Source organism: Micrasema longulum, unplaced genomic scaffold (assembly GCF_059751315.1).
Source record: "Micrasema longulum isolate JH-2025_06_02 unplaced genomic scaffold, ASM5975131v1 h1tg001921l, whole genome shotgun sequence".
Lineage (NCBI taxonomy): Eukaryota > Metazoa > Arthropoda > Insecta > Trichoptera > Brachycentridae > Micrasema > Micrasema longulum.
This window is the reverse complement of record NW_028279095.1, coordinates 44352-116440: the sequence shown is the minus strand read 5'-3', so window position 1 is coordinate 116440 and position 72089 is coordinate 44352. Positions and strand designations below refer to the sequence as shown.

The window sequence follows — 72089 nt, the reverse complement described above, 5'->3', positions numbered from 1 at the left end:
TTATCAGATGTTATTGATTAAAATGACACACACAGCCATTCTTCGTGCAAGAAAGTCTTGTAAGACCTATGGTATTATTTTATGAGTGCAGCACGGGTCTTCTTCTACTGGGCATTACTCGAAACAATTTTAACTTATGTAATTAATAAAAAATAAATTTTAAAAATACCACGAGACATAATATTATAAATTAAATTCGAAAACATACCTAAACGTAACTTAAAAAAAAATTTTTTAACAAACGTTATTTCGAATTTATCAACTGTGACTGATTTTTTGAATATTTATTTCATTCATCTTAAACACTACTACTACTACTACCATCACGCCATTTCCCCGTAGGGATAGGTAAAGAGAATGGACCGCCACACATGTCTATCCTGGCATACATTCCTAGCTTCTTCCACATTCATACATCTTGTCATACATGCCCTTCGGTTTTGTCTGCTTTTGACATGACCAGACTTAAGATTTTGGTTTATCTGATCATACCACGTCTTCCTTGGTCGTCCTCGTCTCACGTTGGCGTTCATTTCCGCCAGTTTACTTGTTTTACCATTTTTTCGTCGTCCATTCGTTCTACATGACCAAACCATCTCAGAGACCCTTTCTTAATCTTATCAATTATACTTGACTCAGATTTACACTCTCGCCTGATTTCATTATTTATAACCCTGTCATACATTGATTTCCAAACTCACTTGTTCTCTAAATCATTTGAATAAATTCTTAGATGTGGTGGAAAAGTAGTATGAAAAAGTACATTATTTTGCTTAAATTAAAAAGTTAAAGTTAAAATTAAATTTATATCTTTATATAATTACTCTGTAAAGCGCCCTTGAGGTATTATATTACGAAAATGGCGCTATATAAGTTATCCATAATTATTATTATATTATTATTATTCGTCTAAGAGATCGCATTTCAACAGCGTTCACTCGGCTTTCATCCTTCCTTTGCCATCTCAGAGACCCTTACTTAATCTTTATTTATTTATTTGTTAGTTTATACATACATTGTTACAAAAATGGCACAAAAAACACTCTGGCAAATTCTGCTTGTACTAGGAGTAGGCTCAGTATATGAAGGGTCGGCAAGCCAGAAATATTAGTTTGCCTAATGTTGCAATCGGTTCCTATATGGGCAAATGCCTGTTCTAAGAAACCGATTTGTTGCGGCAAATATGGTTTTCGAATATGTTTCCTAATAATAAAAATAATATTGAAGTAATCGAAAAACAGTTATAGCCCAAAAGAGAAGAAAAGAAAAAAAATACAGTTTACATTAGATGTAAAAATACAATTAAATATATAGCATACATACTACATACATACATATACAAATCATACATATACATATATATACACACATACATACATATACATATATATATACACACATACATACACAATATATATGCACATGCAAAAATACAATAAATTTATAAATGATTCAATGGGATAGCATAATATTTAGATTACTATCCTCAATAAATTCTCAGATTCCTTACTTCCAATGTCTGTCAACCAATTATTTTTTTTCAGTACTGATGGTTTATCAGATTTCCAAAAACACGGTATCAGGTTGTATAGTTTAGGTCCGTCAGATAGAAATTATTTTTGGAATACCGCTGTACGTGCTTTTGGAATCACCAAAACGTTTCTTACTGTACTCCTGGTTGAGTGCGCATAACTCACAACCACCTGAGTGCTCCTATTTTTGTGAATGTCAAGTATTACTTTCCTTATGTAGATTTGCCTTAAGCCAAGGACGTCTAAGAATTTGAAAAGGCCTTCACTCGGATGATTGTACGGTTTTCGAAATATTATCCTTAATATTGATTTATGTACCTTAACCTAGGGATCAAGAGTAGTCTTGGCAGCTCCTCCCCAACAAATTGGCTAGTGTCTCGGACTCGCGGGTCAAAGTTCCGGGGTTTGAATCCCACTCTACTCCAACTTGATTCCCACTAATAGTGAGTTATTTAAAACTGGTCGAAAATTACCCTCAAAACAAAACATTTTGGTAAATCATAAGAATGCAAATATTTATTTTTCTTAGAAACACAATAAAATTATACCTAGGTCTACAACGTACCGACAAAAATCTATTTGGTGTTTTAGTCCGAGCACGATTTCTTTTGAGGCATAAAATGTATCGTGCTGTGTGAAACTGAAATTGGTTCATTTAGAGTCTGCTAAGATAGTAATATCACTTGCGTTATATACTTACGTCGTATATTATGTAAGTAGGTTGGTACCGTGTACCTGCCTTAGAAAGTGGGCACATAATATATCATTCTAGATCGACGATTCGTGATTCGTGATTCGTGATCCTGTTCCACACGACTTGTCGCCGGATAGTCCGTCCGTCCGCGGCCGGCCGCCATCCGCCGTACCGCGCCGCGCCCGCCCCGTCCGCCATCTTGTCGAGCAATATAACCGTCCATTCGTGTGATGGAAATGCCGAATGTAATTGCATCGCGGACATAATCGCTTTATGGCCCCGGCACCGCTCCATTACGGCGAGAAATGATTGCCATTTGCGCATGTTCCAGAGACTGGAGGTTCATAAAAAGCGCTCGGCTACGAATAATTGGCATTCTACAAAACGAACGGATTGTGGACTTCGTGCTTATTTTTTACATATCAAACACTACCTACCTAGAAAAATATCTACTGCAAAAAAATAATTTCCCGCTTCACCGACTGTGATGAAAAAGGTATCTGCCCATTTCCTATATTGATTGTTGGGTAGATACTTCCTACCTACGCGAGGAACATTCATTTGTTATCACTTCCATTGCGAGGTAATCAACATCCTACAGTTGAAAAATAAAATTAACGATCCCTAGTTGGAGCATATGGTGCCCAAAAGAAGCCTTCAGGCTTCTCAAAGTACTGGTCTGTTGAGAAGAGCTGGCGGGAAAGATAATTTATCACACTGTGTGTGTCCGTGAAAAAGCGCATGGTATAACATCGCACGGCATACGCATTATGAAAATAATTTCTGTCGTGATAGAGACAACTTTTATTTATTTAATGCACAAAATACACAATTTTATCATATGGCACAATTATAATTTTTTTATGACTCGAGTTAGAAAATTCCGTGTTAAGGTCGGGACTCTTCTATATATAAAACAAAAACACTTATAAACATATTAAACAATATACAAAATAATCAAAACAATATACAAAATAAAAATAGAAAAATAACAATAATAAAAATTTATACATGTCGAAAAATTTTATGCAGAAAAGTTATATAATAATACCTACATGGCAATACGTTATTAATAATTTACAGTTATTTTATAATTCAATTCGGTATTAAATATATTTTTTATTTATTTTTAATAACAATTGTTATTAAAAATAAATAAAAAATAACACAACAAAGTAATAATAGTAACACATGTACATTTATGGTAGAATATGTAATTTAAAAATTAAAATAATAAAGTTAAAATATATATTTAAAAAATAATTATGCATTAGTTTATTTAAAGATGATATACATAATATATACGTTCATGGATAATAATTAAGATAGCATCGATACTATATATTTATTCCCGAAGCAATCTTATACAGTGGTCCAATCCAGTTATGGATCTTCATGTTAAATATAGACGTTAGCGAACTTAATATGTTTATCCAAGACGTTGAACACTCTTGGAGCTATTTATGAAAAGTGTCTCCGAGCAAACATCTTACGTGTTCTCGGTATTAAGTAGTTTTGGTTTAGGTTAGTTTAATAATTTAAATAATGGTTCAGATGGGTAAGTCGGAGGACACCGAAGCATAACTCTAAGAATTAGTTTTTGCGTCTTGATTAGGGGGTTCATGACAATTGTCGAGCAACCTCCCCAGCCAATTATGCCGAAGGCAGCCACGGATTGGAAAAGCGCAAAGTAGACATTTTTGAGAGTGCTAACGTGCAGGATGTTTCTGAGTGAGCTAAACTAATGTTTTTATTTGTTGCTAATGATATGGTAATAAAATACACGGAGGGTGCTCCTGCGTTCCTTTAAATTTCGCTGTGATTCTGAATTATAAAAATGTTATATTTATTCAATGTATGGATTAAATTAAGCTATGGAATAAAGACACTACTTTTTAAATATATTCTCTCATTTAATCCTATCACGCATGTATACTTTATTACTATTATTATATTATTTTTTTGCACCACAAAAGGCCAGCAGGCCCAATCTCAGTGGTGAATTACATCACAGAATACCCAGGCTTGAGAAAAATCACATTTATTTTTCATGTTCTCACCGGGAATCGAACCCGGAACCTTCCGAGTGTGAGTCAAGCATCTTGACCACTACACCACGGATGCCGCCATACGTCAATTATTGCATGCTGGCGTGTTCGCAAAACTTACACAAATTCATTTTTAATGCACAGAATGTTGATTAAAAAAACCTTTTTATTGAATTTTAGTCAAATATGCAATGTATTTTCTCTTTTGGATTACAGGTTTTCGTTTATGAAAAAAACACCTAGTTATAAACGTCATATATTTATTTATGTTTAAACTAATACTTTTTTAATTTAATATTTAGTGTTCAAAATTATTATAATAAACACATATTTAATAAAATGCAAGGTATAAGTTTTAGAAATGAATGGAGAAAAAATAGACACATACTTGAAATACAATAAATTCTATTATTTTTAGATTAAAAATAATAAACAATAAAAAATATAACTTATAGTTTGCATTTTACTTGCATGGTATTAATTTTTATTGTAATATGATAAACACAAAATATGAAATAAAAAATGAACTCGTGTAAAAATAAATTAATGTATTGATTACATTTTCTTAGCCCACCGACCTTCTAATCTCACGGGGATTTAAAAAAAGATGGCAAATTTGGTAAAATTACCATCCTATAGATTTTTAATGCGTTTGTGTGAGTTTTGTGAATACGCCAGCACTTGTTAATCGATTTGTAGCTACATACACCTATATTAAAATGTATTATTGTAGACAGGCGGAAGGTTTTGGGTTCGGTTTCCGTTGAAAACACAAACATTAAAATGATATTTTCACCGTTTACCCTAATTCAGCTTCCTGGACAGTTGTGGTGCTAAAAAATCCAAATACATGATTATTTATCATCTTCATTTCCCAACTTTTTTTGTTACGTGAAGGTATGATCAATCTTACGCTTTAGGGGGCAGTTCAGAGACAATGGAATATTCTATTGGGTATTCACATTTTTAAATAAATATTTCATGTCAATCATGTCGGAAATCAAACCCGACGCTTCTGGCATAGTAGGCAAACATGCTCACCATTACACCACGAGGCTGACAAATTATTTGTAGTAGGTAGATATTACTATAGTCATTAAAATATAGCTTGATTAAAATGACAGCTCCCAAACTAATGCCACTAGTGATGGGAAATTACTGATCACTGATCATGTACCGATCAAATCGATTTTATCAGTTTTTTTATGCAATCATGAAACTCTGTTTCCGAAAATTGATATAAAAACGCCAACACAAGCTTATTATAGTGTGCTGCAGACAACTATTTACTAAAAATAAGACATCAAATACTTTTATTCATGAACAACAACAAATGAACAATTTTTTATTAGATCTAAATGTAAATGTAAATACATTGCTAAATTTGACCCATCTCTGTCATTTTTGCAAAATGACGTAACCTTGTAAGAACATCGTTAATGGTTAGGTTTGTTTTAGTTTTTTTAGTTTTAAAGCTGATTTTAAATAATCAAGTATTGTATTAAAAAAATTCATTAACATGTCAGATATGAATGATTTTTCGTGTGTCAATATAAATCACTCCTTAGAAGTTAATACAAAGTTATGTCGTCACTTTTGCTGACAACTGTTATTCTAATCAAGCTATATTTTAAGGACTATAATACAGTATATTACACAGTTTTGCTTATATTTTAACTTTTAAACAAAGCATGCATTTTTTCCCATTGATGTAGATATTCACATTACTACTTATAAAAAGGCAGGTAATTCAAATTGTAAATAATAAAAAATATGAAAGTATTTTTACCACTTTATTGAGGCCTTCTACCAAAACATGATAATATCGGCCGAAAACAAGTTGGTAAATGTTTAGACAGTACAACCTGCAATGCATCTGTCACCGCCAGATACATTGTAGGTTGACCGGCCACTCAATTGGACGGCTATGCTGTTGAATTTGAATTGAATTTAATAGCTAACGGACGCACAGTCAAAATGTTGAAAGCAACGTTTATCGAAAAGGCTAAACGTCGTATCACTAAGCCTTTTTAATTTTAATACAACAATAATAATTGTTTTTTTTATGTGAAGTTTGGTTAGGTTAAAATAGGTAGTGTTAAGTTAAACAATAAAAAAGTAATTTTTCACTTAACTTAATTCTACCTTTTCTAACATAACACGGCGCCATTTGGTTCAGCTGTTTCTAAAGGACTAGCTTTTAACTTGCCAACACGTTAAATGCTAAGCTATCTTAATTCATTCAACGAACGGCCTAGCCATTCAATTGAATGCTGACATTTAATGAACAGCCTAGCTGTCCAATTGCGAGGCAGATTTAACGATTTGGCTGCGATATGTCCATAGTATGTTTTATAATTTGAATAATTTTAATGGTCTATTTTTTTTAAAGGCGGAACTTTTTAAATTCTTTGACTTATTGGAAAATTAAACTTGTTGCCGAAGTTACATATTTTATTCAATTTTTATTTTATTGAGAAAGGCCGACGGACACAAGTTATAATATGTACAATTGTACATATATATAAATAATTTAAAAATGTATACCTACATAAAATTTTTAAAAACATAAAAGTCCAATTTCAGGTTTTCACTTACTATTTTTAAAAATGTAGGTTGGATTCGTTCTTGGTAAAAGTCGGTTAATGGCAACATACAAATATCAACTAACATTTATTGAAATGTTTTACAGCAAATAATGTATACGTTTAATGAGGAAGTTCAGCGGTTTTTTTCAAATTTTTTATTCGTTAATAGACTGTTAAACTAAGTCAATTTTTTTTTTTTTAATTTTTACATATCGTATTATCGGCGCTACGATTTTTTAAAGTTTTGTATTTCTGAAATAACTCCGCGTGTGACGTCAGAGGTTCATTTCCGCTTATTCCCATTCAGTTCTTCCTATTGGTCCAGAAGCGACAAGCAGACCGGAAATCTTTCATAGCTCTCAGATCATAGGTTGATTCACATGAACCAGTGACGTCATTTAAAATAGTGCATTTTTATCAAAATATTTTTTATTATTTTTTCTGTACATTTTCAAGAAACTTTGCTGGACAATTTAATGCTCTAATTTTTACCCCGCGTAAGAAAACATTTTTTGTATCCAATTTCCCGTAGAGCTGAAGTTCCTCATTGTGCCTCGGCAAATAGTACAAAAATGTATGTAATATGATAATCATAGAATTAAGAATAGTCCAGAAACCGCATACGCACATCAAACAGAAGGCGACTCAACTACTCATAAATGAGTAAGTTTACGTTTTGCTCCATTAGTTTCGTTGTAGACGTCGCTCAGTACGCAACTCCTGACTTGAATTCAGCTATGCCTTGTTGTGTCCTTTGAAAGTGTAGAAATACTGCTAGGATCTTAAAGAAACCGGATGGCATTTTTAATAAAAGAACTAATGAAAATAAGACCTCGGATTTAACAACGCCGTGGGGGACTTTTGAACGACATTATCTTTAAAACATCAAATATTATTCAACATGATATAAAAATATCCGTTTTGTGTCAAATAAAATTTGTTTTATATTTTAAGTTCACAGTTCATAAATTCAATTACTCTTATTAAATGACCCTTTATTTATCTAATCTGTTGTGTTAATCAATGTTTCCGCGTGCACAATAAAATTTTAGAGAAATTAACAGATTGCTTTTTTTTACCTTACATTTGTGTTATTATTATTTTTTTCCACATCAAGAAACATTACCCGGCGACTTAACGTATGCGTGCGGCCAAAGAGTGTCTAAGTGGGGGAATTATTGGACACAGTCCGATGTATTCAAATATGATTCTACGCTCCTTCTGGAATATTCTTAATTTTATGATGATAATAAATATATAAATAAATAAAATTGTTTTGATTGTAAAAATAGTAAAATGATTTAGGAAAGAACTGCCTAAAACGTTCTAATGATTATAATGCTTGAGCAGTTTGACGAATAACCATATAAAAACGTAAGAATAATTCTTCTCCCAATGATTTATTGTCCATATTTAAAATATTTATTATGTGATTATTAAAACATTTCATAGCTATTTATTTTTAGTGAATCATTTTATGGTATTGGCACACTTTCATTTAGCAAATCAACGAAACAGGTTGGCTAGTAGGTAGATGCCCAAGTGCAGAAAACTCATTGCAAAATAGGTATACGAGGTGGACATATCGTCAGCATTCAAGGAAAACTGACCAAGTTGGTAAATCAACATTGAAGTTTTTACATTGTCACAAACTAATCATTTCGCTATTTAGTACACTTTTGAATTTAAGTTTCTTTTGCTTTACGTAGATAAAATTTATTTTTTTGAGAAAAAGAAATATTAGCGTTCTTATAATTTACCCAAATATTTCCATATAGGTGGCCATTTTTAACGAGCTCTATATTTAGATTAGTTATTACTCACTATCAGAAAATGGAAATCAAGTTGGGGTAGAGTGGGATTCGAACCTCGGACCTCTGATCCGTGAGTCCCCAACACTAGCCACGGGATCAAAGAACTCACACGAGAGGTAGTATCATACGTGGTCAATATAGTGCAGGCACTTAGAATATGCATCACAAATATGGAATCCTATGTACAATGTGCAGATGTCACGCATTGAAAATATTCAAAAAAAATCGTAAAGTTCATGTGTTTCCGGTTGAAACTTGAGTTTAAATCTGACCAGTATATTCATATATGTAAAAAACATCACCTATTGCCTCTGCAAAAACGTCGTGAAATAGCGGATATAATTTATTTACTTAAAATTGCCTCTGGTTCAATTGACTGTCCTGAACTACTTTGCAAACTTTCTATCAATGTTCCTTCCGAAGTTTTAAGAAATAACCCTCTTCTTCACATATTTCTTGTTTCATCTAATTATAGGCAAAATTCATATTTATGGCAAACTTTTAATAATTTTAATGTAATAAATAAATTATTTAACATAAATTTATTTGCAAATAATCTTAATGACGTACGGCGTTTGCTTTCGAAATAACTCGTAGTATTTTTTCTTTTCTTTTAAATTTACATTTAATTACTATTCATTTTATGTTCGAGAATCTTTTTTAACTTACTCTGATGCTACTTGTGAAAACCTGTAATTGGCTTATTTGATATTTCTTTTGTTATATAAATATGAGATAATAATAGCTGTTGGTAATCCAAATAAATAAAATAAATAAATAAATAATATCTACATAATATACACATCTTTGATGGGCAGGCGGACTTTACAGTATAACTGCATTTTTGTTCATTTTAGGATTTACGTGAGAAAATGTACATTGTGTATATTAACATATTACAACAGAGATGAAGAATATTATAGAGACGATAGTATATAGAAGTCTAGGCATCTACAGGGCTTATGACCTGTCATTGGCTGGTTTAAGTGACCACTTTACACACTGTGTAACATTTACCATTATGCCTGTTTGAACATCCACACTTTCCTAACTCCTCCATCCGTTGAATTGTGTGAAGTAAAAGAGCTGATACCTTTATCATATGGGTGAGATTCATCCGGCTGAACTATTTCACCTACTAGGCAACGCCTGATAACAATTTTTCGATTTTTATGCTTCTTGTACCAGGTAGTTAAATCAACAATGTTTTGAGTATGTCAAAATGTTTGTAAACAGGCTGGGTTGTGGAGAACCTAGCGGATATTGTGGAGTAATATTTTCATACATATATTTAAAAAAGATTTTTTTAAATACGTCGCTAGAAAAACGCAACATGTTTGGCCTTGACAGTTGTGACACCAAGATTCGTGATAATGTTCTAAACAAATTTGAATGGTCGGGAACAAATAAACATGAATTGTGACGTATTAGGGGCGTGGCTAAGGTACTAATAATTTTTTTTAAAAAAGTTTTTTTTCTGGACAATATTTCATGGACTATTATTACTTAAAAATGTGTTTAAATAAACCAGATATTTCCCTATTATGTAGGTACCCACTCACTACCCACTTGGATTTTTAAATCTGCAAAACAGCTTATATTGAGCAGACATAACTACGCTAATATTCGACATGACCAATCTCAGTATGTATCTACACTTTTACAGTAGCGTCATTTAGACTTAACCATTATACCAATCAGAAATTTACAATCGCCATAAAATTTCTCGGTTCACATAATAAACCCAACCACGAGTACCGTATACCGTATATGCAATTACAGTACTGGTAATGGAATTATGAAAAAGTGACCACGATTTATTGCGTTTAATTCTGCAAAAACCGTGATATTGTGTCCTATTAAATGCCCTTCATCTTCACCTCATTCGCATCTTGCATTATTGTCACAATAAAAATCTTCCGGTGTTGTGCAGTAATTAAAAAGTTCTCTGCTTGATATGAATTCGTGATTTCTATTCTCGACCGTCCTAAACCGTGGTCTTGAGGTCCTGGGTTCGATTCCTAGCAGGGTGGACGTGAAATATTGATTTTGAAAGTTGTTTTAACTGGAAATTTCATTGTTTTTCAATTAAAACTAGAAGCGAATTACTGATCACATTATCTTCATGTAACAGATGATCGAAATACACTTCATTTGTCTAACAAATGCAGTCCCGTATGCACCACTGGGTATGGAATGAGGGAATGAGGATGATGACGAAAGTACTAGGTACCTTCACAATAATTCATTATAGCCGATATGAATCATAAATCGACAAGACAAAATCTTCTGTTTAACACAAATAACGTGTCAACAAACTATTTGAAACAATCTACAATACCTAGACTATTATGCGACCAATAGCGTTCAATATAGTCACTCTTAATATCTATGCACTTCTTACTTCTAGCAATGAATTTATTTAAACCCTTAAAAAATTATGATTTCGGTTTTCTATCAAAATGCTCATAATTCGCTGCTTTTAACGAGTCATCGCCGTCAAATCGTTTCCTATAAATGTCTTTCTTTAGATTTGGAAGCAGAAAAAAATCACTTGATGCCAGGTCTGGACTATACGGTGGGTGATTGATTTCTGCGAAACTACATTCACGGACTGCAGCCTTTGCTACTTCAGCCTTGTGCACCGGTGCATTGTCGTGGAGGAGCAGGACCCTTCTGGCCAATTTCCCCCGCCTTTTCTCATTGATTGCCTCCCTTTATTCATAAAAAATGCTAGAGTAGTATTCTTCAGTGATATTGATGCCCTTTTTCTTGTAATCTATCAGCAAAATTCCCTGGGAATCCCAAAAAACTGTAGCCATGACCTTCTCTGCGGATTGGGTCACCTTGAACTTTTTTGGGTGCTCTGTACTTTTTCGGTGCCGCTGCATGAATTTCTGCTTATTTATTTATTTATTGTGGATAACTTATACAGCGCCATTTTCGTAATAAAATACCTCAAGGGCGCTTTACATGGTGATTCTATTGTTAAGTTAATTTAATTGAAGCTTTTAAATTTGTAATTTAATTAAAATAATTTATTTTGTTGTCACGTGCTACGGATTTATTCAAATGATTTAGACTTACTTAGCTTACTCTCAGGATTATACGGATCAACTCAAGTTTCATCCTCAGTACCAATTTTGTCGATATTTTCTTTAGAATTTTCACCACAGAGCTCCAAAAATCCTTTGCAGCTTTGTACGCGGTGAGATTTTTGGAGTGGCATTAGGAATCTCGGCACCCATCTTGCACTGACTTTTAACATGTGTAGGCAGTCGCGTAAAATAGAAAAAATGGTACCAAAAGATAGGCTAGTAATTTCGGCTATTCTTTTTACCTTCATTCTGGCATTCTTTAACATCAAATTTTCTATTTTCTCCACATTTTCTTCATTACTGGCCTTGATTGGCCGACCGGATCGCTCGTCGTCTTCTATGCTCTCTCTGGCCCTCTTTAATTCACTAGACCACTTTTGAACTGTCGATAATGAAGAAACAGACTCCCCGTAAATTTTTGACATCTCTTTGTAGATGGTTTTCTGATTTTTTCCTTGTTTAGTGAGGAATTTTATAACGGCACGGTACTCAAGTTTCTTTAATTTTGCGAAATGACTCATCTTGCTTATGTTTTGGGGACAGCTTCTCAATGACTAATGATTTGTTTGTTATGAAACTCGGCACTTATACTAACAATGAGTGCAATATAACGAGGTAATAAACTATTCATTCATAGTTGCACTCCTTCATATCAATATCGAGAATATATTGAACGCCCCTCGTAACAATAGATTTACCGAGGCTGATATTTTTTATGACAATGTATGTAAATTTAGGTCAAAAATCATAGACATATTGGGAGAAGCAGATATTTAATTAACTTTATTTTTATATGCATATTATTCATTGCTTACTTTTTACATTTGTTATAATTAAAATAATTTAAATTATTGTATTAAGTGCACTTTTTTTGGTGTGTGCATGAGTGTCCTACATCAATATACAAAAAAATCTCAATATTTGTGAACATACTGTTTGTTTAACCAATAAAATAAAATAAAATAAATAATACCAAATGTATTCTACATGTTTTTTGGCGCATATTTCTTCCTCTTAGCCATAGCCTACCAGATTTTTACACCTAATATTGTATAGCGCATGGCATTGATATATCAATGACATTGTATCAAGATCATGTATATTTTTTTGATTTAAAATAAGATCAGTCTTATGATTTAGGTGCCAGTCCAGGGACTATGAAATAATTCTGATTAAAACACTTATGTAAAAAAAAAACATTTCTTTTCAACCATGTGGGGAATCGAATGGTGGGCAAACGCACTGACCATGAGACGGAGAATCTTTTTTCATTTGGATATGTATTTTTTATTGCTATTATTTTTATCTATTTATAATTTGACGAATCTTTATGTAAAGATAATAACTTCGTTTATCGGCTGCCTTAGGCTATTATTTCCTAAGAGAGCAGTGCTCTCACTAGTAGCCGTCTTGTATCGGTAGGTGACGTCATTAAAACGTTGTTTGTACAAACCAATGGCACTTTTTTCCTTGAGAACGCTGATTGTGAGCTGAATGTCTAACAGCGGTGCCACCATTTACTGGACCACCGTCATGGCGGTTCAAACAATTTGCCTGTCAAAATAACTGCAAACATGGTATGGACTAGTAAAAATGGCGAAATGTTTATTGATTTAGTAAAAAATCATGAATCTTTTTTAAAAAGCAATGACTATAAAAAAAGTCTAGTTAAAACAAAATTTGTGGAGAAATATCGTAACCGCACTTGATTATTAGATCTGTAGGTACTATAATATAACAGCAATAAAATTATATGAAAAAAAAAAAAATGGTATAATACAAAAGTTTGCCACCTATATAATGTTGTTTTTCTATTTCAAAACATATATTATAATGATATTATTCCTCAAAATTGATTTCTACATTATGGACTAGGTACTGAAAAATATGTAAAATCGCGGGCACTTATTCAAGCGCATATTTTTTACAGATAAGTATCTGTACCTCAGAGGCAGACGGATGCAAATCCAGAATTTGATGAAATGCCATTTCGGTTTTCGTATCCAGTTTATGATCATGTCCATTGATTTTGAAGAAATGTAAGTCTTATAACGATCAAACCATTGTATTAAGATACTGAATATTTAAATGAATGCTAAAAATTAATAAAATTCACTTGGAGAAAGTAGATTCTTTAGGCTTGTGTTAAACATTTGACGTTTGGATTTGCATCCGTCTGCCATTGAGGTACAGAGTTATCCCAGCCTCTAAATAACGACACCGGTTTTTTTTAAGTTTACATCTCTGGGCCCGAATTACAATGGGAAGTCAACATTTTTTTTCAATTTTATCTATAACATAAAATAAAGTTTTTTGTATGAAAAATAGAATATGCATTTATTTATTTTTCTAAGCATCCGATGAAGATACTTTAAATTTTCATGCAAATACTCACATTTTCTTTCATAACTACTTTATAGGCAGTCGAAGATAACTCTAATAAAAAATATATAAAACCACTTTGTTTTTTTTTTCTACCCACCGGTTTCAAAACTACACAAGCTTTTTTATCAATGTATAATTAACCAATAAAGAATCTTGTTTAGCTTTGAAACCAGTCGCTAGAAAAAAAAAGTGGTTAAAAACGAATTTGTTTTTAATTTGTTTTTTTTTTGTTTTATCTATTGTAATCAATAATTACAAACTCATTGTTTTAAATATAAATTTTAGAATATAACTCTATTAATTTCACCTGGACACCGTTAAGATGGGCATTTTATTACATCCATCGCATCACGGCATAATACGGACGCTAGATAATGGCACCACTTTCCAAGGAAACCATGGCTGAAATGAATTTTCTGTTTGTATTTTGGATTTGAAGGAAAAAAAATAATTTGTAAGTAAAACGACATAAAATAAAAAAGCATGGAATTGTTTTATAAGGTTTTATTATTTTTATGCTTGAAAAAAAAACATTAACCCATACAATAATGTCAGAAAATATTATATTTGCAATAATACATATAATGTAACAAATAATATTTTTGTACCAAATAATTTTCAGAAATGTAGAATAATTTTAGGGCGGTGCGGCATGAAACTGAAAATAATCACAAAATTTAAATTTTCTTATCCCTAATCTATATTCATATATATTTATGTGCAGGTAAATTAGTGGACAAAATATAAAAGCTTGAGAACCTCATGTTGATTTTAAAATACCGCCCTTTTTATGAAACATACATCAATTAAAATATAAATAAATCTACTAATTAAGACTTATAGTAGTAATAACATATTTTAGCGCATATAATAATATGTTATAATATAATTAATAATATGCTTAAGTAATTGCTATCAGAACCAGCAGAAGCTCAATATTTTGTACATAAACTGTCGTACACGTTATTAGGTACAAAATCAAAATTAATAAAAAATAAATAAAGTTATTTAAAGTAGAAACCATTTTCATTTATTTAACTTTTAATTTGAGAGAGGTTTTTGTTTATAAAATGATACCTGAATAGTTACACAAAATAAATAAATAAAAATAATTAAACCCAACAATATCAGCTGATTGCCTACTAAAACATTGCAATTTCTTGTATATTATGCTGTCATCAGAGGCATTAATCTCAAATCTGAACCAAGGGATATCTTAGTAGAGATGAAAGAAATAACATTGGTAGATACATGACTTGTTATTCGCTGGTGCAAGTTTTAATCATTTTACACTCTGTGCAACTTTCACCAGTCCGCCTTGTGTTTGTGATTTCCACATCACTGTGATTTTCGGAAATGGTGTATAGATATCCAGTCACAACAGACGTGCTTTCACAATATTTGATAGTTCCTCATAGGCGACATCTGTTGACATTTTGGTGGAGTTTTTTTTTTAAAACACATTTATTTACGCGATTTTATTTGCCCATGTATTAATAACAGCTTCATGCAAATATTTGAAAGGATAAAAAAAATCACTCGGGTTTCTATCGGGAATCGGTAATGACTTGTGATATATGGAGGCGTACAATTAACAATTTTATTTTGTGAAATTTTACTAATTTGTTTACGAAATCGGCCATAATTAACAATAATGGGTAGGTAGGTACACAGCACAACGTTATGGATGTTGTATTTATTGTTTCGGAGATCCCAATAATTTAACAATGGAAATCAATAGACGTGTGAAAATCACATTTGTATTTATTTTTGACGTAATTTTTTTGAAAGTAAAAATTGAAAATCCGCATTTAAGTGTCTACTGGGAATTCAATAAGAGAATATTGCTGCCTAGAGATTTCGAGATTAGTCTCTTGTAAATAAGCTTAAAAAATTATTTTTTTGTAAATAATGACAGAAATATGTTTACATAAGTTTACGTTTACTGAGATTTAACAAAAATAGACGGGAATTTGACATGAGAAATAAGAAACGTTTTTTCAAAACTCGACATTCGCTTGAAACGTATTTTTTTTGCGAACGATAAGACACATCGGACCATAAGACGCAAACTTATTTTTGATAAAATATCATGTTTTGAAAAAGGGTTAAATTGTATTTTTTAAGCAAATTTGTAGAGTATTTTAGTTAGTTTTATTTTTTAGGTAATCGATGCGTCTTGATGCTGACTTAATTTTTTTTTTAAGTGGAGCGAATATCCCGTTTTGAAAAAACGATCTTCAATTTTAAAAAGTTTTACTGGCGCTAAACTGTCACATCGTAGTTTAAGTAATGCCTTACGCGTTTAGCTACCACACGGAAGGTTGGGGATTTGATTCCCCTTAAGCTTAAAATGCAATATTTACCTATATATTTTCTTCACAATATACGAAGGTTTCCTTGGACTACTCTCTGAAGCGAAAAGGTATCCAATAATCAAAACCAAATATAAGGACTGATCAAAATGCTGTTATTGGTACACCAGTGCAGTATATTATGAACTATTGCGTATAGCTAATGGAAAGGAAAAGAAGAAACAGCGTTTTTGCTCTCGGTATATTGCTTCCAAACTAGTGTTGGCAGATTGGTCTAATATTATTATTTTGTTTGACTGAATAAATTGAACCTTATAGCAATCTAGACGCTTTCTATTTCCTGAAAATGTGAAGTATTAAAAAATTCAAAGGTCGTTTCTTCTAAATTACCTTACGAAAAACTTAAATATTTATTACGTCATTTGGAGATAATATTTATTAAGAATTATTATGAAATTATTGCAATTTTAATTTTAATAAACGAAACTTTTGCATAAAACTGCAAAATGATTGCGATTAAGAAACGAATTTCTCGAGTTCAATTTCACAATTTCAAATCAAATTATTATTTATTTTTTTTGAATAAATATTTTATTTTATTTTGAAAAAATTCTCCATAGATATTATTTAACCAGTAATAAAATATTTTGAAAGACTTTCTATTAAGAATAGTTTTCTGTTAAGAATAATTTTCGTAATAACGATAGCTAAAATGTTTTTTTTGCAAAATTGAGAGGACTCTGGAAAATAAATATATAAATTATGTAGTAATGTATGTGGGTAAACTTCTATAATTATTTTTGTTTCCATCAGTAATATTACAGTGTTTGTCCTAGATAATGTTTTTGATTGGGTGTTACATGAAAACTAAAAACTCTGGATACAAATAATATAATAATCCCATCTTTCTCGTTTTTTTTAAACACCTTAAAATTGTCGAAATATTAGAGAAAATAGCTCTGTCAGTAAAACGATATAATTTTCATAAAAACGTAAAAGTTTGATCCCGAATTTCTCGTTAAAATTCGGGGGTTTAGGATCGCAGTGGGTAACTAAAAAATACTTATTGTGTGTTTAGCTTAGTTTCGGTGATACCACGTAAATATTTCAAAAATTTGGATCACAAGGATCTAACTACAAAAATGTGGTTTTGTGATAAACGTAAAAATAAATGTTGATCCTATGAAACACGGAAAATATGATTTGGCATAACTGAAACTGAGCTTAACTCACAATTAGAATCTTTGGACTTACGCCCCTGTGATCCCAAACCCCCAAATTAATTATGTCAACATAAACTCAGTTAACCTATTTGATTTAAAAATAACTACATATTTACAATAAATTAACAACCATCAACTAATTATTATGAAAAGGGAAATTAATCACAAACGATACTTTGTAAAAGTATGCAATCATATTTTAACAAGTCTTAAAAATCGCATCGAAGGCACAGCTTACATACTTTTTTTACCAAATATACATAGGTACTTTATAATTATATGTACATTTATATATATATATTAAACAATTACGATATTTTATCTAAAACTCATAGAAATACTCAACTATTAAGAATAAAAAGTATATTTTTCGTTTTGAACATCCAATTTATTACAGAAAATCATAATGCAGGTACAATACGAACAACTATAAGATGAAATATGATTTTTTCTTGGACATAATAATATTAAAACAAACATATTGTATTAAAACAATAATGGATATTAAGAAAACACAATTAAAGGGCATTTGTATAAAAGGAAAACGTAAATAAACAATGAAACAATCGTGAATACCGATCGTTATGTTCAGAGGAACATTATTTACCTCAATTATTACAGTCAACGTTTTAATCTAAAATATAAATATCATCTAAAGAAATAGGAGTCATAATTACTGAATTAACTAACAAAAAGTTGTAAATTAAAAAGAAAACATATTTTTTAATAATAAGCACCGGGTGTCACGAGAAAGTACCTAAACATTTATTTTAATTAAAAGGTATGTTTAATTTATACTTAAAAATACACAAACTTTTCACTCGGACGGATAGTAAACACGAAGGGGATTATTCGTCTTTTGAAGTAACCAACCAACAAAGGTCTATATTTTATAAATACACACATAGGTCAACTGAACCGGAGAAGCATTCTTATGCACAAAATTGTAGTTGCATTGTGCATAACATAAACGTTCTCGACATTTAAAGTAACAATTAAATACATTGATATTGCGCCATCATAATTTTTTTAAGACGTGCATTGTCTTTATTCAATTGGTTTAAAAAATCATATATATCCGGAATGATTTTGAGTAGTTTTCGGTTACAGGTATTATCTGTTGCTTTACGCGATAATCATCATCAAACACTCGAATAAACGTGCTTTTGCAATGATTGAGCAATACGTTTTGACTAAAAAAGTTGAAAATAAATGTATTTAGAGCGTTACCAGAATATTTTATATAAGCCCTGAAGATTGCACATCATTATAAACATTTGAAAAACATTGGGTTTCTATCATCGACATTCATTTACATAGTTTAGGGCCCATTTCGTGCGTATTGTCGAAATCTTCACGACACGGTAAAATAAGGGGGATTGATACATTTATTGAGTGGCTTCTCTCAGGTAGACATCCTGCAAAAGGAAATTTATCGGAGATTGGTGTGCCGGTCAAGGCGATTGTCTGCAATTAAATAAATAAAAAATATTTTATTTCTATAAAAATCAATGCACCTGTGTTATTTTATCGTCCCGTGTGGATTTTTACGATCGCATGAAATGCGCCTAACAGTCAGTGGTGGGTGGTAAAGATAAATTTTGCTGAATTGCCCGAAACTTCAGTCTCAAATCGTAACAAAATTATAAAACTATTTCAATAAATCTTAAATCTATCACCAAAATTATACGTCACGTAAAATCGTAATAACTAAAAACTATAATTTCAAACGATTATAAACAAAAGATCTCACATTGCACATTTGTTAAACTTCGATTAAAGCGGCCGTAAGGCTTAACGTCACAATTGAAAACAATTTTAATCGGCGTTTAGTGTCGACGTTCGTAAACAAGTTAAGTTTACTTATCACATCAATATTGAATCTCGCGGAGAATAAGTTAAGGCAGGGGTTCGGGGTACGGGGGCATCAGGCAGTCGTCCTGGTCGTACCACCCGGGGGGCTTGGGCTGTCAGATCAGCTGTACGGGGGGCACGCCCGCGCCGTGCAGGGGTTGGTGCAGTCCCTGGTGCATGGGCTGGTGGGACATGTGCCCCCCTAGCCCTCCCAGGCCGGGGTGCCCGCCGAGCCCCTGGTGTCCCAACCCCTGCCCCAACCCCTGGTGGCCCATCATCTGCTGGTGATGCAGCCCGCCGTGCTGGTGCAGCTGATGCAGCCCGGGATGCGTGTCCAGCAGCTTGTCCTTGTGGGTGACCTCCTCTCTCTTCTTCACCTGCTTGCGCTCCTTGGCGCGCCGGTTCTGGAACCAGATCTTGACTTGACGCTCGGAGAGGCCGAGGTTGGCCGCCAGCTCGGCCTTGCGCCTGATGGTGATGTATCGGCTGTAGTGGAACTCCTTCTCCAGCTCCAGCCGCTGGTGATCCGTGTAGACGACGCGGTACTTGTCTTTCGTTCGAGTTTTACCTGAAATTAACACACGTCATTAATTTCAGTCAATCTGAGAGCGGATGGACAATTCCACTAGACATGTATACAAATACAAAAGGATGGCTTCGAGCAATTTTTTTATCTGTTACCGAATATGTATTTACGTACAGTGCATTCGAATGTTTAATGAGTCTGTGTTAATTTGTTAGTACCTGTCGGTGAACCGAGTAAACATACATTTTTGCTAGTAAATAAGCACGCACATTTGAATGATTAACATGAGTATTTTATTTTTGTTATGCACACATAAACAAAATTTATTAAATATATGAACGAACTTTACTACTTTAGGTTATTCTTCTTTCATCATTCAACAATAAATTAATTTTGGAAAAAAGTCTTGATGCTTAAGTTTTGAGCGATTTGTTCTCCTTGGTACCTATGTCCCTATTATCGTGAATCAGGAGTTATATGATGAAATTTGTGTAATGAAAAACGCATGCGTCTATGTAAAAATATACATTCGATATAAATTTAGATTTCTTAAAGAATAGAGAAGAGGCTAAGTTTTAAAGAATAAATTATCTTAGATTATCTTTAAAGTAAAAATCTAATTTTATGCACGAAAATGTGTATAATTGTATAAAAAATATATGTACGAGTATACCTTCGTCGGTAACCTGTAATTGAACTTAAAATCTGTTTTGATTTTCCTATTGAATTAAAAAATAAAAAATAAACTATTGTTTTAAACAACAGTATTAAGACGAAATTTAATTTGAATGGTGAAATTTACTTTACTGGTGTAAAATGATAATATTTTTGTGCGTTGGCGGATTTATTGCTATGTAGTTACTTTACTCAACCAATCGATTCAACATGTAGGTATGTATTATGTATGTAAGCAAATGCGATAATATGTAGGATATATTCATTAGAGTATCTCCTTTACGTAGGTATTTTCAAATGCGTAGGTGTTTTCTTTTTAGTACCTACAGCAGTGTTAGCAAGTTTGGTCTGTTTCCAAACATATCAGTACAAGAATATAACAATCCTTAATCAAACTGAAGGATTTTAAGAGTTTCGTTATCAGGGTATTACTACAGTGTGCGTAAGTTTTGTGAAAATGTAATATGTATTTATATTTTAAATATTCATTTGAGAATATGGCGAATGCCGATTATGTTCAGCATTTTAGCAAAACAAAATGAAAAAAAAAAACAGAATTTGATTAATAAAAGAAATTCAATAAAAATATGTTCGTAGAAAAACGCGACGTGTTTGGCTTTGGTTGTTGTGACGTCAAGATTCGTGATAATGTTCTAAACAAAATTCAATGGCCAGCAATAAATAAACATAAATCGTGACTTATTAGGAGCGCGGCCAATGGAATGTCCGTTTTTGCGCGAATTTAAAATTGCAAATTTAAAAATATTTTTTATGCTACTAATAATTAGCAATTTTTTTTTTCACTGGACAATATTTCATAAACCATTGTTACTTTAAAAATGCAAAAAACGGATATTTCCTTATTCTTCAACATTAATAAATCTTGCAGCTAAATAGGTGACCTTTGGTCATGTCTACTTTTGACATCACCAGACTTAAGATTTTGGTTTATCTGATCATGCCTCGTCTTTTTTGGGCGACCTCGTTGTTTGTTACCATTAATTCTCGCCATATATATCATTTTTCCTATTATTCCACCATCCATTCGTTCTACATGGCCAAACCATTTCAGTGTCCCTTTCTTAGTCCTATCAATTGAACGAAGTTATGCAGAAGGCAGCCATCCATAGAAAAGTGAAACTGAGATAATAGCACTTTAGTAAAATGAGTGAATAAACAAATCTACACAACAATTGAAATGTTTTTTAGTTGGACAAATGATAAATAATGCTCACATTCGTTTTTTTATAATACAAAAAATAATTTAATTACGTATTTGACCAGATTTAATAAGCATTAAAGTCTGACTGACCACACAACCTAAGATACGCATTTTACAGAAAACAGCCAGCCCTAGTAAAACTCCGATATGATCTGCCATTATTTATTGAACTTTTTATTTTATATTTATGTTATGGTACTTAATTGTAAAGAATCACTTAATTTGTTTGTGACAATAACTTGAAAAATAATTTAATTATGTGTTAAAGGAATTTCGGAGATTTTTTGAGTCTGGTTGATCACAAAACCTAAAATATGCATTTTGCAGAAAACAGCCAGATCTAATACTGAATGACCTCATTAAAACTTTAAATGTATAAAGTGATATTCATTATTAAAACATGTTTTTTTGTGACCGGTGTTTTTAAATTAATGAATTTATACTATTAAAATACTTATGTATTTATCCACTTTAATTTACGTAAGAGAACTAGATTTCTGGAGACATTAATTTTTCCATCAGCATCTCTACCGTAATATTTTTCTAGTACTGTGGGTATTTTCTGCAAATTGAGTAATGACGTTTTTGCGATCAACACTGTTTTCAGAAGGTGATTATAACAGTTTTTGGTATAAAAACGGCCTGGCTGTTTTTAACAGAGCATAGAATTGACCTTACTGCACTTGATAACATGAATATCTAATTTTTTTCAAATTTTGGACTGGCTGTTTTCTGCATAAGTACGTTCAATTTTACCTGTCTTAGATTTGCACTCTAGCCTATTTATTGACGTTGCTTATTTTTATTAAATTTATTAAAGAAACGTACTTGATAATAATTTATTTTTTTAAATAATTTTACGCTAACTACATATTTATATGCAGTTTTACTGTATGAGACTGTGTTTAACATTGATTTTATATTACAGGGGTAATAGAAAAAGCATAATCGAATGATTTCGAAAATATGGTTGTAAAATTAAATCTCCGCTACCCATTTGAATTATTATGACGTAACATAATAATTTATTCCATTTCGCTTGCACTTGCATTTTTATAACTTGTTTCAGAAAAGGTATAAAATAAACATTTGTAATAGCAGTTAAATAAGTGCACTTCATCATAAAATTTATGTCATTATGGGCAACTATAAATTTAATACCAGTAGCGCGCAATAAATCTAAATGTTTGCATTATTTTATCATTAAACTTTTAATAATGAGAAAACACGCCGCAAGATTTAACACAGACTATTGGGGGAAAATTAATTACTAGTGAAACAGCGTTGATGATAATTGTGCGTTTTCTTAATGATTGATTTTTATTATAAATTTACCAATTTATTTATTTTAATTTTAACCCAAAAGTGAGGAAGCTGGTCACTAGTCAATCCCGGGCATCCATTTTTTATTTTTTACAATAAACTAAAAATTAACTTAATTAGTAACACGTAACTGGATTAAGCACTTCGTCAGTATTCTTTTTCTTGCGCAATAATGACGCACTTTTAATAAAGGTTGGTATCAATATAACACGCCATAAAATTTTACCAATAGCGCCTAGACATAAACTATGTACTCCATACTTGTACTGTACATGCAAGAAAGCCTTCTAGCTATAAGAAATAAGTAATTTTATATTAGATATTGTACATAACTGACACGCGAGTGTGATTTTAAACTGAAATCATACAGCCATTTACCGAAATTTAATAGGAACCTCGTTTGTAGGTAGTATAGATACCTACTCAGGCACATAAGCCCAATGCCTTTTCCCATTGAATACATTTAGAATCCCTACAATATGACACACTTTAGTCGGGTGTTCTTTTTCGTGGCTTGCATAGGTATACATTTATCATATTAAAACCATTGAAGTATATAACTAGAGTAAACATGAGCGTTCAAAATATGTTCCCTCAACCTGCGGCCAATTGGCATATGTTTGATAGAACAAACTTTAGTCTGTTGCGAGCATTCCCCGGCTACTTTTCTCCTCGCAATTACTAAAATGGTTATATGTACGCTAAGATACTGCACAAATCGATCTGGAAAAGATAGAAAAGGCGATGGTATAACCTTTCACCGGTAAACAATGTTTTTATCTTAATCAATAGGTACTTATTTGAAATAGCTATTTTAATGTTCAAAAACGTTTTATTACTATGTTACCAGTCGTGAGCTATTTTCTGTCTCTATCCTGCTCAGTTCGTCAGGCGTACAGTGAAACGATAAACAAAGGTAACGCGTATGCGAAAGGGAGCGACATACTGAATAGAACTTACGGTAGTCCGATGTAAAAGGTCCGTGCTTTTTACTGTACTACTCGTTTTGCTTGTCAAAGTCGACGTGATATGACGTCGCTCCGCTGGTCATTCCCTTTCCTTTGAGGGCGACTTTTTAGCTCGGATTTGTATGGAGTGTTAAGTCTATAATATATCGTCTGACTAACTTGCAAAACTCCAAATATAAAAAAAATGGCAGGAGGGGGAATTTTTTTTTTTTTTGGTGATTGGAGTTTTACAAGTTAGTCAGACGATATTATATCTCAATTATCAAAACCTCGCGATTAGATTTTCCTCGTTTACGTCGCTCTGAGCCATTATTGTCACTACCTACGTCACTTTCGTAAGTTCGTTCGTATCTCATATATCCATCGCACCCTAACGCAATCAAAATCGTATTTCGCTCTCGTTACCGCTATGCTAGTACGATACGAGCGAACTCAAAAAACGAAGTGGTGACAGAATAAGGGCTATGTTTTAAGTTCTAAGCCCCCAGACACTTATTTTCCTGTGTATATTAAATGGTTATTGAAAAAAATCTCATAATTGATGACGTACGTATGTCGTTTATTTAATTAGAAGATTATAAATGAGTTGTATAGACCATAAAATATAGAGAAATACTTAAGATATCAAAAACATCTTGTTAACCCCTTACGATGCTATATAGAGATAGAAACAAATATATAGCGTATTTTACAGTGCTATGAATGTATATATTAGTCTTTTTAAAGCGGTGTTTTCACAGCAGAATATTTCAAAGTCCCTGTACTGGTACCTGACGTAATTTTGCACACATATATATAGTTTATGAGTAGCCCAGATGATAAAAAAATCTAAATAAAATGGTGCAAAAAGATTTTTAATTATGAATGATTAATAATACATAAAAACTCCGTTTATCCAAACTCCAGTCATCTGGGTTGCCAAATATCCGGATTTTTATCAGGAAATAAAAAGTAAAGGAGAAGTGTTATAATAACAAATAAATAGGTGACCTGAGGCTATTCTTCGTCAAAGAAATTAAATTTGCTGAACATATTTTTGTAAGTATTTAATATAATTCTAAATCGCTGTATTATTTCAAAAGCAATAAAAAAGTGATCTAACAGTAAATTTTGCGTTTTATATTTAAAAAAATTGGCTCAATTTAATGGTAAATCTAACTATCCGGATTTCAGCATATCCGTATAACTCTGTTATATAATTTTTTATAACAAAGTTATATGTTCTATAACATTTATAATGTTAAATAATCTGGCGGTCATAAATCCGGATAATTGAAGTTTTATTGTACCTAATTTAAGTTCTTTCAATTAAATTCAAGTAATTTGAGGTCCCACATTTGTTTCGGTAACCGGGTTGTGTTCCCTTGGCCAGGGATCATAGGTCCGAGGTTCGAACTCTACTCTAGCACAACTAGATTCCCATTTTATAATAGTGAGTTATTTAAACTCATTGAAAATGGACCCTAAAATTGAAATATTTGGGTTAATCATAAGAAAGCATAATATCTTTCTTTTTACAAAAAAAAATGTTCACTCATAAAACAGTGCAGGTACGAAAGGGTTATGTATTAACTGTTTCAACAAAGAGATATGAAAATATTCACATATTGGTACGACTTTTAATAGAGACCGATGGTCTTGGCATTAAAGTATGAAAAATAAAAGCATTTATACTCACAACATTAAATCGCAGACATGTTGGGTTTTAAATTCATCCTTAGTAAGAAGATATTGTGTATTTATGTAATGGCCATAGATAACACTGAGAACAGGGATATTGAAATATTATTTGTTTATTTTACCAACAAAATCAAGGTGCGTTTGTTTGAATATGTAGAGCGAATGAGCTACGAAATAACGAATAAAAATAGTTACGATGCGAATATTAGTGGATGCAGAAAACACGAAAGATCAAGAAAGAAATTGTATGACTAACCCCAAGAAATACTTAAAGATGAACACTTCGAATGCCGGAATAACCGGCGCGCGCGCATGAGAAGACATATGGATGTAGAGGAAGCTGGATGCAAACGCAGAGTTGTATGGGGTGAAGCCAAAAGAGTTTATTCCACCCTCTGTGAGAAATGTAGCCAGTCAAATTCCCGAAGAAGTGGCGTGACATAACTGAACTTAGAAATTCCGAAAAGTCTCGTTGCGGCGTATTATACAGACTGTAGGTAAATTATCGACCCTAGACTCTACGAACGAATGGCATTAGCCGGAATTTTTTTACTTATGAATTAGATTTGTCTCAGCCGGTAGAAGCATGAACTTATCGTCCTATCGGTCAGAATGAATGTAGTTTAACGGTGGGTAAAATGTTTCTCCTTTTATCGGGTAGTGCCGTATAATGAATCGAATTGTGTCGTCAGGATGAAGCCATCTATAGTTGTTCTGTTTTCGATGGGTTTGATTTTAGTATATTTTCAGCCATTCAGTTTTCCATCAATTCAGTCAACTAGTATGATGTTCTCGCCTGGTTTACAATAAATAAAAATATTTCTATCATCCGCATAGCATAGGGTTGCCATATTTTGCTTGGGTCTGATCGGGACGTTCTGGAATACGGATATGTTGGAACAAAAAGGGGCAATTTTATAACGAATTTTCAGAAATATAATAGAAATGTTTTTCTTAGATTTTATGTGGTGCTTCTTGCGGAAGAAAGGTGGCTGTTCATATTTTTTTCTATGATGCCAAATTAACATATTACTGCAGTATTGATTATACAGTACCTGGCAACAGACAATATTTTTTATCGGTCCTTTTTACTGGACCAACATCAAAGATATAACTTTTTCCATTATAGTTTTATGAGCAGGAATGGAACTAAAATACTCGCTCGATTTCAACAATTTACAAAAAAAAATATTTTTCTTTCACAGAACCTATCAACTTCCACTATATCGAGGCAAGATCGGCTTCTATAAAGTTCTAAAGATATATTAATTGCTGAAACTATTTGCCACCTTATTGTCACATTCATTGTCCGTACAGCTGTGATTTTAGTTGATTAACAGCGTTGTACTGTGTAAGTTTAAATCGGGACATTATAGGATTCATCGGGACGTCGGGACAGAGGGCTCAATAACGGTGACAGTCCCGATATATCGGGACGGATGGCAACCCTAGCATAGCAGTATGATGATTCATATTATTTAAAAACGTTCACTTTATCTTCAGTGTATTGAAATTAGAGTAGTGGTTCGAGTGCTGAGCCTTGAGGCACTCCAGTAGACACTCTGCTATACAGTTTTCACTACAGATAGAAGGCTTCGCCTAAGTTGTTTTGGAGACTTTACCCTATTTCAGATGATTTATAATAAAGTAAAAATCGATCCACCTGAAATGGGCTTTACCACCTCATTGTAATTGAGAGTCCGAATAGTTAGCAAGATACATGAGTCATAAAGTGGTCGTTTCTATGAAGCTGAAACAAGAGCGAAATACTATTTTGACAACGTTAGAATGAGATATTAGTATGGGACACGAACGAAACGAATGCATGCCACGTTAAGGGGTCTGGACTACAAAGGGCGGGTGTGTGCAAACAAAACGAGGCAAGGTGTTCTCACTTCCCACCCGCCCCTCTCCAGGCTTAGCAGGCAAACAATGGAGCACGTAGCCTTATCTTCTCACCGCCATTCAGGCACAAACACAGAAACTCCTTATCTTCTGGTTTCTGGTGGACGCCAAATGTTCAACAACTGCACTACCTACCTCCACTAGCGGCGCATTAAACCAAAAACCACATTAATTAATCATTTGATACAATAATACACCCAACTCCCGTTACAATAATACACGGCCTCCGTGGTATAATTACTATGATGCTTGACTGCTTGACTTACGCATGCAAGGTTTCAGGTTCGGCTCCCGGTGAGACGCGTGTGATTTTTCTCAAGCCTGGGTCTTCTATGCTGTAATTCACCACTGTAACGTTAATCGAACGAAGACCATTAAAAAACCCTTCAAAGCATCCAGTGTTATCTGCTGTCTTCGAACGTACGGTATAAAAATGTGATAACCGACTAAATTAATTCTAATTCTCTTTCTTAAAAAAAATAACCAAATCGGTTCAGTTTTGGGTGCAAAAAACGGCACAAAGGAACGTCGGTTTTGGTTAGAAATGGTCAGTCTGACGTGCAGTTGTCTTTTTCGCACAGTGTCGTGGAGGCATTTGCCAGTGACAGAAAGATAATGTTTAAATACTCTCAAAAATTCACATAATTCATTAAAATTCTCAGCCACCCCGTTTTCTCTTAAAATTTCTTTAATACACTTTTTTTAAAGAAGTATTTGCGCTCTTATGATTGACCCAAATATTTAATTTTGAGGGCTATTTTCAACGAGTTGTAAAAAACTCACTATTAGAAAATGGAATCAAGTTGGGGTAGAGTGGGATTTGAAATATATAAAATGAATATTTATGGAATCGGATTGAGCAATATTTTCGTGTATTTGGTTTTTTATTATGAAAACACATTTTTATTAAGAAATACCTATGTGACTACATAGAATCGTACGTTCCACATTATACAAGATATTATCTAGTGAGTGGAGAAATATACGTAAGATTAATAGGATTAAATTCAAAGAAGCCGAAGAGATAACGTACACATATAAACACGGAAAGTATTTTACAAACAATTTTAAAGATATCTAAGTGTTCGGTGTCGTAGGTTTCCTAAAATAGGTATAGGTAATTGTTATGTTCTAAAACTAATTCCCCATAAAAAGATGAAATCAAGTATTTTTTCTGCAAAGATTTGAACAAACTACAGCATTGTAATTAAAGCTACTGGTTCAAGAAATACAAAAAACAGAAAATTGTTTCCAGCAAAATGTAAAGTAATTCAATGTTTCAGCTCTTTAGCACCACTTACTTATCGATAAAAGGTCTTGTGACCTCTTTTTAGATTAGCGCATTGCAAAAATATGTTTTTAGCTTTAATGAACGGTTAATGTTTTTTTTTTTCAAATATTATTTGCTTTAAGATTCGAGTTTTTTTAAATTTAAATTTACTGCGTTCAACGCCCTACCGCCTTAAGGAACCAGAACCGTCATCACCCCTCTACCGGCCGAATAATTCAAACTTGTTAAGCCCAAAGGAATATCATTATTCATAAATTCTCTCTATACCTAGCACCGCCCTATTTAAGACGAAAACCTAACGTCAACCTATTCAAAACCTGGCATCATCTTAGTCAGGATCTATCAACCAAGCTTATTAATGCCACGCAGTATGAAAATCCAATCCTAAATACAAGGCAACGTCCTTAATAACACACCACGGCGGCAGAGGAGCTAAAACTAAACTCAAATCAACAGACAGAAGAATTGAAGAAATACGAATATTCAAACATAGATAGAATGGTGAATGTTACACGGTGTGTAAATTGTCCACTTAAACCAGCCTATGACAGGTCATGAGCCCTGTAAATGCCTAGACTTCCATATTCCTTCTCTGAAATATTCTCCATCTCTGTTGCAACTTGTTGAACATAATGACTCCCTAGAGGGGGAAACCAATCTTTAGTCAAAATATTGAAGTAAATCTGCATCCATTTGACATTATTTCTTCAAATCATTGGTAATCATTGTTCCGCGGAGATCACCTGCTCGTCTATTTCCGTGTCAACGTCTCGGAACAATTTTTGGTCCTACAAATTGCTGTTTATACATGGACAATGGGCAAGTCAATATTGTATTGTACACGTGTAAGCGGTTTTTTAAGTAGGTAGGTACAAAATGAATGTAAAATGTGTTGGATTGTCAAATAACTACTGTACATAAAGAGTACCTACATAAATAAAAAAAGTTGACTAATTTAGTATTTCATGCAATAAATCATTAACATATTACAACAGAGATGTGGATTTTTTATATAAGGAAATATGGCAATCTGGGCGTTAACAGGGCTTATGGCCTGTCATAAGCTGATTTATGTAACAACTTTAGACAATAATTTCGCCAGTTTGCCATGTTTGACCATCCAATTTTTTCCAAAACTTCACAAAAATCAACAAATGGAAAAATCCAATAATATTTAATATTCCTATATAAAAGAAAATTTTTTAAATTTTTTAAAAATAAATTTTAAACTAATAAGGATCTATGAAACACTATCGAGTAAAAAAAAAACTTTTTGTACCTACTTGTTAGTAGCATAAAAATTATTTTTACATTTCAACATTCAATACGGAAAGTCTATATAAAATATTTAAGGTTCATACAGTAGACACTCTTTATAAAATAAATTCTATTATACAAATTTATAAAGAAGAAAAAATAAAAGAATTTGAAATGAATAAGTCACTCAGATACCAACATAATATTAAAATTCCTAAATTCCATACAAGTCATGGTTAAAATAGCTTTGTCTTCAAAGGTGTAAAAAATTATAATAATCTTCCCAATGAACTAAAAACTATCAAATATAATAAATAAATTTAAATTTAATCTAAAGAAATTTTTTGAAGACGTGTAAAAACTACATTAAATTTTAATTAGTATGAATGTATTATTGTTTTATGTTTTTTCTTTATATATCCTATGTTTTTTTTTTTCTCAAGTACTCGTATTTAAAATTATATAAACTCTTATAATAAACAATAAACAACTACAACAGTGTATAAGTCACTCTCCAAGCAAAAGAGTTATCTTTTTTGGAGAGTTACAGTGATAACATTTACTAGATATGTAAAAGTAGATATGTATAGAATTTTTTAAAAACATATACCTTTTATGGAATTTATAAATAAAAATGAAAATTAAAAATCCACAAATTATATTTCAAAATCATTTTTTTTTAGTGTAACAAAAAAGTCATGCTGATATTTAAGTTAAAAAATATTTTTCAAATGCATTGAGTCTAGAAGTATATCTGGATGGATTTGTAATTAATCGATTGTATACAAATTATGAAAAGCAGAAATAATGCAATGCCAAGATAAGAATTACTATCAGCACAATTATATAAGGGGCCAATTTTTTTAAGATTTACAGTTTAATTAATTTATGAAAGAACCATTACTTCAAAAAATTCGTAGAATATTAAAAATTAACTCGGATATCGCCGACTGTTACACTACTCTCCAAAGTGTAGTTCTTACGTGTTGAAGATTATTATTATTTTTATATTGAATAACTTTTAAAGCGCCAATTTCGTAATATGATACCTCAAGGGCGCTTTACATAGTGATTCTATAGATAAATAAATTTTATTGTAGATGCTTGTTTAGACGAAAACAATCGATGACCAATAAACATAGGTAAAGGTTGCCCATGGAATTCAATAGAAACTTTTAATTTAATTAAGTGAAAATGGAGATTAATGATTATTTAAAAAGTGAATGAGAATATTCAAATGGTAAAATTAGAAAAAGTTATTTATTGACAATTCTTGATAGAATTCCATTGTAATGATGCAATAACTTATATTTAATATAATTAAATTAAATAATTTTAATAAATCAGCAGATATAATTCAAAAACTCACCCTTATTTGTCCCCTTAGTTGGACCCTGTACATTGTAATAAAACAAAAGGACCTTACTTATAAATCGGGTATAAAGTTAAGCTTGAGAATAGTGGTAAGATAATGCTGCTAAAAGTATTACTTATAAACCTCGCATAGAGTTAAACTCGGTTTAAATCTGGGATAGCACACTATGTGGTATAACGCTGGAATAAGCACGCGATCTGTCAGAAGTCATATTTTTCGGTGATTAAAATAGATAGTTCATCATTTTTTTTCAATTTTGAAGTCCTGCGACCTTCTTCAAGTGATTTTTAATAATTTGTTTTAATAATATCTGAAATGATATAAGTTTATATGTATTTTAATTAATTTTGATAAAAAAGAAACACGAATAAACTCAAGAGCTCGTTTTTACCGTCTCCTCTTCTTCCCAATTTAGATTTCTCTTTCTAACTGTTTTCTCCGTGTTCTCCATTACACTGACAGTAGTCTCGATTTGATTTTGACGTTTATTTGTTGTTGTTATAAAAGTTACTGCGCACGCGTACATATCAGTGTTGACTGTTTAAAAAAAAAATAAGCAGGGAATTGTTATTCCGGGTAATAAATATTTTTTTATAACTAACTAACCATCACGCCATTTCCCCGGAGGGGTAGGCAGAGAGGATAGAACGCCACACCACTCTGTCCTGGCACACTTCCTTTGCTTCCTTCACATACATACATCTTCTCATGCACGCACGTCGATTATTCCGACTTTTCACATGACCACTTTCAAGAATTTGTTGTACTTTTTTTATATCGGTTATAAATAGTCAAATCGGGTACAGTTATTTCTTAATGTAAACCTGGTATAAGGAAATCTTATAAGTAAGGCCCTAAATGTTTTTCACGGAATAGAATCCTCTCCTACAGTACACCGCCAACACATGTTTCAATAATTTGTCCCACTTTGTTCCATTAAAATATTACGTATTGTATATCTTTCAACTTATTTTTTAAATGTACCTACAGTACCTACACTTATATATATTATAGTTTTATATAAATTATCCTTACACTGTATAATATTCATCAGTCTGAAGATGCCCATTAGAGGGTGAAAGGGCTAATCGGTCAAACAAATAAGAGGAAGTGTACCAAGTATTTTTAAATTAATAATTAAGATGTAAATATAAGATATTACATCATTAATACGTATAATAATACTAATTCTACGAATTTTTTTTTTTTAATTAAAAAAATGTGTTCGTAGAACTGTGTTTGTGTAGGCAACTATGCAAACTGTAATCGTTTAGTATGCGAAATTCCATTGCTTAGCTCATGAAACTAGTTCTATTTTTTTTTTATCTTTTAAGAACTACTCACAATCTGTTAGGTATTATTTTTAGATTTCTTTGCCGGGGCGGGCGCGTTTTAAAATTCAGTCATTTTCTTATTTTTAAATGTTGCTTTAGTGATGTTTTATACGCTTTTATTATATTTGAATATGTACTTATCATTTTAACAATTGCTATCGCTATTGCTAATTTACTTTATATTTATAGTGTTAATGCTAATTATAGATACTTCACTGGCCAGTAGGCACATTTAATTAGTATACGAAAGATCATGCATGTCCCTTTCACTTCCCTGCCTTTTCCGCTTAAAACATAATCCTTTGAGCCACTGTGATCCGACCTAAGTGTCAATAGTCGATCAGTTTGGCCGCGAAAATAATAAATTTACCATATCACTATCAGCGAAGAGCGGCTTAAGAGTGAACGTCATAAATAAAGCGTACTCTTTGATCGCACCTCTCCGAAATCCGATAACGGTAATCCTCACTCCATTGTCGGTCCCTATCATATCGTGTCCTCTGACATACCGCGACCGCGGTATTGATAAACGATAAGTATCACATACTCAATATCAATCGGCAACGCGAAACCTCCTTGAAGCGGTTAGACCATACCTAACCTACCAAATTTAAAGTATTTCAAATTTCAGTTGAAAAAAACCTGATGGAAGATGCTTTCATAAAAAAAATCAACATGTCATATTACATATTGACATATTTATATACCTACGCATATTTATATACATGCCCAGACCGTCCATAAACCTAACCTAACCTACCAAATTTAAAGTATTTAAATTTCAGTTGAAAAAAACCTGATGGAAGATGCTTTCATAAAAAAAATCAACATGTCATATTACATATTGACATATTTATATACCTACGCATATTTATATACATGCCCAGACCGTCCATAAACCTAACCTAACCTACCAAATTTAAAGTATTTAAATTTCAGTTGAAAAAAACCTGATGGAAGATGCTTTCATAAAAAAAATCAACATGTCATATTACATATTGACATATTTATATACTTACGCATATTTATATACATGCGCAGACCGTCCATAAATTGGATCGAACCAATGCTTCCCTAAAAATCAAACTTCTGAACAATCAGCACCTAATTTTTAATTTATAATATAACCAGCTTTACTAATATTTTTAGTAAATAGGTACATCAAATACTTATTGAATAGTTCGTTGTTTAACGTAGCGATCTGAGATGGGTTCGAAGTGTATTAATTTATAACTTCTAAAAAATGCGACAAACATAGAAACAACCTTTCGGCTGCGCAGTTATTATTATTTTATTATTATTTATTTATTTTTGTACCAAAACAGGCCAGGAGGCCCAATTACAGTGATGAATTACACAGAACACCATGGCTTGAGAAAAATCACATTTTAATTTTTGTGCTCTCACCAGGAATCGAACCCGGAACCTTCCGTGTGTGAGTCAAGCGTCTTGACCGCTACACCACGGAGTGATACACATAATGCGATAACTGAAGTTCACTGCACTCCGTCTAATTCTGGAAAAAGGAACTACATAAGTCTCTTGATTCCTATGACATGGTCGTTCAGTACTAAATTCAAAAGTACGCGCGTGCGCAAATTGAGATCTTTAGAAGCTCTGTGAAAGCAGTTTTAACAAACCACTCGATGTTGATTTTTCATATATTGCGATTATTTTATAACAAATCCAGCACTTAAATCGGTTGACACGATGGTATTATAATATTTAATTATAAAATAACTCTCTTCAAGACTCTTTACAAATCGAAAATCTTCAAAGAGTTTGTGTAATCTTTGGGTTTAAGATATTTAAAATATGGTACACTTATTTGTATAAAGAAATAAGCTGGGGAAATCGGCTAGTTTCTTGGCTTATTACTGGCGCTAGACGCGCATTAAAAATAGTGACAATGATTTATAAGATATAGTAATTATTTATTTGTTTTTCTGTAAATTCAGTTACTGTTAAACATTATTATGGATAGTCAAATAAAATGGTAAGCTGCGCAGAACGCCTGCGCCCCTGCAGAACAAAGATGGGACATCATTTATAGGATTAAGTATTTTGAAAATACATAAATATAAGGTCCGTTTCAGTTCTACGTTTCTCCCATGAATACAGATTAAGGGATTGCTTTATTTCAAATCTACCCATTCAAAAAGATATGTAAATATTGAAACAAAATGCATTTAAATATCTACCTAGTTATTTTTAAGTTGGAATGTATGCGTAAAATGTTACCTTTAAGGAATTAGTGGTGAGTTGTGAAAACTGTACATTTGATCTGGATCAAAAAAAATCCGTAATGACAATAAATTCTCGCTTATTTAAAAAAAAAATCTTTTCGTAAAAGCGTAAGGTGAAAAAATCTTAATGTGCGCAAGTTTATATTTATAGTTTAATAAATTCACGATGTGAAAATTCCTATTTTTTTTCAAATATAAGAGCTCATTATTAAAAAATATTGAGTATTAGATGCATAAAATTCACACATAATATCTTTCAATGCATTCAAAAGCATGAAATATTATTTTTTATAAGCTTGCAATAAATACATTTAAGTTTTACTTTAAGAGGAAAAGTAAGATAAACACATACATTTATAGATAACCTACGTAATATCTATAAAAAAAAAATATTTAACACTTTTTTAATTTTTACATATTTTCAATTGGACTTACTGAACCCATCCAAATCATAAAAAAAATAGCAGAAACTTCTGAGTGTCAATAATGTTGACAGTTTATATATGTTAGCGTTAGAAAGGCAATATGTTTTCTAGGCACAAAACTCCCGGATTACATCATCCAAACAATGGAAAAAGATAATAGACTACACCCATCACAAAGGGAAGAAGATTTACGCCAATTGAGGTAAAGATTCTGTCAGCGATGTCGATTTAGCTGTCAGATTTTTCAAATATTTACCCTCCCGCTGTCAAGAAAGGCGGTGGACCGAGCTTTGTCAGCTCCGCCATGTCGCTTTGTATGCAAACAACGGCCGACAGAATGACAAATGCGAGTTAATTTGTCATGAACGCCTAGAATGAGACACCCACTCGGCTACTGTTCACAATTTTCTCCGGGTGGATGACTTGTAAAAGGAACATGGATTATTTTTTGTACCCATATTGGGAAATAAAGGGAATCATCATAAATGAAAATGGTTTTTGTAACGAAACAAGGTGAGTGCACAAGTCAACATTTGAACGATATTTATAAATAAAGCAGTATCTACCTACTTATGTAGATATTAGTTTCTCAGATCGAAAAACATATGAAGATATATAAGGAATTTAGGTATATTATAAAACAATCAGCAATATGAATTGTACTTTCAGAAATGATTTTATTTTTCCGAAATTTCTTCATTTCTTTTCAAACGCTATGCGGCATTCCAGTAAGCATTTTTTTTTAAATACGATTTTTAACAATTCGTAACGAAACCATTTGATAGATCGTTGTATGAAAAAACATTAAATTTATTTAGTCATCCAAAAAAATACTGAAATATATCCGTAATAACTAAAACGCTGAAAATACCCTAACTTTGTAATATTGTAATTAAAGAAGAATAATTTAATTTACTTAACAAACATTACCACGTTCACATTAAACATAATTATGTATTTAAAATATCATTCCGTAGCACTAATATGAGGTTATAGCGGGCTCTCACATAGGTAGGTGTCCTTTCTAGGAACCCGGCTTAACGCAGCATTTTTTTTTTTGGAAATGCGATGAGAATTGAAATAGATATGACAAGTTATCTTCTCCTTATAGTATAACTTCATTTTTGTTGTTATATAATTATATCTGAGAAAAACTTAACTTTGCGTATGCACTATTTTTTTATACTTAATTATTCATGTAACTTCTGCTGTTTTTAATTAATAAATTAAAGAATTGCTTGTTACATTATATTCAAACTGTACTACAGGTATAATAATGTCTAATTATTAATATATATATTTTTAATGTATGCCAAACCCCCCGTATACGGGAAATCTGCTGTATCTAATTTGATTTCAGTTAAAATAAATGGTATCAATCTGAAATCAATTGACCTGTATTACATTTCTATCGGCGAATTATTTTATGGCCGTGTACAGCTAACAGTTGTACTCAAACGACAGTTTTACGGCATCTTATAGCCACACAATAAACCCATCACATAATCAATATTTCCTCTCCTCCCGAGATGGGGGGGGGGAGAGAAGGAGAGAGAGAAGGAAGCAGAGAAAGGTGGCTACTGGAAATCGAGATAGTTTTCTAAACCAGATTGAGAAATAAACGGTTTTTTACTATCGGAAGTTCTTAACTGGCGCTTGTATTTGATGTAGCGGATGTAAGAATAAAATAGAGTTTCATAACCATTCAGTTTCAATACGCATACAATTATTCTTAAAACTTTATTGTTAGATATTTTTATCTGATTTCACTGGGAAAAGAACTCATTGCTGAAAGTTTAGACATATCTATACTCGGGAAACATTTTCGAAAATGTCACCTGAAAGGTGTATTTCTATTGGTGTGTAAGTCGCCGCCAAATAGTTAAATCAGCCACTGAACTGAGCATCTAGGCTGTTCATAAAATGCCAGCATTCAACAGAATGGTTGGGCCGTTTTTAAAGTAAAACTAATAATAAATAATCTGATTCGGTAGCTGTACCAATGGATGCACGGTGATTTACTTGCTATATTTCTGGCATTGAAAATATTTACATGAGTTATTTTTAGATTTCTTTATTTATCAGATCTATGCTTCACTAAAATGATATAAGGGATGCTGCGGCAAAATTTATATCAGGATCTTTGTATAATTAACTAAAAATATGAAAGCGCTGTTGTGTTTTTGTATAAAGATAATGCGCGTTCACCGACTTTGGCAATTAAAGAATTGCCAAATTCGGTGAACGCGCATTTGCTAATTTATTGCAATGCTCTTCCGAAAAAACTGTGTTAGTGAAGTGATTCTTCCTTGCTTGGTGAAGTTCCTTGCATTAGTAATTATAATATGCACAATGTAATGAATAAATCATTTATTTATTTTTATATTAAGTCAAATTGAATTAAATACTGAACTGAATTACTTTTATAAAGCGCCAAGAGAAAAAAATGGCTTTTCATAAGTTTTCTGTAATAATCATAGTGAAGTAATTGACCGCTTCTAGAATGAATTCGACATAACATTATCAGCATCCGCAGGCATTTTCGATTCTACCGATTTTAAATATTTTTTTACATACAGACTCTTGCAAAGTATAATTTTTTATTATTTTTTACGGAAGCATCCCAAATAAACATGACTGTTAACATAATATATAAAAAATTTGCACAATTAGAGATATTGGATTGTTGTTTATTCGAACAATTAGTTATTGTATTGCCATTGTCCAACATAAACAAAACAAATTAGACTAATTTAGTGATTAGTTCGTAGTTCTTTAAATTTATATTTTTGTAATTCCTTTATACATAATAACTTAAAGTTCAAATAGCGTACATTGAAGAACTGTTACATATAAGTTATATGTATAACACAATAACGAACCAAAAAGCGCTAAAAATATACAAATTTACTCATTAAATTTATGCCTTTTATTTTATTGTGTTTTTTAATGAACTTGAAACGCTTCATTTTGGACGACTTAACTTACTTTTTTTTATTTTTTTTTAATAAGTTTTGGTTTAAATTCGGCTGAAACTAGAACAGAAGCCGAAATTAAGTTTCGGCATCGGCCGAAAATCTTATTTCGGTCGGTCATTAGTATTTTTATTTTACCATTTTTCGCATTCAAATTCTATTGTTATTTTTTTCGTGTTAAGCATGCCTTGAAATAAATATTTAGAAATGTACAAAAACGTATCGAATAAATAATTTAAAATCTTGTGTCTATCTTCTATCTTAAAAATCTAAATAATGTATCTTACGAGTGAATAAAAAAAAATACTTTAGGTCTTCCCATCTAAAATAAATAAATGATGTCAGATTTGCTGTAGTAGAAGCATGTGTTAATGTATTCATATAACGATAATCTCTGAGACTTTTTGGTGCCTAAAATACGGAATTTCTGGAGGTCGGAGGTCCTCCGGTACAGTACTGGACGTACAAAATGAGATAATTCAGAGTAGATCTTCAGCTTTACGACGGCTGCGCAAAACGGCCATAACAATAAACGTCTAAATAGACATAAACAAGGCGTTATACTGCGGCGGTGTGGCTGTTAAGGGCGGCACTTTATGGCGGGTGGGCGGCGCGGTGGGGGGCGGCGTGGGCGGATCCTGCAAGAGGTTTTAAATCGATACTAAAGAACCTGTATTTATAGCACATTCCCACCTACACTCGCAAGAGAGATTTCTTGATAGTTTTGGGAAGGGAAGCAACCACCTACGTTTAAATTTTAATGCATTACGCATATTTTTTGTTTTTACAACTTTTTTTTCTTCTCAAATAAATATTTTATCCCTTTCTCTCACCTTCCAAACTCATTGTCTGATCCCACATTCCTCATTTAATATGTAGATATTACATAATGTACTTTTAAAAAAGATTTTATTATTGTTAATATGAGCGCGCCATACCTATCTCCCAATTGTTTTTTTTAATCAATTAGGTTTTTTATTTATTTTAACATTTGTATATAGTATATATCTTTGATATACATTATGGTTTATTAGTACAACATTTTGACCAATCTCTTCTTTTGACCAGTCTGTTTTTTGGTTGGCTGGAAAATATCGCTTTAAGCAATAAGTTCGCAAAAGTACTCATTTTTTATACTTGAAGTTTTAAAAAAATAAAATAAATAAACAAATTTTATTAAGTGATTCATATTCCTCGAATACGGGTGTAGTAGTTGAATGCATGTTGTGGTGCAAAAAAAAAACATTAAGAAAAAATCAAATTAACTCTACTGTCCATGCGCCTTCACGTACAATATTTTCCATCCACTATGAATGATAATTCTACAACAATTTTGTTGAAATCACGTGAGCGGAAATATTTATTATATAGTCTTTAAACTCTCCTCTTTTTTTCTCCTTTTATTTTCTTTTTACTATTAAAGACTACTGACCTATGTCATTGTTAAAGGATTCGACTAGTATATATTTAATAGAGGACTTCCCCATCACCATTAGTTTAGTTACACCATTTAATCGAAGGGTACTCTCCCGAAACTATAGTCGTGTTCTTCAATCAAAATGAACTTCAGTTACACGGATATAAGTGTTCTAAAATTGTGTGATAAGTACGTAATATATGAACAAACCCGTATAGTGTGATTAAAAAAGCGTGGATTTCAATATGACCCACTAATGTTTTAGACGCCCCCTTCTATATTTACATTAAATCCAGATTTAAATGTCACTATCTATCTACATCTTCGAGTCGTGTCTATCTCCTTCTTCTTTCCTTCCCAACCCCTCTCCACTCTTCATAATATAATGTAGATTTTTAGTTCATTTTTGTATATAATTATAAGATTCTGTCCATGTACTTGTAATTTTCTCAAACTGAACGGTGTGGGTTGGTAGGACGAAATTGCCTTAAGGCAATATGCCCGCCCTTACATGTACCTTTGTATATTGTGTATGTGTATAAAGCGTTAAATAAATTAATATGAGAGCTAATTTGAATACATTTTTTTAAAAGAAAGTAAAAATATTTATGCACCTTGCTGTTTAAAATATTTTGCAACTTACGCCTTATTATAAGTCTCAATAATTCGATTTTTAAATCGTCGTATTCGCGAAAGTGATCATCATCGTTTCTTATCCGTACCCGATGGTGTTTAGAGCACTTTATTGGTAAATCAGTTGCAGCGTATTTGAATAATATGTTACATAAAAGTAAGGCGATAAGTCTTACGCTACAGACCAGCCCAGGGACAATAAATTACTTTACTATAAAACCACATTTTTATTAAATATTTTATGTCGACTAACCAGAATTCCAACCTGAAACCCCAAGCATTTAGACTTATCTCTACTCAATTTCTTCCCTCTTCGGGTTTTTTACCTGAGTGCAGCCATCGGGTCGAAAACACTCTAAAATTATTATTAGTCTAGATTTCATTTTTTTAATTGCGATTCTCAAATAGGGGGGGGGGGGAATTGTATAATTGCGCAATATATTATATCCCTTACTAAGTCTGCAGTCCACAGGTCCACGATCTCCCCATTCGGTTGACAAGCTAATTTATGTCACCATTGTTACAAGTTTTGTTTTGTGAGCTGTGGAGTGAGTAAAATTGTCTATTTCCGCAAAACGACATCCCATCAACAATTATAAATTCCCGTTGGAGGGTGGAGGGAATCGAAATTTGTAGGAGTAATATTCTCCAACTAGTTCTTAAAACCAATGACGCTTAAACTTCCTAATATTTTGCATACCATTCCTTTACTAGTTAATTATAAAGGATGTTTTTTGCCATCTTAGAACGTTCGATTGATAATACTCTCTTGTCAAACAAATAATAAAAGTTTTTTTTCGTTTGTGCTATGTAACAGTGAAAGAACTCATACCTGACCCTACTATATACCCGAAAACCATTTGAACTATTGTGTGGCTGTAGTGTAACAAGAGTCTACATAGGATACAGGACATGATATGTCTCTCTTATTTATTTAAATGATGAAGTTTTTTTATGTTTTCTCAAATGGACATCCCACCGAATTTGAAAAGTAAAATTTGTACAAGCACGCAGGATTTTAATACATTTTTTTTCCTTGCTATGCGAAGAATTATAAATAAAAGTGATGCCAATGCGGCAATAAATCTGTTTAACTGTATAAGAGGGAGCACGAAGACATAACTTATAAAAAGGAAGACAGAGACGCTGTTCTGTGCCCGATGTTTTTGTGAAAGAGACAAAAGCATCCGGTAGCACGATAGATACTCGTTCATGTAAATCAGTCGTGTGTATTTTTCTCATTCGATATTCATTCGAATATTGGCAGTGAGCGAGAGTGCACGCTAGTTAAATGATGGGCGTTTTTTTTATTTCGCTATAACAGGCATAAAATGTATTGTTATTTTTATAAATTATAGAAAAGGAATTATTTAAGAGTATGTCTCAATGTTTTTTTTTCAATCGTCTTAAACTCAGAATATTCCGTTTTCACCTTTTTTTTCATACTAAAAAACAATGTTTTTTTAACAATAAACGAGTAACTCTTTAAGCATTCCAATCGTTTGGGTGGCCACTTCAAAAACTGTTTACATTCACCCTATATTTGAAGATCAACATTTCTTAAATTCTTCAATACGAAATTTCCATATTACTATTAGAAGACCGTTCAATTTGATTGAAATTTTGTCATCAACTTGTTCGGTAAACGACAAAGGCAAATACATTTTTCTTATTCCGATTTCGGGATAAAATATTTTAGATGGCCTATCAACACAAATATTTTAAGTCTATCTAATTTCTTGTTGTAATCGAGATCCGAAAACAATTTTAAAGCTAAGATTTATTTCAAAATTTTAAAATACATTTTCATTATTTGATTACGTTCAAATCTGTGTAATTACAATCTATTTAGAAGATCCTTTGACCTAAAAGCGTTTTATAATCACCCGAAAAATCAATAAAAAATAATGGTGCTGTTTATTAAACGTGATATACCTACAGAAAGCAACGTTATAAAAGTTTGTTTTCGTTTACAATGGATACAAGAAAAATAAGAATATTGTTTTTGTGCCTTTAAATAGTGAACATTATGAGAAGCTGTGCATTACCAACCCTAAGTAAATCAACGCCTAACAAATCCCGTTCCGCAATTTTTGAGATGATACGCCCCTGGGGGCTCATAGGGCGGTTATCACGCATTAACTCCTCCGCCCCTGGCAAGCTGACTCCGGCTCCCCCCTAAAGCGACATTGTACTTCAATAACACGACAAATAATGTTAGCTGCAATTAACTTCACTTTATTGACACGCCGAAACAAGATTTTTAGCCGAAACTGAAACCAAATTTCCGTAAAAAAACCGTAACAAGTCACTTTTAAACGCCCAAATTAGACGTTTTTATTGTGAAATCTTACAAGTTCATGGCGCTTTACAAAAGTAATTCTGTGCATTCATCAAACAAAATGTTAAATAAAATACGCGATAAAAGAAAGGTGTAAATTTAATTAGAAAATTTGTTTATATTTTAGCTTTTCGGTTCTTTATTACGTTATACATCTAACTTATATGTAACAGTTCTTCCATGTACGCTATATAAACCTTAACTTATGAACTTTATTTGCTGAATTATTTATTAACTTATAAGTAGCTTATTTTTTTTACACATTATCGAAGACATAAGTTATGTCCTGTGTTGAGTTGCGACGAATAATTAGTTGACACAGACATACAATATCACCACACATATTATTTTGTATTAGAAACATAATATTAATTTAAAAAATAAATATATGGCACATCAATATGGTAAACAGCAAACTCAAACATTCGGAAAAGTATTACAAAAATATAAATATGAAGAACTATTAACGATAGTCAACAAATCACAAAATCAGTTTAGTCCGAACGTAATTCGACACATCCCCACCGCAGGTTTCGGCGGAGTCTTCGACCAATTTTTGTCCGAAACCACCGCCGAAACTCGATTTATCGGCCGAAAGTGGCCGAAATCGAAACCAAAACTTCGGCCGGTCCCTACTTCACTTTAATTTTAAACAGTCTGTCAGAATATCACCAAACACAAAATTCGACGGCTCGTATTTGATTTTCAATTTTTTGCTACTTGTGTGTACTTTATTAAAAACATTATTTTAGTAAAATCTTACACATCCACTAAAATATTTATGAAAATGAGATTGTATTGGAATAAATTGCAAATAAACTATGATAAGGGACAGGGCCCCGATTACAATGGGAAGTTAAGAGTTATCTTCAATGAGAAAGTACAGAGGTTTTTGAAATTATTTTTTTATTACTTTATAGACAATAAAACTAAGCCAAAATATTCATATGTATCGTATTATCAGCGCTACAATTGTTTAGATTTTTGTCATTTTGAAATTACTCCGCCTGTGAGGTCATAAGTTTCCTTCGCTGAGTTCCACTGATTGGTGAATTGGCTACCCGTAAAACGGAAATCTATCACAACACTCAATCATTAGTTGATTTGGAAGATTAGTGGCATCGTTCAAAGTAGATAATTTTTATTAAAATGTTTTTTTTTCCATACATTTTCAAGAAACTTTGCCGCACAATTTAATGCTCTAATTTTTTATATCCAATTTCCTGTAGCTCTGAACTTTCTTATTATTATCTATAAAGTAAAAATAAATTTTCCGTACAAAAACTTGTAGGTATATTTGTATCAAAATTTGAAGTAGTAAGTGAACATATGTATTTTAAAAGATATTTTGTATTAGTAATATTTTTTTCACGCAGATAATTTTATTTTACTTTATAAAAAGTTGAAAATAACTTTTTTAACTTCCCATCCTAGGCGGATGAAGAAAATAGTTATGTTGGTGAAATAGAGCTAGAGCACTGGACGAGCGTTTATGTCTCGATAGCGATACTTTTTTGGTGTTTTTGTTTTTAAAAAAAAATGTTCTAATTTCTTCACTACTTTTATTAAAATATTGTAAAAGGTTAATTGAATAGTAAAAAAATAAATCTGTGGCTTGGATCTAAAAGGGCCAATGTTGTAGATCTCAATATTTAAAAATACATATAACTTCAATTGTACGTAGCTTTATTCTACACTATTTTAATACAGTACTTGTACAAAAGTTTATTAACAAATACCACAATGACATTCAGCACTAACTGTCAACACTGAGCACTGGCCGATTCCTTTTAAAATGAATAATGCCAAAAACGGCCACTGCGAACGTCACATGTCTTTGTGATACATAATATATCAACGATATCCTATCAACAAATAAATAGACCTTTGGAAATAATGTTCGAAATACTAGTTTCCAAATAACGAATCTTCAAATAATATTTGTAATCTGCAAGCTTGTTTATTACTAAAAAAAGCTGACTTGAGTTAAATATGTAAAACATAGTGTATTTTTTTGTATGGAGAAATAAGCTGGGGTAATTGGAAAGTTTCATCGTTCACTGAGAACGGGCTGGGCGCTGGGCGCATTCATAGATATTTTTTTGGAGGAAGATATAAACGGTGGTGGTGATTTAAAATAAATAACAATCATTTAATTTATTTTCGCATAAACATATTTACTATAAAACATTATTATCCAAAGTCAAATATAATGGTAAGCTGTGCATAATCTCTTACTTTGACGATTCGCCTCTGCTAGAAAACATTCTCACGATATAACTTTATTATAGAAGTATGAAGGTACCCCATTTAAAAGTTTCGTCGTTGCCAGAATATTTCATAGAAACGCCTGTGTACGAGTATGAAAGTTACCTTCAAAGCAAATGACCGCTAAGATTAGAAGTTTTTCAAGAAGGGCCCGACGCCTGACCTGCAGCAGATAATAAAAATTTCCCAGGTAGATAATACAAATATCTAGTTTACTAAAGCCAATTTTAGTAGGAGAATTTAACTGAACTAGAGATTATTTAAAAAAATCACCATCATCGATTTTCTTTCGAATTTATTATTTTGTTTTACTTTCGGTGCGCGTTTTTAAATTTGGAAAAAAACGGAGACAACTTACGTTGACACCTCATACGAGTACATAGTGTTACCCTCACAGTAAAAAAATGCCACTGGCTAATATAGTCAATACAATGGGCCGTAAGTACTCCGGACGAGAATTGCAAGCGCAAACCGGAACCGTCCGTCACACTTTGTTGTCAGACTGAAAACCAAATAAAAAATTTGGAACGTTTCTGTTCTATGCAAAAGATCTATAGGGCTTCTCTAGCGAATTATTGCTCTGAGATTTTACCACACAGATCGAATTTCGACAGCATTTAGCCTACTTTTTTTTTCTGTTTACAATTCCATTCTTTACTTCATAAATAAATTATTAACACAGGCAGAAAATCTATTTAAATGCACCTTTTAAATAAATTAATAAATGATCTTATGAATGTCACTTAAAAGGGAAAAAAACAACATCTTCTGACAATATTATCCAAACTCCGGTCGGCGAAACCCGAACGGCTTTGACGCTTAACTTTATATGGCGAGATAAGTGAGACCTTTAGCGCATACAAACAGGATTATTTCAAAATAAATCTGTTGAAATTTTCAACACCATTCAACGCAGGACCATAAACCATTTTTGAGACCTTGAAATCCGCTTTGAAGTCGGCTTTCCCTCTAAATTTGACTACTTTGTGTCTTTTAGAAAAGTCTACCGTTATGGTTCCTTTGTGTTCACGTCTAGCCTGTAACCATACACCATATTTTGTAATGAATACATCACAATATTATTTGTACGTATTTCAAAAGAATAATGTGATTATTACGAGTTAATTGAAATGTATCCTGATGTTAAAAGTTACATTAGTTTTACACGGCATTGCTAATTTGTGTCCTTGCATGACACCTATTATTTTTCTACCATTAAATACAATAAATATCCATACAAAATATATATTTATTTTGTATGTTTCGTTTTAATTTTTTTTAAATGCACACCAGCATATGTGGTGAAAAACATAAATAAAGTCAATATTAAAATACGAGTACATCTCAAAAGGGAAATATCACATACCACGAATACCGATAAAAATATATGAATTTAATTTAGAACAATTATTTGTATTTTCGAAATCAATATGGATATTGTGGAGAAATGTTTTCATAGATAAATGTAAAAAAAATAAATAATAAAAATATGTTGCTAGAAAAACGCAACACGTTTGGCCTTGGTGGTTGTGACGTCAAGATTCGTGACAATGTTCTAAACAAATTTGAATAGGCAGGAACAAATAAATATGAATCGTGACGTTTTAAAAGCGAGGCCAATGGAATGACCATTTTTGTGGGAGTTCAAAATTACAAATTTAAAAATATTTTTTATGCTTCTAATAATTAGCAAAAATTTTTTTTTGCAGTATTTCATAGATCTCCATTACTTTAAAAATGTAAAAAACGGATATTTTCCTATTTAATACATACGCAGGTACAGTCCGACATGTTCCAATTAGCGATGGCGCTGGAGAAGCATTTATGCATTATAAAATAAGCCGTATTAGTCCGAATATAACACGATATTATTAACTTAAAATATTTTTCAAAAAAAAAACATTCGCGTTATATTCGGGGTTAAAGAGATTAGTGAATATTTTCATTGATTCCTGCTTCAAATATTCGAGGCCTCGTCATATTCGGGCTTAAACGATATTATCAAAAAATATTATATTACCTAATTTCAATAAAGTAGGTACTAGAGTTTGCCAATGTGGAAGTTCAGCCATACGAGAAATTAGATACAAAAATATATTTTTACTCGCGGTAAAAATTAGAGCATTCAATTGTGCAGCGAAGTGTCTTGAAAATGTATGAAAAAATAATAAAAATAATTTTAACTAAAACGAACTACTTTGCATGACGTCTTTAGTTCTTACGAATTGACCGGTGATAAGACAGTTGTGGTACATTTCCGGTTAACGGTAGGTCAACTGACCAATCAGCAAAACTCATCAAGAACAAGGGAAAGAGAAATTGAGACAAAAATCGTATCGCCGATAATACGATATATAATTTTATTTTAAATGTTTTGGGTTAGTTTAAAGTCTATTAACAAATAACAAAAATAAAAAAAACTACCAAAATTTCTCATTTGAGCTGGTACTTCAAATTGTAAGCAAAGGTAACTAAGTTCGCTTACTTGTACTAGCACAAAATCATGATTATTTTTAAATACATGCAATTATCATCAAAGTATTTTTTAAATGTAAATCGGTATACTGTTTTCTTTAATTTTTCCCCCTAGAATATAATTAACTCGCTTATTGTTTAAATATCATAATATTAACACATCACGGGGTAATTTTCAAACATGGTCATGTCAACTTTGGTTTAATTTGAGTAATAGCGAGTTATTTACAACTCGTTGAAAATGGCCCCCAAAATGAAATATCTGGGTAAATCATAAGAAAGCAATTATTTCTTTAAAAAAAAAAAATATTGAAGCAGAACGGTCAGGGACTTGACTAAATTTGAAATTTATCAATTTAAAAACTATTAAATTTTTGTGCAAATGGAAGTCATATTGATCCATTAGAAGCAAAAGCGGTGCTCGAAAATTAATGTATCCAAAAAAAACTTTTTTTTTTAAATACTCAATTTTGGGCATGACTATTTTTGAAAATTGCCTCCTAAAATGCGCTATTCAGAAAGCTCCCTGTTTGCTCTTGTAAGGTTGTATTCTCGGTACAATTTTACAGAAAACGATAAGGTACACCCTCAGAGTAAGGGTACACCTAAGTCACTGCGCGCCTAGATTAAAATGCTTCTTCGGCCGAGAATAGTCCAGAATCCTGAACGTCTGGAGCACAACAATGCGAGCAAGGGCTTACCGAGATCATAAAGTATCGGCGAGATTTTTATTGGAGGGGCAATTACTGCAAAATATTCCAGACTAAAACCGACTGGCACAAACAATGGCCTTCGTAACCAAACAAAACCCTAAAGGAAATTGTTTTGTTCGTTTAAAATACTAGATACCTAGCCACTCAGTATCCATTTCCAATGTTGACAATGTTTCAACTTTTAAAGAGAAAAACTTGTATTTTCGCGATGTAAATATTATACATACATACATTATTTGCACAACACGCACCGCAAGGGGCAATTTCAATCAGTAAAATGAAAGTTATTGTTGGTAGATATTTTTTTAAACACTGTAGCCACCTAAGCAGTCATTGGTTCACTGTATGAAATAACTGAAAGGCTTAAGAATGGGAGCAAAAATGGGTGATTTAACTGTCAATTGTCTTTTGTATGCTGATGATGCCGTGCTTCTTGCTAACAACAAAGAGGAACTGCAATTCTTGGTAACAAAGGTCTACGATATATGCGAGGGAAGCGATTTGCTGATGAACGTCGATAAATCGAATGTGATGGTTTTTGAAAGAAATGAAAGTATGACTAAATGTGAAATCACTGTAAATAGGGTTATACTAAAACAAGTAGAGGAATTTGTGTATCTGGGAAGTTTGTTTGCTAGGGATGAAATGACTGCGAAAGATATTGAAAGGAGGGTGAGTGTCGGGAGCAGAGGGAACGGTGCACTTAAATCAACCTTGGCAAATAAATCAAAATTAGCAGTTCACGATGGAGTCCTGGTCCTAACCCTGATATATGGGAGCGAAGTATGGACTTGGAAAAACAGGAATGCTGTCGAAATGCGATCTCTCAGGTGAATGTGTGGTAAAACTAGGCACGATAGATGCACAAATGTTAAGATCCGAACATTGTGCAAGGCTGAGATAAGAATTATCGACAAAATTCAGAAAGGAGCTATGCGTTGGTTTGGACACGTAAAGCGAATGGACAGCGAAAGAACGGCTAAATATATTTACGATGCGAATGTTGATGCAGAAATAGATGCAGAAATAGATGCAGAAATAGAGGAAGACCAAGAAAGACATGGCATGACCAAATCTAACAAATACTTGTAGATAAACATGTTAAAAGTCAGAATAATCGTCGCGCGTGCATGAGAAGATGTATGAATGTAGAGGAAGCGAGATCTGTATGCAAAGATAGAGTGATCTGGCGTTCTATCCTCTCTGCCTACCCTTACGGGGAAACAGCGTGATGGTTTGTTTGGGTTTGTTGTAAAATACTTGTAAAATATTAGTGCATCGGATATAAAGACTACCATAGTTATGAGTCTTATATTTGTGTTTTATTTTTCATAAGAATCAGTTTTTCAACTTTTTTTTATTCGACACGACGCCATCTTCTTTTATCCTAATTCAGCTGTCTTTAAAAGTTTAAAGAACAATACTCCATTAAAAAGCAGACACTTAAAAATATTTGATCCTATCGAGAATAATCATTATGCAAATGGACACATCAAATGTCGAAATCGCCCCGAGATCGTCCGATAGTGAAGGACAAAATAAAAAGTTGAAAACAAAAACGGGCTGTACCTACCCACTGAGGTCCGCTTCTGATTGGTCGCGGGAAGAGAGCGCTGGATTAAATTTAAAATGGCGGCCTTAATGATGGTTGCGTGACTGAGGCAGTTTACGACGGTAACTCCAAGGCATGCATTATTTTATAGGCCATAATAACACCTCCGTGTTGTGGGCGAGTGCCAGTGGAAGCGACTGCGGGCCCGCGGAGTGTAATGAGGAAGGGCCCGATGCAACCAGCGCCATTTCGACGCTTTATGATACGTAACTCACCCATTAATAAATGAAGAATTTGCACTTAAACTGATATTATTGATGCACGGTAAACATTACTATTATACCTAATCTAATTCAACAAAAGCGAGGAAAATAATATTGTTTTACAATGGCCTTTACAAATATCATAAATGGAAAATTCTATGTTGAGATGATTTTTTTAAACTGGGAAATGTGATAAAATTGACTAATTTATTACTATCAAGTATTTACTGTTTATAATAACGTGGACGTCTGCATTATCTATCTAAAATAAATATAATTGTCTTAGCTACAAATAAATAATAATTATTTTAAACGATTAAATTCTTCAATATTTTCAACAATAGTTTCTTCATAAGGACTTTGATTTTAATGATTAACTGAACAAACTAATGACTGAGTCATATCTGCTCCCGAATAAACGAAATTTGATTCCGCACTACTCGCCTTAAAATCAAGAAAAATCATGAAAAAGGCAAGCTGAAATTGCTAAATTTATTGAATTAACGGTAGAGAGAATTGAGGGAAATATTTGGTATCGCCTTCCTATTAACAGATTATGTATATTTGAATTATCTATGTTATTGTATAAAAATAGCTTAACCCAATAAACTGTTGTTTGTATTCTACTTAGTCAAAAAGAGTTATTTTTTTATTGTCATCGGATACATACAATAGGTAAGCAAAGGGCTAAATAAAAGTGATAGCACCGATTAATAAATTTGTTTGAGCACCGTAGAAAATAAACAACACATTACTTTTGTACAATATAATAACATATTATATTGTATTTATAGCGAACTTTCTAAAAGCATTATCTTCCGGTGTTAAGGGTGGTTTGCACAGATTTTACAACTGTTTGTTAAACTACTTGTATGTATAAAACGGTTTAATAAAAAATACTTCTTTAAAATTTTATTCGATGATAAAAAGAATGCCGGGGATGTAGGGTCACATAAGTAGTTTGGAAGGAGAAAAGAAATAAATACGGAAAAAAAGAAGAAATACATGTTTTAAAAATTGGGCTCTGAGAACAGATCTTAGTAATGTTTCAGGCTATTGTTAAAGGTGACCTGGATTTTTTTACATGAAGAAGAAGGTTATTGTTGTTGTTGATAGTGCTATACTTCTAACAATCTATAAGTACCCATATATCTTTGATGGGTATATCTGCATTTTTGTTTTGCGATTAATATGAGGAAATGTTCTTTGTGTGTGCTTGCATCGATGATATTAATGGAAAACTTATTTTATTGATTTATTTAACATTTTATAAACATATACAGGTTATTTACAAGTAAGGGCGGGTATATTGCCTTAAGGCAATTTCTTTCTACCTACCCGAACCGTTCAGTTTGAAAAAAATACAAGCACATAGACATATTCTAGGTTATTATACAGAATCTTATAGTTTTATACAAAATTTGGAACAAAAATTAACTAAAATCTACACTGTACTATAAAGAGAGAAGAGGTGATAGGAAAGAAATAATAAGGAGAAAAGAATAACTCAAACATTTAGATAGTGACATTTCTTGATTTAAATGTAAATAAAGAAGGGGCGTCTCTAACATAAGCGGGTAGATTATTCCACATTCGAGCAGGTACTACTACTGTGAAAGAGGAGGCAAACAAATTAGAGCGGTGAATAGGTATTAAATGGGTTCTCTGGTTACTAAGAACGATGAGATAGTGCATGTTGTGATAGGGGATGGAAGAGCTCTCTCAGATACACTTACTCGTAACTGAAAACATTGATGAAAAACTTCGTGCCTATTAAATTTAGGTTTTGATAAAATAAGTGTGCACATTTGTGTCATATTTTCAGTGGCAAAAATGGAACAAGATGGTCTCAGTAATATAAGTAGACTCATTTCTATCATTCATTGAGTGGTTTAAATATATTAATAGGGTTTAGAATTCCAACTGTCTATGCGCTCTGTAGCTGCAGGATATGTTGTAATCCAGATCCTATTTGTAAACAGTTTTGAAAAAATAATCAGAAAAACCAAAATTCAATTTTTAAATAATGTAAATGGGGGCTAGGCTTCATACCGTCCATGCGCTCTGTAGCAGCAAGACATGATGTAATCTTGCTCCTATCTGTTACCGAATTAAATTATAATTTTAACGGGGAACTTGAATCCCAACCGTCAATGCGCTATGTAGCTGCAAGACGTATTGGGATATTTTAAAGCGCCCTTGAGGTGATTTTCACAAAAATGGTGCTATATAATAATAGCTGCTTTAATTGATAAATTTTATCAACTATTAAATACCTCAATTTAGTAAATGGGGTATAGAATTCCAACCGTCCATGCGCTCAGTAGCTGCAAGACTTATTGTAATCTAACTTCTATTTTGATAAATTTGTTTTTTAGTTAGTTTTTTAAAATATCACTTAAACTCTTAACTTCATTGTCACATTAAATAAAAATTAAAAATGCAAGAAGGGCCAAATTACTTAATGTCCATGCGCTCTGTAGCTGCAAAACATGCTGTAATCTATCTCCTATATATAAGAATTGTAATATATCATAATTGGAGACGAGGAACTAGAATCCCAATCGTCCATGCGCTCTGCAGCTGCAAGACGTGCTGGAATATTTATTTATTGTACAGCGCCCTTGAGGTGATTTTCACAAAAATGGCGCTATATAAATTATCCAAATATATATCAGTTAGTTCTAGTATAAGTAGTCTCATTTCATTTAGTCTGAGCATATACACCGCAAGACAAAAAAAATTACGAGTTTACCTGCTACCGCGCCCCTTGACTTTACTGAACCCTTTTTCTAAGAAATCCTTTATCGATACCTCTTTCTTTTGTTTAGTAAATTAAGGACACTATGTGTCACCTTTCTACAATATTTACATTTTAAAATGTCTCAACAGTCTTGTTTTACCCGCGTTTGAGTGAACATAACACAACAATCATGGAAAGTGCAAAGCAAATGTCGATTGCGATAAAATCCAAAATAATCACATTGTCGCAAGAAAACATATCTAATTGTGAAATATCTCGTCGAGTTGGGTATTCAGAAGGTGCAGTGAGGTTTTTATTTAAAAAAATCCAAGAAACTGGATCCATACAACGGAAAAAAGGAAGCGGACGGGGGCGCGTGACATCTGCCCGAGATGATCGCTTAATAAAAAAAATTGTTATGCGCGATCGATTTTTAACGGCACCTGAAATACACGCAGAGGTGCAGTCTACCAGCACAACAACATTTTCAGTAAAAACAGTGTCCAGGAGGCTGTTGGAGCATGGTTTCCAAGCACGGAGTCCCGCAAAGAAACCATTACTCACGGACAAAATGAAGAAGGCTAGACTGGATTGGGCGAAAGAGCACCAGAATTGGACCTTGGAGGATTGGCAAAATGTTGTTTTCTCTGATGAATCAAAATTCAACCTTTTTGGTCCAGACGGCAGAAAGATAGTTCGACGAAAACGTGGGGAAAGATATCATCCGTCGTGCGTCACTCGAACCGTTAAACATTCACCCTACGTGATGATTTGGGGGTGCATGACAGCATACGGTTTAGGACCTCTAAATTTTGTACAGGGTACGATGAATGCCATTCAGTACAAAAAAGTGTTAAAAAAACATATTATTCCAACAATCGAGGACATTACGCAGTATACCGCGGACCCAATTTTTCAGGACGATTCTGCGCCGTGCCATAGAGCCCGCACTGTGAGTACAAATATATATATTTTTAAATGCATTTTGTGACCACATGATAAATAATTTATTGTTTTTTTATAGATCAATGAATTCAAGGAGAAAATTGGCTTAAAATCGTTGACGTGGCCCGGGAATAGCCCTGATTTGAACCCGATAGAAAATTTATGGGCGATTATGAAAAAAAAAGTCGGGAAAAAAAAATCAAAAAACATTGAGGAATTAAAAAAAAACTTAATTCAAGTTTGGGAAGAAGAAATAACATCAGAAATTTTAGATTCGCTTTACGCTTCTCTAAATAATAGAATTTTACATGTTATAAAAAATAAAGGTGAATTCACTAAGTACTAAATATTTTTAAATGTTATAAATATGTTTAAATGTAAAATACTTTAATTTAAAATAAAGCGATAAGAACCTACTTCTTAAATATGAATTAAAAAATAACATGTCTTTTATTATTCCATCACAAACACTCGACCATAAATGAACCGTTATGGGTCTCTAAGGTTCGGGTAATCTGATACCTGATATATAATGGCAATTTCTAAGTACAATTCATGGGTAAGATTTTTTATTTTAACCTTGAAATAACGAGTAGTCATCACATATGTCAAACAATATAAAAAAAACTAATTAAATATCAAGAATAATTCATTATATGTCAATTTTAGTTTTTTTTGAGAACTCGTAAATTTATTTGTCTTGCGGTGTAGATAATACAGTAAATAAATCACTGAAATTACTTGGCTTCATTAACAGAATATCCTCTGATTTTACTAATGTCCGTACAATCAAAACTCTTTATTGCTCAACTGTTCGCCCTCTTCTTGAATATGCCTCAGTGGTCTGGTCTCCATTCTATGTCAATCGCATAAATCACATTGAATCAGTCCAACATCGCTTGCTTCGAAAAATAGCGTGGATGCTTGGACTAGAGAGAGATAATTATTCTTATGCTGAAATAGAGTCAATGTTAAATATTTCTAGTCTACAAAAACGTAGAACTAATATTGACTCCATATATATGTTCGGCATACTAAATGGTATAATCGATGTTCCATCATTACTGGGACAAGTAAAATTCAATATTCCGACTCGTAGATTGAGAAACAATGAAGTACTGTTCATCGATCAACATAGAACAAACCATGGCCTAAATTCTCCAATGACCCGCCTTTGTCGTATAACTCAAGACAGGATCTGGACTTTTTTGGTTTAAGTTTACAACGATTTAAACGAGCACTAAATAAATAGTCCAGATCTTGTCTCGATGTCCCTTATGTTTGTCAATGCTTCTTTCTTTTTTATTTAAATGTTTTAAACTACTCTTTTATTGTAATATTTAAACCTTATAAATTGTATACATGGACAATGTCCGTTAATAAATAAATAAATAAATTTCTGCCCCATTGGTTCAAGTAGGATATCCGAAATATTTCTGTTATTTATATAAATTGAATTTCGCAAAATATGAGTTCTGCAGCTAAATAATTGGGTTCATAATAAAAAGTTACACTTTTGCAGTTATTCTCTTATCTCCACCCATCAAAAATATTGAGTACCTAAATGTTTTACTGACATTTACTTAGCATATGTTTATATTTTCAGCACAACCCGCTGAACAATAATGAATAACTTGTAATTAAAATATGACCGGTTGGATTATCTACAGATCTAGAAAAAACACGGCATATTATTACGATAAATAAACGTTTAGATTCGGTTTTTTAACTCGTTTTTCTATAAAATCACAAGCACGTAACAGTTGACCGTGGAATTGTAAAAGTTGTGGGTTTGAAAAAAAACTATAACTCTAGTAATGGTCAAAATGATAAACAATAATGATGTAATAACGGGATGTTTATAGTTTCTTGCAGAGCATCTTTGACCCATTTCACACGTATCGTCTTAATCCAGACGGACGACACGGTAAAATTAAGGTGCGTTGATATCAATTATATTTTATATTATTATTGATTTATTTAGTGGCAAGTCTCAAATAAAAATCCTGCAAGTGAAATCGAGTGGATACTTCTAGCGCCTTGTGGTAGGTACTGGTCAGTGCGTTTGCCTGTCATTAAATTACTAAAAATATTAATAATTATTATATTATAATAAAAAATCAATTCACCCATGAAATGGGATAAAAGATGAATTGCACCACAAAAAGATTAGCATAAAGTAAAATAATTTAAACATTTTCATCAAAATAAGTTGATTTGTGTAAAAAAAATATGCAACTGTCCCTAAAAGCTAAACTAAGATAGATACAACATTAAATTATAGATAAACATCTATGTATCTAAAATCTACATCATTGATTTTGATGTATAGTTTTAATACCTTTACTATTGAAAAACTCCCACTAATTTTAAACGTGCTGATGAAAAAAAATCTAACAAAATACCACACCAAACAATAAGTAAGCTCTTGTGCATTGTGTGGGATTATATTTTAAACTTAAATACAATTAAAATGTTAATAAATGAATATGTAATACACAATATATATTTACACTTGCTATTTAATGATGCTTACACTTACACACCCCTGAACACTTACTCCCACACAAATACACACAAACAAACCTCTACACTTACTCTCATTCAAATACACATTAACACACCCTTTTGTTGTGCCACAATTTAATATGTATGATTTTTATTTAGGAACTTCTCTGGTCTGTCTTTAAACCGTATCTTTTTTATGTTATTATATCATCATCGACTGTTTGTTTCTGTAAATAAATAAATAAATAACGTAACCAAAACTCACACATTCGATTATTCCCATTAATACATTGACATATTAATACACACAGAAATGCCTTGAGCCCTCTGAATGATGACACTTAACTCATGCCCAAACGCTCAGTCGTGTTCAACGCGTATTTAGTCGTTTTTTAACCGGAAGCCAAGTGTGACGTTAGTTAGAATCGAAATCAAAATGCCTGCTTGTGTCATTAAGCGTGTAAAAACCTTTCGAATAAACATTTTAGAAAGGACTGCGTAACTTTATATTTGTTCATGATTAACGAAGCCTTAAAACAATTAATATTTAAATATAAATATTATCTTTTGCAAACGTCAAGCTACGCTTATCCGCACAAATACGAAACTCTTCTTACTTACAGGGCTGCACTGATTGGAATACGCTTTTAAAATAGTCACTCTCCAAGCACAAGAGTTAGTTTTTTTTTTGGAGAGTTACATTGATAACATTTAGAGTAAAAATATATATATATTTATGTAACTAAATTGGTATAATTTATATTTTAACATTTACATCTGATTATTTTTATTTTATGTTACCTATCTTCTTTGGAATTTTATCATTTATACTTTGTTTTTCTGGATAGTTATTCCATTACATCACATGTTATTATAATTCAATTAATTTTACCATGTATTTTTCGTTATTAATTATTATGGCTTAACATGGGCACAGCCTTAAAATCGTTAATAAGTTCATGAGTATGTAAACGAGTGTAATTTTGAACGAATAAATAAATTGTTAATAATGAAATACAAACTTTTTAATATACCAAAAATAAGTACCCTCCAATTTTTGGTAGCATATGCATCCTCATTGAATGCAGCCTTGGTGTAAACAAACCAACTCGGTAACAATGGGTAAATTTTCGTATCACTATTTTAATAATATATTTTTTACTCTATCGGGCGCGTCCATGTAATAAATATATAACAATGCATTTATAATAATCTATTATTATGCGAGAATTTCAAAGTTTTTTTTGAAAACATTAACCAGATCAAATAGTTGGCTGATTAAAAAAACTAAATACATTGTATATTATGTACGGTCTCTAACTCATGTTATTTACCCTAAATTGAGATGCTAATAAATATGTTTGTATTCCCTAATGGATTGCGTATTGTATGTAATAAACTTATACATCCGATTTATAAAAAAAAACAGTTAATATATACATTTATATGCATACTTTTTCAAGGCTAAATTGAAACTATGAACGCCTTTTTATAAATGAACGTAGTTATGCAGAATGCAGTCAGTCCACAATTTTGAAAAAAGTAGATATTGGTGTTATCGGGTGCAGTAAGGTCAATTCTATGTTCTGCTAAAAACAGATAGACAGCTTTCACACAAAAAAACTATAAGAATCACCTTCTGTCGATCACAAAAACGGAATTTCTCAATTTGCAGAAAACACCCACAGCTCTAGAAAAATCTTGCGGTACTTAAAAAATCATCACATGTTTGAAATATTAAAAAAAAATAATGTATCAATTGTTTATCATTTGTCAAAGTCAAAAACATTCCAACTTTTGTGTAGATTTGATTATTCACTCTTTTCACAAACGTGCTATTATCTCAGTTTTACTTTTCTATAACTGGCTGCTCTCGGCATAACTACGTTCGATACAATATGCTTATTACTATGTTTATGTCTTCTCTAATAAATTGCATATTATATGTAATCAACTTTTACAACCGACTTATCCCAACAAAAAAAAACAATTAATATATAAATTGACATGCATACTTTTTTCAGGGCTAAATTGAAACTATGAACGCCTTATTATAATTGTGGGTACATTCATTTAATGGCTCCGCCGTTAGCCAAATTTGATACAAGTGGCATTACACGCCACGTTTCCATTTGTAATTTCAACATTTCAGCACAGTTTATTCAGTGAGGAATAATAATAAAACTAACTACTCGCATTCTACTTATAAAGGTTTAATTATCTTTTGGTTCATACCACTGGGGTCCAGTTGAGTAAAGTCTAGAAGTGACGGAGATGATGTTAATGCAGATACTAGAACAAAGAAAGTAGTGCTGTTTATATGGTGTTAGAATATTCTACACTAACTAAAAACTACCAAAGGAAAAAGAGACGGAATGAAAATAAAATAAAAATTCTATGGTTCTACATAAAACAAAATCTACCTACTTAACTGATAGCTCTAAAAATAATTCAAACACTATACACAAATAGTGTAAGTATTCGGTTTTGTTGAAATATTTTTCGTGTGAAGTGTCGACTTGGAGATATTTTTTTAACAAGCATAATATTATACATAAACGATTTATTTTACGTTGTGGCTTATTTTTATTAGTTGCTAATTGTTTGCACCTTGCCTTTGTTATATGCAAGATTTTATGAATGTATATTTCTCGTAAGGTTATATTCAGTTGACTAACATTTTTCAACATAGATAACAATAATAAAAATAAAAGCAGAATCGGAATAAACAAAATAACTCTAAAAATATAAAACTAACTAATTAAAAAAACAGTCGTTAAAGTTGGACACAAAAAAAAACAAAAGGAGCTAAATACCGCCATTAAATAACTTAGCTTGCTTTATCGTTCCTGTTATGAATCGAGCAGTCTCTCTTCGTGTATCATTACAGTTCAGAAGCTCAGCTAGGTTATTTGTGGCAGCAATCCGAGTATTTAATTTGCATTCAAGCTCCCATCTCGGCCTATCAAACATCGGGCAGTATATTAGAAGATGTTCTACAGTCTGCTCAGTGATCCCTTCACATGGGCAGCAACTATCGTCTCGCAGCCCAAAGCGATGCAAATATTCCCCCATGCATCTATGCCCCGAGAGAGCCTGAGTTAGTTCATGTGTAGGCGTTTCATGCTTCCAAAATGTTTTGGCCTCGTCTGTGCTTCTCAAAAGTTGCTTGATCCACTTACTGGCAGTTTCTTCCTCATATATTTTCCTCCACTCATTGGATTTATCTTTTGAAAAGGACCACCTTACATGGCTTATTGGACCGTCATCAAAGTTCGTCCTCACTTTTTTGACCGTAGCAGACATGGCTAGCTCATCTGCTCTCTCATTTCCTATTTCCCCAACATGAGCTCTAACCCAGCAGAATCGAACATATATGCCTCGTGTACCGAGAGCATAGTGAAGTTTATAAATGTTGCTTATGATGGAATTCGTGGAGTAAACAGATTTGAGCGCAAGCAGTCCGAATTGTGAAAATTGCGGGACTAGTTATTTTTCTTTGTATCTATAAAATTGCACTTTCAATACCAACCAGCTCGGCCTGAAAGACTGAACACTCATTTTTAAGCTTTAGTTTTCGATGGTCTATCTCTTCGTGTTCTTTGTAGACAACGAAGGCCGCTCCAACATGTCCATTCAGTTTGCTGCCATCAGTGTAGATGTGGATAAGGCCAGTTTGGATTGGTGATAGCGTATTTGTATTTCCCTCTAGATTCACTTGTATATCAGCACACTTAGCGGGATGTGGTAGTGAGCGAGATTCAACTCGGCGCTGACAAACACGGTCATTTGGAAGGGTTTTGCTTACTCCACTACGTTTCGTTTCATCCAAAGACACGATTTCAGCAATTTTGAGATCTACATAAAATGAAATCGTTCCATATCCCCTGCATATTTGTATGACGAATAGTTTTTTTTTTGCGTTGCGGTTGTCTGCTAGCTAAGTTTATTTCATGTTATTTTTTGACAATCACTCACAAGGGCTTATCACGCGTGATTCCATCTGCAAGGGCTTATTCACAGCTTATTTTTTATTTTTTCTACTGATCCGTTTTAAAGCTGCACAAGCTGCTTTATCAAGGTATAATTTACTAATGAATCTAATCTATTTTAATTTTAGCTGTATCTATTAAATACAAAATCTACTTAAACATCTGGAGCTGATACACGTCTTTTTGTCATGTTGTTCCTGTAAAGATGAGAGGTGAGGAAAGAGGGGGATTATATCTTTCAAACTAGAAAGAAGAGGACTAAAGGAAAAATGGTTTGTCTTTTTAGCTCCATATGTTTAGATTTAATATTTAGTAGACACTGTTAAAATAAAATAGGATAAGATTCATTAGTTTAAAAAATACAAGCTCGCGTAGCTTTGAAACCGGTTGGTAGAAAAATAAGTGGTTAAAAACAAAGATGCTTTTTTTTCAAAGGTGAATAAAATTCCACGGGTGCTTTATTAATTACATATTTAACCACAAAATAAGTGCTTGAAATATGAACTTTATATGTTTCATTAGTTCTTTTAATTTTTATATTCTGTAAATGAAAAACAGTGGAACTCTGATATTAAATTATATTTTCTAATTAAATTTTCGTGTTTAACGTTTTCGGGAGATATATTTCTTCATAACACAATTTTCGTTTTAAGATAAATTTAGACATATGTCAATATTCTTCCAATTAATGACAAGTTTGATTTAAAAAAGTAATTATTTCACTGCAAAATATTCAATATGATTACCAAAGATTTAACAAAGAAACCTTTTAAAAACACAAATTTAATTGTCTCATATTATCATATAATACTTACATAATATGTGAACAAAGAAAATATTATTAATACTTTTCAATCCTTCTTAGAACAAGTTAATATTGTTTTTTTTATGTAATTTAATAAATATATGTTTAGAAACTCTTTTGAAATTATAACATGAAAACTGGGAGTAATTTAAGGGTATAAAAAGTTAGGTATTTATATTTACTTTGAGATTTGTCAATAAATTGTCATTTGGCGATAAGCCCGCCAATGTACAATTTATATTATGTACAAAAAGTTAAGTCATGAAAATAATTAGTAGTTTGCTTGAAGGCAAATTTTAAGGATAAGTGGGAAAAACTATTAGATTTCTAGAGAATTTTCAGTTTTCATTTTAGATTTTTAACGATTTTCAGTGAACTAAATAAAGTTTAAAATACGTTATCTGTTATAAAAGACATTGAAATAAAAAACAGGTTAGAAATTCGAAAATAATATGTAGATTTAAAAACATTTGATCTTCGCACCTTTGTACGAGTATATAAAAAGCAAATAAATTCACGTGGTATAAATTAAGCTATAAAAAGATTTATCAATTCATTTGACAAAGGAAATGAGGTGGTTAACGTTTACCTTCGTTAACATTTTAAAAACAAATTAAGGCACAAACTGATTAAAAAATATGTAAACTGAAACTTTTAATAATTTGGTTACTAGTTGTAATATTTTTGTCTTCGTTTTAAAGAAATCAAACAATAAAATCATAATTTGATTCTGTAGATAATATGTCCAAATATTTAAAATCAAACTAAATGATCCGAGAAGATACATTAAAAAGTACTCATGTGAAAATAGGTCTGAATTTCAAATACAGGCAGAATTTTGAATGCGTCTCCATTTTTGTGAAAATATGAATCAGTTTCATTTATCTTAAATAATTGGAATAACGCTCGTTTCAATATTGATATAGTGCATAAGGTATATTTGAGCATGGAGGTTAACAAACATAAGATGAAAGGATAAACAGGGATTCCTCTGAAAACAGGATCGTCCCTTCATCCTGATAAACATGTGCGATAACGGAACTCACATTTAAATGTAAAGTGGGTAAAGAAGTTTCATTATTACGCAGTAAATTTTTCAATAATAAAATACGAAATAGTTTAATGTTACACAAATCGATTTGTTCATTCTTTCCTTTTCTGGCTGCGTGAAAAGGAAAGAATGAACAAATTACCACTAATTCATTAATCTATCAGTTCTGGAGTTTTTTTAATAATACAGACCTAGAATTGAGAATAGTCCAGAAGGAGCGTAGAATCATTTTTGAATGCATCGGACTGTGTCCAAAAAATCCCCCACTTTGCCCCACTTTCACCACGCGCATGCGTGAAGTCGCCGCGTAATGTTGCCAGATCGCGAAAAATATAATCATAACACAAATGTAATATTACATTTTAAGAAAAAAGCAATTTGTTAATTCCTCTAAAATTTTATTTCACACGCGGAAATATATTGATTGACACAACAGAGTAGATAAGTAAAAGGTCATTTAATAAGAGCAATTTAATAAATGAACGTTAAACTTTAAACTATTTGGCCTAAAACTGATATTTTTGTGTCATGTCGAATTTCCACCACGGCGATGTTCAATCCGAGATGTCCAATTTTCGTTAGTTCTCTCATTAGATGAGCAAAGTAGCGTTAAAAAATTTACTACCCTGGCAACACTAACATAATTTCCATTTTGTTTTCTTGGACAATCTGACATATGGAAAATTAATTTAATTATTGAGTAATGCATTTGCTGCTTACAAGTGCATTTTCTACATACACATGAAATGTGATCCCATCCAGTTTCTTTAAGTTTCCAGCAGTATTTCTACACATTTAAACAACACAACACGGCATTATTGAATTCAAATCAATAGTTGCGCACTTAGCAACGTCTACAAAGAAATTAATGGGTCAAATCGTAAAACTACACCTTTAAGAGTAGTTTAGACGCCTTCTGTTTGATGCGCGTATGCGGTTTCTGGACTATTCTTAATTCAATGAATACAGATATAAGCCGTTATTATTTTCCATGGCTTAATGTTATGTTTAATCTGAGAGTCCTTTATGTGTATTTCTATTATGAGAGAAATTAGTGAATGATCCAAGGATTCAAAAAATTGAGGAGAAACTTCTGAAACCTCACAATAAATTCAATTACTTCAATTGCGAAATAAAGTTAACCGAAAAAACTTCAAGTTTTGCAAGCTGTATTTTATTTTGAATACGGTTGAAAAAATAGTTTATATTGTTGATATTTCTGCAAATTAACATAAGTACGTACTTTGATTTGACATCAATCACCTGTTTATTTATTCTTGAGGAAAACATTACAACTATTTTCTAAAATAATACCCACGACTTTTCCAAGTCAACACTATAACTTATTCAAGATTTCTGCTCAATAACTTGGAATTCAAATCGGTTAAATGTTATTATCACTAGTGACGTAGGTTTTGCAAGTAAAAAGTGCTTTTGTGCCGTATTTAAATAGATATCTACCTAAGGAACTTTTTGTAGCCACCAATACTTTTATGATGGAAACAATAAATTCGCAAAAAATACTCGCAACCTTTACTAAAATCTCAATGTCAATTGATAGTTAATACCTACAAAAAGCTGAGGCAGTATATAGGGAAAGTAGGAAGCTATAATCATTTTGTTCAAAACTTACAGAACGGAGATCACAATGATCAAAATACTAATAGTGAGAGGTTATAATGCATCGATACGCGCTTCTGCCGATAATATACCGATATTTATAGAAAAGTATCAGCGATATCGATACCGATACGAGTAGCGAATTTAAAAGCTGGAATCTGTAAATGAGAGTCAAACGAAGTTGCTTACTCAAATTTGACTGACTAAAAATATTAACAGGTCGGCCTCGTGATGTTATGATCATCGCGTTTGCCTACCATACAAGAGGTCTCGGGTTCGATTCCCTACATGGTTGATGTGAAATACTTATTTAAAGGGGTGTTTTTACACTAGAATATTCCATAGTCCCTGGACTGGTATCTGAAACGTAAGACCGATCATCTTACCTTTATGTAAAAAAAATAATCAAGAAACGCTACGATTGGTGTACTAATACAGTGCCATATGCAACATTATTTTTGGAAAGGGAATGGTGATGAAAAATATTAACAGAAGAAAATTAAAATTGCAGTTTAAAAAACTTAAAATTGACTTCTAGAGGATAATGATTAAAATAACATTAATAAGCTTCTATTTCGCAAAATTCGGAGGAAAGTATCGGTAAATAAATACCGTCGCTTGTATCGGAAACTACAAAATATTGCAGAAATATAATATCTGCATTCAAATTATAATTTATTATGCTTCGGTGCCCTCTGACTGGAGTTTACATTTCAAAATGAGGGGATGACTGTGCAGGGTGCCGAAAATGACAGATTTTTTAGTAAAATGCGTCTTAGTTAAAAAGCTGTAGACTGAAATAAATCGGTACATTCATTAGCCTCCACTCAAATGCAGAGAACGGGGGTGGGGAGTATTGCCATCCTCTAGCATGCCTCAGAGTAATACCGGCCGCACCTAGGCCTTTAAATGCCTGTCATATGGTAATCCTGCCTCTGACATACCAGCCTGAGCCATTATTCAATTATTTCAAGGAACTCAATATTTGACAAATTTACATCAAAGAATCATTGATAAATATTTGGCCAGGCGGCTACAGAAAGGTGTCCCAACAGAATGCCGTAACCTTTGTCCTAAAATGTCTCAATACCGAGAGTACGCGTGCTCAGAGACACTTTTTGTATGTAGCTTGATGACTGTTCAACGACTTGGATGAACATATTAAGTTTTTCAAACAAAGGAAATGTTTAAGATGAACATCCATTACTGGACATTTCTGTCCGTACAGCTCTGTGTGTAAAAAAAAATTAAAGGCCCTGGACTAAGCGACCGGTGAAAATCCCGAAAAATTGAGTATCTACCTAAGGTGTAGTAGTTAACGCATTCGTTTACCATTCTTGAAGACCCTGGCTCGATTTCTGGCAAGGTCAACATGAAATATTAACCAAGCCGTAATATATAATATCATATCATAGAATAAGTATTGTATCATAGCATAGATTCACTTACACACACCTGAACACTTACTTCCACACAAATACACCTCTACACTTACTCTTATACAAATACACATAAACACGCCCTTTTGTTGAACCACAATTCAATATGTATGATTTTTATTTAGAAACTTCCCTAGTCTGTCTTTAAATCGTATTTTTTTGATGTTATTATATCATTGCCGACTGTTTTTTTCTGTAAAATAAATTGGTTTAATCGTAATGTTTTGTTAACCGTAATGAGTGGATTAAAAAATAAGCACCTACCCGTGTGTTTGAAGATTGCGTTTAAAGTAAATTAATTCAAATCGTTTTTTCAAAGGCAGAAAAACACAACGAATTTATAAAATGGCGAATGCACCTTCTTCGTTTCTCTGAGATAAAGTTCTCTGAAACGCGGGGATTTTATTGGCGCTATAACCATTAAATCCGACCGATCGGCACCAGCATCTCGGGAGAGTAAGCGGGCAGATAGTTGAAAGGCCCTGACAATCCGCGGTTCTTATACATTTGGAACTGTGATATCTGGACTTTTTGACGCGTTCACTATCGGATTCGTGTGTTAATTTTACGCCAAGTACAGCTTTATGTACCTACCTTGTAATGCCAAGAAAACAAGCGGGTCCATAATTCATCTAGGTGTGTTGGAATAATATTTATTATTTTAGTCAATAAATTTTAATGAATAGGTACTTTATAACTATAAACAACAGGTTCTCGGGATGAGATATTAAATTTTTACTACAAAAATGTTAGCAATTAGTATAAAACGGGAAACTGTCAATTTGTCGAAGCTCATTGAAAATGCAATGTTCTTTTTTCAGCTAATTTTAAGTAAGTCAACTCTTAAAAGGCTGTTCTACAAAATTCCCTTACACGCGGTGATGTAACATCGTGTTACCTCAAGCAAAAGACAGAATATTCTGAAGTCGAGATTTTTTTTTAAAAATCATAGAGACATACTGATGAATAATTCCTGTTTTATAATTTATAAAAATCATAATGTAATTTAGGCCTGTTATAGCAAAAAATCGAAATCATAAATACGCCGGTCATATAACTAGTATGCACTCCCACTTACTGGCAATAATAGACTGATTGAAGGAATATCTTCTTTTGTTTTGTCTCTTTCACACAAACACCGGCCACAGAACAGCGTCTTATTTTATCATTATATCATCTTATTTATTGCGGTCTCTTGCCGTCACCTTCATTCGTATAATTATTCTTTGCACAGTAAGCATTAATATTTTTTGTTCCAGTTGAATCATATGGTGCCCACAAACAGCCTCTAAGCTCCTTTGTCAATTGCCAGCTCCTGTGCATCCTCCCAAGTTAGGTCCACGTTCTATGAATCTGACATGAAATGTCGAGGAACAGTTAGCAGCGGGCCTCCAGGATGTCAAAAAAACCTGATGCCTTGTAAAGTAGCCAAGCGTAGTTAAGTCTCTCGATAAGCATCCGCCATGTCGCCTCCACTTAGTGACTGTTGTCACCTGAGTTTTTTGCGTCCTTTCCCTTATTTTTTCGTTCTTTACAAAGTCAAACAAACCCCACTTTATAATACTATTTTTTAGTCACCTATTCTCAAAATTAAGTATTTCGCTGTTTTGGGCCCTAATGAGGTGCCACGATTCGCATCCGTACCTTTACAGAGAATCTCTCCTTAGAGAGAATTGGCGTTATATAGGCGGCATTTGATTTTCACTGAGACTTCATCCGATCTCCAGACAGCTGTTAAATTTTACTGTTTGATGTGGCGCGAATAGCAGTTACTTAATTCATGACATGTAATTTGAAGTCAACAAAATCTCTGCATCGCCTCTTTGTCTGCGGCCAACTCCCGTGTGCCTTCCCAAGTCAGGTCCGCGACCCATAGCTCAGACGTAAACTGCCGACGAACTGTCAGCCGCAGACGTCCAGAGCCGCGAGAGCCTGATGCCTTGGTAGGCAAGCGTGGTTATGGCTCTCGGAAGGCATTCGTAGGTAACATGAGCCTCCACTATGTGACGGTTGTCACTTCGGTTGAGATTGCTGCGTCCGTTGTCTTATTTCCACATTCCTTACGAAGCAACACCCAGTATTCTTCTGAGGCACGTATTCTCAAAATTCAATAGTTTTTATTTTTAGTTTTGGCCCTAGTGAGGTGGCACTATTCGTACCCGTAGAGCTGAATAGGTGCTATGCAGACATTGCAAGGCGAAATTTAGTTTTTACTGACTAAACTTCTGATCTTCAGACAGCTTTCATAGTGTTGAATGTGGAGCCTATTTAGAGCCTATTGGAGAATATTTTGTAGTTTGATAACTACGCCGCCGCCGAAGCAATATGAAAGGTGGTACAAATGTCTGTATTGCCCGTTTGTTTTGTAGTTTACGCCTATTTATCTCCTCCAAACGTCTTGATAATGAAAATATCTTAAATCGCGATCAAATATTTGCCTTGATAAAATATAACCAAGTCTTCTTTTATTATCTCAGTAAATAATATTCATGTTTCACGGACCTGTGGTTTGTATTATATTTGTCGAATTAAAATACATTAGACGATAAAGGAATTTACCTTATGCTTTTAGGAAAGTTCTCAGAAAATACCTCGGGAAACACGACTGCTGAGGATTTAGCAGTCGGGTGGTACCCACAACAGGTAAATCTACATTGAAATATTTACCTACAAATTTTCGACTTAAGGGATTTAAAGTAAGGATGCACCGAATTACATGTAGGGTGATTTTAGATGCGGCACGCAAAAGGGCAAAACAAATTTAATATCCATTAAAATGAGATATATTAAACTAAAGACCCTTGCTACAGCACGTCATCTAAGTTTTCTAGTTCACAAATAAAATAATAATATACCATAAATAATTTTGGAATGTAAACTACAAATTAGTACAGACAATAATGTAAATTCCAAGAAAATTGTAACGTTCCACGGAATTCTAGAAGGTACGTACGCTCAGGTCACAGATTTCAGTATTTTAACTATTATGTTTGAACCGTCTTTTATCTGTGTTGCTGTGCGGACATTTTATACGGGTAAAGCAACAGAAGAAATATTAACAATAATTAATGCATTCTAAAAACCTTTACATAATCGTTTGCTTTCTTGATATTATGATATATTTATATAGATGAATGTTTTTATATATTTAACTGCATATTATATTTTCCGACATTATAATAGACGAACAAATATCGTTTATCAACATAATTAAGGATAAATAATTAACAAACAAATAATTAAGGATAATTAAACACCTATTAACCTCATTAAAGGGTTAGTAGGTAACAAGTTCGTTGCTTAGTAATGAGTTCTATGTGATTTACAACTATTTACCCATGAATTGTATACCAGTATTGGATAAATATATTCAATAATTAACCTTTTACGTGGTTAATGCTTTTGCTACTATGCATTCAATATGTATAAGATCTCGAGTTCGATTCCCGACGAGTTTGATATGAAATGTTTATTTGAAAAACTATTAAAACGAAGTTATGATGAAGATTTATAAAATGAGATACTAAATGAAGGAAGACAGAGGTTTCTCTTAATAGTAACAAACCAATTTAATAGCAACAAAATAGAAAAAGCGTAAGAAGCATTAGACACACAAAAACAAGACAAAGTACCTATGACGTTATACAACGTGTTCAAGAATACCCCACAATTTGATCGTCAGATGCTTACACTTGCTGTCAACAAACCTTGATAATGCGTAGAATTGGAACGATAATCATGAAATGAGAATAAGGAATCTTTATGACTCGGAAAGAGTAATGCCATGATACCGAGTCTTGTCAGTTTTTTGTAGGGGTATCCTCCGACACGGATGCCGAAAAGCGGGTCTCACCTGGGTTCGGTTGGCTCTGGTAGCTGGGCTTCTTCATCCACTCGTAGGGGCTGCGCGGGGGCGGCGGGCGGTGCGCGGCGGCGGGGGACCCGGGCCGCGGGCTCGGGGGCGCGCTGCCCGAGCGGTCCGGCACCACCCACTCGGCCCCCTGCCACGCCGGGCCGTGGCCGTGCCACGCGGCGCCCTCGTCCAGCATGGGCGGCTGGTACCAGCCGGCGTGCGCGCACGCCGCGCCGCCCTTCTGGTACACGCCGAGGGGGTTGTAGTACGACACCATCCCGTGGCCGTAGTCCCCGTAACGCACCCCGTACGGGTCCCCAATCTCGTCCTTTACCGTGACGTCCGCCACGATTTGGGTAGGAATCCTGGCTCGCTGCACGCACTGCACTATACCGGAGTTCTCGCACTGCACCTTCGTCTCTCGACTGTCAGTCCACCGTGTTTGTCCTCTGCGACCGCGCGATCACGACGTCGACACGAGCACGAGCGATCAGTACTCGCCCGAAGGAAGTCAAACTGCACGATATATCCCAGATAATTATACAATACAGGAGTTGTTTTTTCTATACTACACTCAAACCGCGTTTCGCAATCATTGATCAATCGATCGATGATGTAAACAAAATAAATTTACGACACAATCTACCTTCATTGTCAAACGTCAAAACTTATTTTTGTCACAATTCACTAATTTGGATAATCACGTTTGATCGATTACGCATTACGTAACACGATGAAAGTTTTCGATAGGGGGCTCGTAAATCGGGCACGGAAAGTCGCGAAGGAATTCTCCGGAGGACAGACGAAACTCGGACGTGGTTATTTCCTCGGCTCGCTCCGATAGATCCCACCCGTGTGGCCCTATCTTGCAGTATGAGGCCCGGTACATAGCGGTCTTATCTCTCCCCTAGTCTTCTGGTCTCCGTACCTCTGTGGGCGCGGCCTCGCGGGCGCTCAGCCAATAGGAGCGCATCATGGCGGCCTCTCCCCTCTACGGAGCTACTCCGAGCCAATGAGAAGGCAGGTGGATTAAATTCACCTGCATGCCTCGAATTTGACTGAAGTTTTGGAATATTATAGATCGAATTAAAATGACCATAGGTATAATTTATGGCTTTAGATGGTGCCGCGGATAAAGAATTATTATTTTAATGCTGCCATTGCTGCCGTGTTTTAGTTTTTATTTTGGAAATTTAATGTGTTTCTTGAGTATAAATTACTTTCCGATCGCGATAGAGGAAAGCGCCGTAGAAGGTAGCTTAAATCATTTGACATTTAAAGCGAGCTTTTGATTTTACATAAAAATATAATTTCAGAATAAAATAAACGTAAATGTCAAGTTGAGATGGCGGCAGCTAATCGCCTGAGACGAATTCTAACGTTTTTTTTTAACATATTACATAAAGTTTTTTATATCGACGAATAAATTGCTACGCATTTTATGCAAATGTCAAATGTGAATTTGTTACGCACCCAAATATAATTATACTTCCTTTTATAGCACTTGTAATCGGTAGTTTTATCAGCACTGTTTTGCAGTGGCGAGCGGTGAGTTTTTAAATTGGTAAGCTATGAAAATTCTATAATATAGATTTATACTATATTATGGATTAAAATATCAATTCGTTTCGATTAAAATATCAAAATATTTATTTATTTTAAAGCAAATTTACTTTCAAACCACCGAAACATAAGTATGCTAAATTACTTACTTATTATTGTAACTTCCGTGTTAAGACAAACAAAATATATTCGTTATCTCTTTCTAATACTAGCCCTTATGAAAAGTATTGAAAGACTATATTGCATTAATGAAAGCTGCAAGATTTTACTGTAATCGCAAGTTTAATTTTTCGAACGAGATTCTAAAGTTTTAGGTTAAAGACGTATTTGAATTAGTGATTTTAAAGGGAGCAGAGTAATCTCGTGTAATCCAGTAGTAATAATTTTGGCCAATAGAGGCGCAACTGGTCGCTGTATGGAATAAAGGAATATATAAATTTACTTACCCAAGAAAAGTAATATATTTTTTTGGTGATGTGTTTTTTCCTAATAATACTACAGTATTATAAAACATTACTTACGATGTCAAAAAAATATGTTAAGCTGCATGTAATCGATTACAAGGAGCATTCGCCCCTGCTGTTTTGTGTGTGTCCAAATGTTTGTAGACAAGACAGGATTTTACTCCCTAGGGAGTAATAAGATTGTAATTTATTGCAAGAGACAGGGTTTTTTTAGAGGGGTATATTTATTTATTTATTTAACTGTTTGTGCATAATGTTGTTTGTACATTGGCGGGCTTATTGCCAAATGGCAATTTCTTCCAACCAACCAATAAAATATGAGTTTTATTTTTATAATTCAAGTTACAGAACATATTCAATAGAAAAAAATATTAAAAAGCTAAAGATATATTAAAATAGAAATAAACGTAATAAATTACCTTAAATCAAAACTATTACTCAACGGGAAAAAGGAAAAAAAGAGGAAAGAGGAAAGGAGGAAAGGAGGAAAGGAAGAAAGATTAAGAAAGAGAAAAGATATGTTTCTTCAGACGTGATTTAAACAAAGATAATGTAGTAACATCTTTGATGGTGGATGGGAGATGATTCCACAGTCGAGCCGCATGGACACTATATGAGTTAGAGAAGAAAGAGGAATTGTGAATGGGTATTAAGAGAGTGCCTTGAGAAATAGAACGAAGATGTAAACCAT

The 72089-nt window shown here is 32.7% G+C and overlaps 1 protein-coding gene across 1 annotated transcript; it reads right to left on the bottom strand.

Annotated features, from left to right (window-relative positions):
* Positions 1 to 18063: 18063 nt before the first annotated feature.
* Positions 18064 to 70228, bottom strand: cad (caudal type homeobox). Its single transcript, XM_088238568.1, has 2 exons — positions 69372 to 70228; positions 18064 to 20119 (listed from the first exon to the last, which is right to left on the bottom strand). The coding sequence occupies exons 1-2, from the start codon at positions 69646 to 69648 to the stop codon at positions 19668 to 19670; spliced, it is 729 nt and encodes a 242-aa protein (XP_088094694.1). The 5' UTR covers positions 69649 to 70228; the 3' UTR covers positions 18064 to 19667.
* Between the last annotated feature and the right edge of the window lie 1861 nt (positions 70229 to 72089).

Coding starts and splice junctions, on each gene's coding strand:
- cad (XM_088238568.1), bottom strand. CDS start 69,648: ATGGTGTCGTACTACAACCCCCTCGGCGTGTACCAGAAGGGCGGCGCG. Junction 20,120..69,371: donor CCAGAGCCAACCGAACCCAG/GTGAGACCCGCT, acceptor TGTTAATTTCAG/GTAAAACTCGAACGAAAGAC.